Consider the following 72,089-nt stretch of genomic DNA (forward strand, 5'->3'; position numbering starts at 1 on the left):
TTTGGAGTCGCCTCTAAAGACGTCTGGTAATCTTCGGGAGGGGACATGTATTAATGTAGGTGGACCCTACATAATACCCATCAATTTAAAGCACAGCCATGATCGGGCGTGTGAATGTTCTTGAAGAAAATTCTTTAGGGACACATTAACTGCGTTATATGGATTGATAACTCGTAAACGGCCGGATCCATCCAATGCCTGATAATGCATAAGGATCAGTTCCGAAAGGAAATAACCACACCATGCAACATAAAAGGAATATAGTCGAACTGTACGCCCATTAAAGGGTAAATTTAATTAAATATATCCCGTGATATGCTTCTTGCATTGGAAAAGAAAACATGTTACAATCCGGGACATAGCGGCATTCTGGCAAGAAATCATGCACCAAATCTGTGGCAGGGGCATTCTTTTAAGGAAACATGCTAATTACTTTAAGTATACAGCCTATATATATATATAGATTCTCCAGCAACAAATATTGTTTAATTGATCATCAAATTTTCCCTAAACTTGCAAAAACAATGGGAGTTCATGGCTTATCATCATACATGCTCTTTTTATCACTTTTAGTTCTTTCTGTTGCAGCAGTTTCTGTCTCTGCTGCCGATGCTGATTTGGTTCTCAAAATCTGCCAAAATTCTAAATCCAGTGAATTTTGTTATGACACTCTGGTTACCGATCCAAGAACTGCAGCAGCAGATATCAATGGACTAAGTGTTATAAGCGTTTCATTAACAATTATAACAGTTCAAGAGACTACCGATAAGATTACAGAGTTTCTGAACCATGAAATCGATTCTGTAGTGAAAGAACACTTAACTTCTTGTCAAGAAAACTATGCTAGTGCATATTCCAAGTTTCAACAAGCTTGGAATTCTGCACTAGAAAGATCTTATAATGATGTTTTGAATTTGGTTAAAGATGGACGGTCTGAGGGTTCTACATGCGAGAACGGGTTTAGATCGGAACCAATTCGTATATCACCGTTAACTGACAGAACGGATTTGTTGCTCCAACATGTCGAAATTATTCAACTTGTCATTCAACAGATCCTCAGCACAAGCACTAAGTTAGAAGAACATCTCATCTGAGCATTGCAATATTGAACAGTTTCGACTTTTCATAAGATCTTTTTAATTTCTATTACCTATGTTTGTGTCCGTCGTCGTTTGGTGATTAATTGAATAATAGTTTTAACTCTATTGCTGGTGTATGGATTTCAATCTCCTATTGTTATCAAAATAATATCAAGAAAGTAAGCAACCATGGCCATAAATTCACACCCCAATAAACTAAATGATTTTATGTACTATCTTTTCAGTTCACGCCCACTGTAGAAAACGCGTTACTTCCTTTCAAATTCCAAAACCACGAGCACATACAAATTTTAATCACACTTCGTATCAAATATAGCATTGAATATTCAAGGAATTCAAGGAAAGATATGCCAAAATATTATTCTTACCTTTATGCAAGTTTCATTACCTATTATGCTTGCTCATATGCTTTTATTGCAGCAGTTTCCATCTCTGCTGACGTCAGAGTTGATTAACAAAATCTGGGAACACGAAAAAGATTCCGAGATTGCGTATATTAGATGTTTAAATGCACTTTCAAGCACAATAGCTAAGTTAAATAAAGCTGATTGGAGAATTGGTAAATTAACCGACTTATTTTGAAAACAACAAAGTTCATTGATCAGAATCGTCAGATAACAAACCATGTCATTGAGTAACGGACTTAGTTGGCATCCTTTTTGACTGTTGATAGTATTACAAAAGAAGCTCGGAGCTCTGCATCTCGGTGTTAACTCAGGCGATTAACTCAGTCACTAATTTCTTTGTCAAATTTTTGTTAGTGTTTTACTCCATTTAATTCAGGTGTTTTCCGATTAGATCCGATGATTGGTGTTAGAATTTTTGTTTCTTCTCTAACTCAAAATCTGCATCGGAAAATATGGAAAATCGACTGGAAACAAAAAAAAATTCTAGGTTCATTATCACAAAATTTTGGAAGTAATTTTTCGAATCAAAGAAATTGAGTTAATATTCCTGAGAAGGTATCCAACAATCCAGTATGTTTATTTCCGGACGACTTAACTAATGAAATCTTGGATGAATGGAGGTATAGCTTAATTGGAAGATTGGATTTAGTTAAGCTTAAATTCGATTCTGCAGCGAAGATATTGAAAAAACAATGGAGTCTAAAAGGTACAATTCAATTTATTCCTCTTGATAAAGGTTTTTTCATAATGAAATTAGATAATGGTGAAGATAAACATTATATCTGGGAGGGTTATTGGCCAATTGAAGCTCAAACTTTAAAACTCAGGGCATGAGAACCCCATTTTAATCCTGCAAATCAGAAATCAACTACATCTTTTGTATGGGCTCAATTCCCTAGTTTAGCAAAATCAGTTAAAGTGGGTGAAACAACTCTCAAGAGGGAGATTGGTTATTATACTAGTTGAAATTGATTTAGCAATATACATTTCTAGCAAGGTGCAAGTTGAGACTAAGTATGGGATTTTTGAACAAGCAGTACAAATCCCAAATCTGCCTAAATTTTATAATCATTGCTCTGTGGTTGGCCATTTTGTTGCTGAATGTAGATCCAAGAGGAAAGAACATGACCAACAACGGGATATACTAGTTGTGTCTAAGGAAGGGCCAAAGGTGTGAAGGAGAGTGAACAATAAACAAAAGAATAAAGGTTTTGATATTTGATTTACAGATGAGGAAATGGCAGAGATGCATTGACCACCTCAACAAGGTAAACTATTACTTACAAAGATATGCAAATTGCACGAGTGGTAGATAGTGTTATAGAAGCAATTATACCTCAATTGAGAAATGATGCAGAAAGTTCAAATCAACAGGAGAAGGTTATTAATTCTGGTAAATTTCAAATACTTCAGGATATGAATGAGAATATTTTGGAATCACATAGTGAATTTCCTGTTTTATCAGTAGAACAAATAATTCAAGCTGTTGCTAGTTCTCCTTTCATAAATTTTGTTGTCACACTGTTGTCACAGTGATGCCTCTATTGGGGAAGGGTGGTACACGTTCAGTTGACATTGCTCCTGCAAAACAGAAGAATCACAACGTGGGAAAAGTTATAACATGAAAACAAGATGCTAACTTAAGTTCAAATGGTAGTAAAAATGGGAATCTGAGAAGCCTTTCTTCTCAACCACAACCATCTAAATGTAAGTGATATTTTGGAATATCAGAGGCTTTAGGAGACCAAAATCCAAAGACAAACTGAAAAGTTTGGTTAATTCTTTATGTCCTTCTTTAGTTTTTGTTGTTGAACCAAAGGTAAGAGTAACTTCTGATATTTGGAAGAAACAAAATTTACCTAATGCATGCATTACAAGTTAATTCATAATTCTACTACAAATAAAAAAGGCAATATTTGGATGTTCTGGAGTGCAAGTATTACTATACCTAGCTACAGTGGTATTTATTTCTTCTCAATATATTATTATAGATGTTGGGGGAATATTAGTAACAGATGTTCATGCAACTTGTTTAACTGTTGATAGAAGAGAGCTTTGGGAGAAATTGGAATTCTTAAATTCTTTAGATAAACCATGGCTTGTCATTGGTGATTTTAATACTATCATGTGCGTTGAAGAGAAAAAAGGGGGAAGGAGTCCTCTAACTATTTCCATGAATGAATTTAATAATTTTCTTCATAATTGTAGTTTGATTCAAGCACCAAAATATGGAATTGAATTCTCTTGGTGTAACAATAGAGTTGGTATAAAGAGGATTGTCTGCAATCTGGATAGGGCTTTTTTCAATGTAAAATGGTTGGATCATTATCCTGGTTGGTGTTATAAAGTTGGTGCTAGAGGGACATCAGATCATAGTTCTTTATTAGGACCTAATGTAGTCATGCCAAAACCTGCAAATGTTCCTTTCAAGGAATTAAAAGTGTGGCTTAGTCATCCTGATTTTATGAAGTTAATCAAAGAAGCTTGGTAAGTTGAGGTATTTGTAAATCCTTCCTTCATTTTTCTGCAAAATTAAAAAGATTGAAGAAAATCATTAAAGATTAGAACTGGAGTGTATTTGATGATGTCAGAATTCAATTACAGAATGCAGAAAAAGAAATAGTTAATGTTGCTTTAATTTCAGACAGACTACCAGATAATATAACATTACTTGATAAACTTATAACTGCAAGAGGGAAGCAAGAAATTTTGTTATGGCAGAGCAAAAAAACAGCTCAACAAAAAGCTAGAGTTAAATAGTTAAAAGAAGGGGCTTCTAACTCCAATTTTTTTTCATACTTCTATAAAGTTCAATCACTGAATTAGAAAGTTCAGCTGGTAGTATTGTTTCTTCTCAACAAGGGATCTCAGACATTCTGGTGGAGCATTTTGAAAATAAATTTAAAAAACAAGAAGTGTTATTTGCTGATGATATATTTGAAAATATTCCTAAAGTCATAAATGATGCAGATATGGATCCTTATTTGCTATTCCAACAAATGAAGAAATCCATGGAGCTATTTATGATATGGATCCTTATAATGCTCCTGGACCAGATGGTTTTGCTAGTTGGTTCTACAAGAGCACATAGGACATCATTGGTAAGGATTTAATCTTTGCAATTCAATTCTGTTGGAGAAGAGGTTTTATACCTAAACGTATAAATGCAAACTTCCTTACCCTTCTGCCAAAAGTTCAAGGTGCCAAGAAATCCACTCAGTTTAGACCCATAGGTTTAAGTAATTTTTTCTTCAAGGTAATAACTAAAATAATTACTACCAGAATTGGGAAAATGATTGAGAAGGTAGTCTCTCCATAACAAGGGGCTTTCATTAAGGGGAGAAACTTACAAAATCAAATTGTGTTAGCATCTGAACTAATAAATGAAATGGAGACCACTGGAAGAGGTGGTAATATAGGTATGAAGTTGGACATAACAAAAGCTTATGATTCTCTTAGAAAGGACTTCTTATTTCAAGCTATGTCTTCTTTTGGTTTTTTATCTTAATTGGTTCATTGGTCACAAGTGTTATTTCAGTCCACTATAATATCTGTTATGGTTAATGGTGGTCCAGTAGGATATTTATCTATTGGCATGGGCTTAAAGCAAAGTGACCCTCTATCACCTATTTTGTTTGCTATTGCTCAGTAAATATTAAGTCGGAGAATATCTTATTTGGTTCAAGAGAGGAAATTGATTCCAATGGTTAATAGAAATGGTATTCAACCTTCACATATTTTCTTTGTTGATGACATTTTTTTTTGTTCTGCAATGGTGATAAGAGGAACATTGATAAATTATTGAAACTCTTGAAGGATTACCATCAATCATATGGTTAAATAGTAAGTCTGCAAAAAGCAAATGCTTTGTGGGAAACACTATTGACAGCAAGAAAATTCAAATTGCTAATAATTGTGGTATGCCACTTTCAAAGTTTCCGGATAAGTATTCGGGAGTTAATTTGATACCAGGAAGAATTAAATCATGTCATGTTTGGGACTGTATGGATTTACTACAGAAAAAAACTGCCTGGATGGATGGGTAAAATGTTATCTTTTCAAGAAAGACTCATTCTGGTGAAACATTTGTTATGCAGCATACCAATATACAATATGTTTGTGTATAAATGGCCTAGGAAAGTCTTGCTTGAGTGTGACAGAATAATTAGAAATTTTCTTTGGTTAGGGGACCCATCAAAGAAGAAATTACTGATAGTAAAATGGGAAGAGGTAAATGCACCATTTGCAGAAGGGGGTCTGGGACTGAGAAGTTTAAAAGACATCAAAAAATCACTCCTTATGAAACTGACTTGGAAAATGCAGAATGGGAAAAAAATTACAAGCTAAATTTCAAGATAAACATGGTGTGTGGATATATTATTATAAAAAGTCTTCTGTATGGATTGGGATCAAATGGGTTCTTGATGAAGTTTTTAATAACTCAAGATGGCTTTTGGGAGATGAAGAAAGTATCTCAGTATGGAATGATATCTGGATCACAAGTAAGGCATTATGAACTTGTTATCCTGATAATTCTTTTATGCTACAAAATTCTGATCTTAAGGTGATGCAATTATTAAGAAATGGTGAATGGATAATACCTTCTGAAATTTCAAACATGGTTGATGTAACTGAATTACCAGTGGTGGATGGGAAGAAGGATGGGAGAATTTGTATATGGTCAAAAACTGGAGATTTTACATTTGCAACTGCAGTGAACATTGTAATGAAGAAATATCCTGAGCTGCAATTGACCAAAAATATTTAGCATAACACAATTCATCCATATACTGGTATCAAGCAATATATGGAAGGTGGTGAGAGGTGTATGTACCACAGATGAGAACATGAGGAAAAAAGGTTTCAATCTGGCACCAAGATGCTCTTTTTGCAATCAAGCTGAAGAATCCACTGACCATATATTATGGTACTGTAATTTTAGTGATTTTTTTTCAATGGCTAGGTGGAACGTTTGCATTCTTTAATCCTTTATATTTTGTGGAGGTTCTTACTATGGCAAGATCCAACAACCCAGCTGTAAAAGAAATTTGGAGGTCTACTGCTTTCAGAACTATGAAGGAACTACGTTTTCTTAGATACAGAGTAGTCTATGATGGTGCATATCCAAATCCAGAGGAATTGAAGAAGAGAATAGTTCAGTTTACAAAAGAATGTGAAGTCAGGATGAAGGGGTGTATGTGGAATACAGTGGAGGACTTGCAGACTTAAATTTTTGGCATGAAATGCATGAGAGTGAAGAATTATAAAATTCAGGAGTGCTGCTTCTCTTTACCCACTAGAAATCAAATTCTATTATGTTATGATGGGGTTGCAAGAAATAACCCCGGAGATGTAGGATATGGCTTTGTTGGCAGAGATAGTGCATGTACTATATTGATAGCAGTTGCAGGTGGAATGGGCATTGCAACTAATTACATGGCCGAGGTTTTTGTTGTAATAAATGCATGTGAATGGGAAATAAGTAAGGGGTTCTTACAGATATGCATTAGGACTGACTCTAATCAGTCATCAGTTCCTTTCAGCCAGGAAAATTCCCTGGTATGTACAAACTAGATGGAATAAAATAGTAGCTATATTGGTCAGTTATAAATTTATACACAATTATAGAGAAGTAAATTTCTCTGCTGATAGTCTTGCAAAGATTGGGGCTACTTTACTTAGAGGTGAGAAGAGAGTTTTTTTTTAATAGACCTTCTTTTCTGTCAAATATGGAACATCCAGATAAAACATATTACAGATTTTGGTGAGTTGTGTGATTGTTTGCTTGTAAACATTCATTCATGAGTGTTTTTTATTTTTACTTTGAGTATATTTTTGTAATCTCTTTTGTTATCAATAAATTTTTATTATTAAGCAAAAAAAAAAAAAAACCATGTCGTGAAGTAACAGTAACAGAGTAACTGATCATATGAAAGCGTAAATGGTGGGGCTAGAATAGCATTGCACATGCAGAGAACAATATATAAGGTAGTTAATTCACATATCTTTTCATGTTGTCTTTTTTACTCACTACGCAGGGCATCAGGATATTTACAATTGCGTTCAAAAATGCAGGTTACCATTTTGTTTTTGTTTTTGTTTTCTGAAAAAGAAAAAGAAAAGAAAAAGAGTATAGGGATCTAGCCAGAAGAAAAGTTTAAATTTCCCAAGACGAAAGGAAAAAAAGTAGAGTTCATATAAGTTTTACATGGTTTGGCTCGCTGTATGTGGGCTTGGTTGATATGTGTCGCCAAGAAAGTATGCAATGTGGCCAATACATTGACTCGTGCATATATCATTCTACATCTTCCAATAGTCAGGTATGAGACTAGCTTAAGATGAGACCCCATGGTTGAAGTCTGAAAATGCAAAGAACTCTAATAATAGTATTGTTCTCGGAAAATGGGTCATATGATAATCTCAAGATTATCACAAGGGGAAATTAGGGGGAGACCCAAAAAAAAATATTTTCATTCTCAGGCCACAATTAATTTTGGGTACTGTGACACCCATAATTATTTCCTTGACACCCATAATTATATGAAATTATTAAAAACTTCTGCATGACGGATTATGCATCTGCATGACTGAGTTATGCATCAGGGGTATAATTGGCAACTCAACTTGGACATAACATATCTAAAAATCCGCACCTTAGAAATTTACAAATTTTATATGGTTGGAAATCGTTTAAAGAGAGCTACGCAACGAGTACAAACAACAATATCAAATTTTTGTTTTTCATGAAAAAATCGGAGGTGATCATCGTTTTAGGCAAAATTTTCGAAAACTTGATACATAACCATTATGCAGCCACCAAAAAGGATGCATAACGCATTATGCAGACGCATAACGAATTATGCAACCATTTTCTCGACTGCATAACAAATTATGCATCTACATAACAAAGTTATGCATCTATAACAAGTCATGTACCCATTGTTTTCGCACCCTTCTGGAGTATAAAAAATTGATGCATAATGCAGTATATATCCATATTTACGGATGCATATCATGTTGTGCATCTATTTTATCGATGCATAAAAGATTGTGCGACAATTTTCTCGATGCATAATGCATTATGCAGTCATATTTTTGGATGCATAACAGGTTATGCATCCATTTTCACGACTGCATAACAAGTTATGTAGATATTATTGTAGGTCCATGACGAGTTATGCAACCTTATTTTTTGCTTGTTTCAATACTAAGAAAAAAGTAGCTGCATAACAAGTTATGCAAAAAAAAAGCTGCAGAATGTGTTATGCAACCAATTTCGAGAATGCATAACAAGTTATGCAACAAATTTTGTAGATGCATAACCTATTATGCATCACTTTCTCAAGAACAACACTTTCTCATGAAACCAACATCTACAAGTTGAGCTACAACACCACCAACTTCAACACTTTTACTATTCAAACTGCAGTTGCACTATAACCTGCAATGCTTTAAGCCTTTCAGCTTCAACCCAAATTCAACAGCAACACTAAACTACCTGCAATCTCTTACAATCTCTAACTTAATTGCAGACTCTTAACACCTCTACAAGCATATCCATTTCACATCCATCATCTGCAATCAACTGGAACTACCAAGAATTCATCTACACTTTCTCAAGAACAAAAACTCAACCAAACAGTTAGGGAACAAGTTAAAAAAAAAATTATGATCATGGGTCAATTTGAACATTCAGGTAATAAACCAAACAGTTAGGGGACAAGTTAAAAAAAAAATCGAACAAAAACCAACTTCCTTGTCTGCAATATCCAACAGCAAACCCATATCAATATCAACTCCAATTTTCGTTCGATTAATGGTCACCAGTAAGCCCTAAATTTAATGCAAAATTTATCACAAACCCACACTCAAATTAGAAGAAATTCACAATTTTTCACGAAAGTCAACAATCCCTAATTCCTAAACATAAAAAATCAAATTTTGAGCAAAATGAAGCTCAAACCAAAAACAAATTTATGTCTTTTAACAAATTTTTTTACATGCACAAACAAAATTAAGCAAAACCCACTTTGAATTGACAAGATTTATGAAAATTTTAAGATTCCCTAATTGAAAAGTTAAAGAAGAAATTGACCTCAGCAGAAAGGTATTCAAGAACAACAGCGAGATAAACATGAGCACCACTGCCAATAGGTTGAGCATAACGTCATTTCTTCAAGTACATACCAATTCTACCTACCGGAAATTGTAAACCAGCTCTAACAGATCTTGTTACTGATTTCTTCTTTGGACCACCATTTCCTTTTCTTCCACCAGCACCTTTCTTCACTTATAAAATCAACAAAATGGATGATTCAGATCGAATCATGTAAAAGCCATTCTTTGAAGACCTGCAATTGCGTTAGCTAACTATTACTATTTCTATTTGGTATTTAATTCCGTCTCCAATCATTATTTTGCTTCCTTTTAGTGCTGCCGTGAACGGGAACCATGGTGATGTTGCTGTGGTGGTGGCGGAAATTGGGATCTTTGTGTATCTTTGGTGCGAGAGAAGATCGAAAATCAATCTTCTCTGGAGGTTTTTGTAAAAGTTTCTCTTTTTTCTCTGGTCTTCTTGATAAAACATCACTTTAGATTTAGAGAATCAATTCACAGTTGAGAAGAAGAAAAATAATTGCGGAAATTATGTGTGTGACGAAAATTTTAACCCAGAAAATGGGTGCGCGCCTGAACTTTTATGAGCGTGGGTTTCTTAGTGTAAAAAATTTGAGAAATGGGTGTGGTAGTAGTTTTCACTTATCACAAAGAAGATGCAGGAATAGATATTAGTTCTAGATTTTATCTTGAGGGACATTTTAGTAAGTTAAGGTATTAGTTTTGGTTTGGGTGGGATGCCCGTGGAAGATGTTGAAATCATGAATTTTGAATTTATGATTATTTGAAGGGTTGTCGTACTTTGTTTGTTTTTTAGATCCGGGAATTCAAATCAAAGTGCTAATTAACCAAAAAACTGTACTCGTACTGCTTTTTCATGGTAGAGTCCGTCCCTAGCTAGCACCAAAAGGTGCAAATAGCTAGCTTGATAATTTTATTTTCTATGACACTTCGGCCTGAGTCCGAATTTGTGCATGTAACATTTCAATTTTTATCCTTAATTTAATTTAGGGAGTTATGTAACGAGGATCGTGATTCTAAACATGGAGGGTAATGTGACATCAATTAAATAATCAACCAATCAGAAAAAATATGTGAAATATACCCTCGTTAGAGGAGTGTAAACAAATTTGGACTCCTCCGCCCTAGTGGAAGTTGTGTATATATATAGCAGCAAGGACCATTTATAAGTGGAACTGCCATACTCTCAAGATTATCATAATAGGTGGAACTTTATAACCCCAAGTTCAATACTATCACTACAAAACAGAAGGCCTCTTGGGACGGCCAAAAAACGTCCCAAGAGGACAAAAAACCGTCCCAAGAAGTATTAGGGACGGTTTATGTACCGTCCCCTGTTCCACCGTCACTAATACTATTTGGCCATGTTTTCTTTTTCAGACGGACATATTTTAGCCTTGATTTAAATATTCTATAACTATTATGGACGGTCAGGCCATCACCGTCCCAAATATCCTTCTTTAGGGACGATTTTTTCAAAACAGCCGTCCCTATAAGCTACTTGTTTTGTAGTGTATCAAAATTAGCGTAATACTTGAAATTCTATAACTGGAAGTCGATACTATCAAGATTACCACAGCACTTATAGAGTTCCACTTATAGAATACTATGAGGATTGTCCAAGAATATCGTACTTCCACTGATAGAGTTCCACGTACTTTGATAGTGAATATCGCACCTCCACTGATAGATTTCTACGTACTACACTAATCTTGAAAATATTGCTCTTCCACCTGTAAGGTTCCATGTAGTTATAGATGGTCTTACTTGCTATGCAAACAGTCTCTCTATCCGCAAAGTACTCGAAAAAAAGGAAAATACATATCTAGAATTTTTTATCTTTGGTGTTAGGGAGTCGTTCAACCATGGAAAAGATGTAGCTTCTTTCTTCCTATACTTTTGCCTTTATTAAGCTCATAGCGTTTTTGGAGTTTTTTATTATTTTCTGAATAAGACAACTGCATCTGTTTTTTTTATCGGTAAGTTAACTTTATTAAAAAAGAAAGAAAAAGGCTCACAAAATGTGAACGCACAACGCACAAGTACTACAAGAACCGACCAAAAATGGAAGGGAACAACACAAGAAACAACAAGTGCTACGAAAACAATCTTAAGACTCCTTATACATGACGGGAAATTCAAGGAGGTTCAAATACCACTAATTTCCATTGGAGCATGAAGTATCGAAGAGATATTTCTTGAAACTGAGGTTGCTTGTGAAGCCAATACGCCACTGTAAACTTAATTTCTTTAATCAGTTTAGCTTTTTCAAGATATTTATCGTCAAAGGCACAATGATTCCTCTCATTCCACAAATTCCATAAGATGCTTTCTTAATTTAGATGTTGATTGAGGCCAAGATTGGATGGCAGCATCGATTGTATGAGGAATAGTCCAAATGAGGTTGAATTCCTGGATGAAAAAGTGTCAAATACTGCTAGCATACGGACAATGGAGAAGCAAGCACTACAAAAAAGAAGGCTTCTAGGGACGGCCAGTTTTGAAAAAACCGTCCCTAAAAAAGGATATTTGGGACCGTGATGGCCCGACCGTCCCTAATAGTCATAAAATATTTAAAAATCAAGGCTAAAATATGTCTGTCCCAAAAAAAAAACATGGCCAAATAGTATTAGTGACGGTGGAACAGGGGACGGTACATAAACCGTCCCTAATACCTCTTGGGACGGTTTTTTGTCCTCTTGGGACGTTTTTTGACGGTCCCAAGAGGCCTTATGTTTTGCAGTGAAGTGTAATGAAGTTTCTGCATCATTGATGCATAAGTAGCAGTGATTGACCCACTCTCTCCATTTTCTTTTTACTAACTGGTCTTGAGTTAGGATTTTTTGCTTAGCAGCCAACCAAAGGAAGAAGCTTACCTTAGGGGGCCATCACTTGTTCCAGATCTTCTTTGGATTTATGTGCTCGGCTTTCGCATAAGCCTCGTTGCGCTGAACTAACCACCTATAACATTTCTTCACCGAAAATTCACCAACAGCGTCGCCATCTATCCAAACTCTTTTATCTTCAAGATTTGTGAAGACAATATTATTATCATCCAGCACATGGAGGAGACCAGCTACATCGTTTATCACATGGTCTTGAATTCTTCTCGTTATTCCTAAAGACCAACTCTGGATAGCAGTATTGAACATTTGAGCTATGGTGCTGTCTTTATTCGAAGATGCCTCGAAAACAAGACGAAATTGTGTGGCTAAGGTAGAATTTCCCAACCAAATATGTTATCCAGAAGTAAATCCTTTTCACCGGTACCTAGAATGAACTTGCAATTTGAGTTGAACTCTTCGCAAAGATTTTGAACACCTTTCAAAATGCTGCAAGAATAAGGCAACTGCATCTCCACCATGCCTGTATGCCTGTATAATAAAGCGGCCTAGCCCAACCAAGTAAGAGTTGCATCAATCCTTAAATTTACTAAGTAGTTCTATTTTTCTTCAATCTCCTTAATTTTAATTCGTATCAATTAATGGAATTTGTTGAATAATAATTGGTAATTACATTGATATGCTGCTATTCTAGCCCTGTCATTTATATGAGTTCCACTATTCCATGATTATCCAAATTGACTTTCGATCATCTTGTTTTGTCAATCCAGGGCTTATTGACTATTACTTTTGATTGTCGCCTTCAGCCCCAAAACTCGTCTTGAATTGCTTAATCCCACACAAACTAAAATACTAAGTCCAGTAAAACTAATATAGGAATGTAGGATTAGAATGGCAAAAAATTAATTGCAAAACAAGAATAGAAGAAAAAGAAAACGCCCAGCCTAGGGAACAACTTAAATCAACAAAATAATAACTCAAGATTTTGAACCAACTGAAGCAACTGATAGTTTATTTACCTTCAGTTCGCAAATCAACCTCACTTGTGTAGTTTCGAAGCCACACATCGATATTACAATCTTGAGACCTGCAAAAGATTATGTTGTATAGGGTACATGAACTCATACACACCCTCTGATAATGAGCTCTTCCGATCCTGTAATGGGTGATTCTACATTTGATGCTATGAACTTGCACAATTGCATATGGTTTTTGTCTTAGTGCTTAATCTAGTCATCTTTCCTTTTATGGTTTCACCTTCCTTACATTGGTGTTTACGAAACTGGTCAGTAAATTCACAGTTTTCATTTTTTAATTTGTCAGAATATTTGGTCCAACCAGTCATAATGCTTTTAGCATGCACGGACATTAATGATGATTACTGGTATTAGCAGGAATTAGGTTTAAGACTTCTCACAACTCTTGTTCACGCACAAACTTTGTTGTTTCCGAAAGGATAGATACCTTGAACAAAGTTAGTGAGAAATCTTAATCCTGTTTCCTTCTGAAAGTAATTCAGTAGTTAAGGCACTTTGGATCTATAATGACCGTCTTAATTTAGTAGTTAAGGCTTTTTGGATTCTTTAATGACCGTCTTAATTTAGTAGTTAAGGCTTTTTGGATTCTTTAATGACCGTCTTAATTAAACGAGGTTACACCTGACCTAATATTCTGATGAATCAGAAAATGAAAACTGTGAATTTAGCGACAAACTTTGGAAACACCAACGTGAGAAAGGTGAAACCGTAAAAGGGAAGATTCCTGGTAAGTGAAGAAGCAGTTATGTGGCAGTCTGATTATGTCAGAAACTCTTGCAATAGATATTATCCAAGTTTATATGCCCTCGCTTGCTTAAATCGGCTTTTAGTGAAGCGGAAGCTTTGGAGAGGATGAACTAACATAATCTAGACAATCTCCACTAATTTGCAGGCGCACCTTCAAATTCACCATCATTCTTATGTTTTTTGCTTTATACGGGTTGTTCACGATTTGGAGGTGTCAATCCCTTTGAGGTGTGCGTTTGAGAGTTGTTTGTGACATCCTATACAAAATATCTGTACTGGTTATTTTCATTTTCTAGATCCTGATAAACCTAACAAACAAGGCACTACCTCCGTAGCATCACTGTAGTTCGTATCGTTCCAACTAGGTTGTTGGCACTCACAGCCACCAAAAATCATTTTGTAGGGGCATGAAGTTTACAAACAAAGCAAAAAAAATAATTACTAGGGGATAATGAACCTTCAGCTTTTATACAGAAACGGAAGTCGAGCAGAGAAGAACTTAGTTTGTTTCAACGGCCTCAAAATGATACACCAGTTCTGGTTGGATTCAGCTCAAATTGCAAATGCAACATATGACTGCTTCAACAAATTGTCAGTTAGTGTGCCCTGTTGCTTACTGGTTCTTCATGATGAGACATCTTCCTATCCACTCAAATGAAGTTACAAACACGAAAAAAGGTTGAACAAGATCCAATGACGACCAATTAAATTTAGTAGCAGTTGAAATCCATATAAAAAGCCATTGTCTGATTCCATTTCATGATGTAATTTTTGGAACTGAGAAACAGACTGAGCCAAGAAAATTTCACAATCCAATTCATTCCAAAAGTTATTGTCTCATTAATTCGTATGTTTTTACACTCACTTGTGTACTTGGAAGCCATGCAGAATGGCTGACGCAAAACTCCAACACAATGGTAGCAATTTGGTCTAACTATGATCATATGTACTTCCAACAACATCTTGTTCTCCTTGCATATCTCTAGCAAGTAGCAACACAGCGCATAGAGTCACCCATCTGACTTTCAATACTTCAATCACCTCTTCCTACATAGTTACGAAAGACCCAAAGAAAATTTACAAAGTGAAGACTCTCCATACAATAGCCAATAAGTGATGAATAGATGTAGAGATCCAAAGAATGATGTAATTAAACATAGCACTGGAATCTCAATCGATCACAATTTGAATATGATGAAATCTGACAACAAATATTGGAGTTTAAACAAAATAACTTTGAGAGTGAGAGAGAGACCTGTTGGTTGTAACTGGAAGAGATGTAAGGAGTTGCAGCAAACATATCTTCAATTAGTTCTCCATCAAATTGATTAACCTGGATGCATATTCATCTCGAGCTGATAGCTGTCCCTCTTCTCTTTGAATAAAATCGACTTTCAGAGAACGAAGAAAGCGGAGCGATGTCTTGAGATCATACGGTATAGACTCCTCCAATTTGCCGCACTTGAAGATGGTTAATTCCCGAAGAGAAGTCCATAATCGTAAATCTGGTAGAGTTGTTAAAACAGGGCAATAATCTAATTCCAACTTGTGGAGAGAATTATTGTTGTTGTATAGATCATCATCATCGCCAAAACCTTGAAACTTAGAGCAATTTCTGATGCATAAAGAATGGAGATTCGGAGCATTGTTATTGAGTAGTGCGCCCAATGGGAAATATATCAGCTTCGGATATTCTTCTATGACAATGGATGTGAGAGAGGTGAGACATCCTCCTCTACTGGCAGAAAAGATTGAGTTTACGGCCTTGCCGTTAATACTGTGCAGATCCAATTCCTTCAGAGAAGGAAATGAATTTGGTGCGCTTCTCAATTTTGGACAACCCTGCATATATAGCGTCTCAAGGACAGGGAAGGCATCAACATAAACATAAGATGAAGGAGGAGCAACCCATTCTTCCAGATTTTCCATATTGTTGATTATCAACTCAACTAAAGAAGGGAAAAATGATAATGCTGCTGTAGTTGTTGAGTTCTGGGTACTACTACTTTCTTCTTCTTGTTGCTGGTAATAAAATTCTCTACCCAAACACTTGACTGACTTCATTCTCGAAATCCAAAGATCCTTAAGACATGGAAGCATACCTAGAGCGGGAAGGTTCTCACACCTGTTACAGTTCTGCAAATTTAATGACACCAGAAGCAGGCAACTATACAATGAACCCATCCACTTCGGAAGATTTAAACCCGAGAATCCATTTATTTCCAGCAATCTCAAATTGGGGTGAGCTCTAAGACCCTCCAAAACCATATCATCATCTTCATCATCTCCGTTGGGTCTCCAACGTAGATATAATTCTCTTAAAACTGGCTTATCTTTTAACTTTGCTCCCTCTGCATCTTCAATTCCTCCTCTCACATTCTCTAACCTTTCTATATACAAGACCTGAAGGGAGTTCAGCGCTGCTAACTCTTTTATCGCACTATGACCACTATGAATATCTGCTTCTTTCCTTACCGTGTATGACTTCAACGTTTCAAGGCAAGTTAGCTTTTCGATACCTCTGGGCATGGTAGATACATCGGTCACATATCTTTCAATAAACAACTGCCTTAATTTCGGCCAATTCTTAATTTCTTCTGGAAGCTCACATGTAGATACAAAGGTCACTATCTCCAAATTACAGAGGTTACTAATGCAAGATTCAGGCAATACTTTAATACTTGTAAATCTCAAATCAAGGCACCTTAATCCTGTCAAAGATCCTAATTCTCTAGGTAAGGCAACTAAGTTACAACAACCCACAATATTCAACGTCTTTAAATTCCTAATGTGAGTGATGGAATCAGGTATTTTTCTAATTGGTGAATCTGAAAGGTTAAGATAGCTTAGATGAATTAAAAAGCCAATATTTTCAGGCAAGGCGCCTTCCAACTGATCGCACCCATGGAGATCCAACCTCTGCAAATTAGTTAGTTTAATGATAGATTCAGGTAGAGCTTTAATATCAGAATTTGAAACATCCAGATGCCTCAAATTATTCAAATGCCCAATTTCACCTAGAAACCCAAAAACATATTTGCAAAAACGCAATATCAATGTCTGCAAATTAAGAGAATGACTTAATGACACCCCATGTGACAATTCAAGTTCAAAACGTGAGAGGTCCAGGAACCTCAAATGTTTAAACTCAGAAATCGAAAAGGGAACTTCTGTATCCAAAGACTGACCAGATATAATACGCGTAAACGCTTAATAGAAGAGAACCTCTTGATTGGTGAATAACTCTTTAGACCAACAATAGTTCGCAAATTCTTTGCCTTACGCAGCACTTGGGGAGTTGTTGTTGACGATAATTTGTCATGTTCAAGTTGTAAACGACGAATTTGTGAAACATCTTCCTTCCCATTAATCCCAAATTCGTTACGATCTACAACACTCATAGCAAGATCATGCACAAGATCATGCATCTTACACGTAAGGATGACACCAAGTTCATCCTGCTTTATATCCTGGAAGAATGAATTTCGCAACAAAAACTCAAAATAATCATTTCCTATATCTTCCAAAGATCTATTATTTACCTCAATATTGGACTGAATGAATCCCTCTGCCATCCACATAGAAATCAATATCTCTCTTTCGATTTCCCAGTCTTTGGGAAATAAACAACAGTACGAAAAACATTGTTTCAAAGGCGAAGCTAAATTATCATAGCTCAATTTCAAGATTGATATGACTCGTGTATTTTCCGGCTGAACCCACAAATTCTTATCGATGTTGACTGAAACCCAGTAGTTTTCATCTCTTTTTAAGGATAATAAACTTCCAAGAAAATTTGCTGCAAGTGGTAAGCCATCACATTTCTTTGCTATGTCTCGCCCAATAGCCATCATAATTTGAGAAAGTGGAATTGAACTTTTCTTCTGCATAATAAACCAACAAACCTCATCTGGTAATTTTTGTAAATTGTGGACCTTGCCCCCAACAAGAGATGCAACTTTTTGGCTGCGTGTAGTGACTAATAATTTGCTGCCTTCAACACCGTGGACAAGGACTCCCTTCAGCTTTTCCCAATCTTCGGCGTCTTCATTCCATATATCATCCAATACTAACAGGTATTTGTTACCAATTAGTTTTTCTTTCACTTGTCTTGCCAACACGTCGAAATTTGAGGGATTCCCACATGAAACACTAGTAATGGATTCTATAATTTCTTTTAAAATCCTATAGACATCAAACTTGTCAGATACACAACCCACATTTTTTTTCCGAAGTGTGTTTCAATTGACTTGTCTTGGTATACCAACTGAGCTAACGAAGTCTTACCAAGACCCCCCATACCGACAATGGACACAACCGAAAGTTTCTCTTGCTGGGAAGAATGGTATGATGATGATGAAGATGATGGTGATATTGAAGGTAGTGTTCTATCGGTCAGCATCCTTACTATGTCCAACGTTGCATCCTCCCTACCTATAAGTACAGAATCATCTATAACTGATGTGGTTAGACGGTTGCGTTGCTCTCTAATTTGATCGACTTGAGAAGTACCACCAATAACATTCAACGTATATCTGACTTGATCATAGTAAATTTCATCTAAGTTTTTTCTTAAGGCTCGGATTTTACCAGTCATCTTAAAGTCAAACACAAGCATATCAGAGGATTTACTAATAAAGTCAGGTACCTTGTGCTTGATCTGACTTCTTCTTTCGCAAAGGCGCATGGTTTCATAACAGAATTCATCCATAACATCATCAGCATTGTAAACAACGTCTTTGAGCCTTCTCAGCCAGAGTCTGACGGTAGCATCAGTTAATTGTTTCTCTTCCGCATCAGAAATTAAAGCTTGTATTGACTCCAAGGTTTTACCAAGCTTCCTTAGGTCATGTTTAACACCCCGTACCTGACTAATCTGTTGAGAAATAACCGGGAGCAGTTTTTTCAAGATTTCAGTCACACCATTAACAAGAATCACTTCCAAAGCCATCATAAGAAAAATCAAACATACAGAGAAAATATTGAAGGTATGAAGATGAGATAGTAGAGAGCAGAAGATAAGTTCTTCTAAGATGAGTAGTTGGTTTAAAGATATTGAAATGAGTCTTCTCCATAAAATATTTGTCTACCTTCTGCCGTCCATTGGACTTCTTTCAACCACACTATTAATTATTAAAAGCTGGTGAATGACAGAGCTCATGGGGCCAAGTGTTTTGTTGCCAACAGGTCAGTATGTGTGGTCCAATCCTTACTTTAATTCGTTCACTGTACACCAAAGTTGACAAAAATCACTGCTCGCGAATAATATTCTACTTCTACACTCCATTGGGTCATGCTATAAACTGTTGCATCTCCTAATTCGTTTGTTAAGCAATGTTAGCAATAGATTATCTTGTACCCCTTTTTTTACGTCTTTTGTTCTACGGGTGTTGATATTTCTTACTATGGTATGACGAAATCTCAACTCCTGATAATGAGTTGAAACCAGCAAAAGGATTTGAATCCGTCCATGTTCTGAAAAATACTACTTCGCTATTTGTGATTTTTAATGGACATGCTTATTATTTTATTATTACTTAAAAGGTATAAAAGTGAATTATCAAAGGGAAGACCATTTGTTACAAAAAACAAAAACAAAAAAACTGACATGAATTGCATATTCTGCTGAGTAAATCGCTTGAAGAGAACCAAATTAAGCATTCTAAGAGCATCTAAAGGTTTTTGTAGCTAGTGGTATTATTCATGTAATTAAAATGAAAACTGACCGGGTTATAATCTACTGACCGTGATATCAATTTTACGGTCCCATTTGTACTGCAATCAACCTGCACCACAAAACCAATTAAATTATTGCATTCTCTTCTCAGTTATTGCAACCCGAAAAAATTGAGCTGTACTGTTGGTTGAACAATAAAGAGGTCTCAGTTCTACAAATACCCATGAGTGTCCCTATACATATTTTCCACCAAAAAGTTTTGTGGAGAAAATTTCTCGACCATTTACTGCTGATTGGGATGTGATGATGCTAAAGATTAAGAAAGTCATGGTGATGTATAAAGTATTCAAACTTGGTAATTTCTTTTATACTTGATCCACTTTCACTGATATCAATTTGCTCTCAGGATAGTGAAAAATCAAAAGTGGAAGTAAGTTGTATGGTTACCTCTTACCTGATATGAAACCTTGAAGAGCTCTATGGCAGCTTTCCTGGGACAAGACAATTCCATGAGGAAATTTCTTTTGTTCATTAACGCATTGAAGACTTTAAATGCTTTCTGTAAACATCCACTTTCAAAATACATGTCAATAAGACAATAACCATCGTGGATAATATCGAATGCACTCCTCTAGTCCTCTTCATATGTTCGTGAACCACCCTCTTTCGTCTGGGACTCCTATACAAAGCCAATAACATACTAGCTGCTGCAACTAAGTTTGAATTTTTCAATGTCAATCCTCTCAAACATTTCATAAGCATTGGCCAAAACCCTCAACCCACTAATTTAAGTAGTTCAAGAAACAAAAAGGTTATTTCAGAACTTTTGCCAAACGCTAGTCGCGCATTGTTTTACATTTCAATGCAAGATGATCTGACATATTAGAGGTTATCTCAGCTGCTGCTGCAGGAACGACGTACACATTCCTACTTATCTTTTACTGTTAACATAGGAAGATATAAGCAAATGATGAACTAAGTAGATATATCAATATAATTGGGATCTTCATACAGACAAAACAGATTTGGGCCATTAAAGTAAAAAATGTCTGACAAAGACACAAAGTTAAAAGGTGATTTCAAGATTGTAGAATGAGATTGAGGGGTCTCCTAATTAAATAACAAAACACTTGTTAAATCAGTGGGTTGATGGTGGAATTCATGATGGAAAAAGAAATGGAGAGACTAGAGAGTCGGAAGTTTTAATTCAGTGGGTTTGGTGGAGGCGACTGATTATGTCAAACACCACTAGAGATTTTCTACTTTTATCCTGTCGGGGTAAAATGCTTATCTTCCACGTGTAGTTATCTTGAAGAACAGAAGCATCAAAAACAAATCACGAGAAACACTGAATCATGCCCTAGGACTCATTTGTATACGTTCACAGGATAATGACGCGTGGTTAATGCGTATGCCAAACGCCGACATCTTATTCCATTTCGGGTTTAAGAAAGATTTGATTAATCAGACTCACGTCGAAATTTCCGAACTTCCTTCACGCAGTCCTAGTTAACAACAGTTTCACCACGGGGAAAAGAAAGCTGATTAGTCCTGATTAACAACATTTTCACCACGGGCAAAAGAAAGCTGATTCTTGGTCTTTGCCAAACGCATATATAGTAACTCACATTCTTACACTATTTGGATCTAAGTTAACACCGGACTCGCCGCGAACCGAAAGTCAGATCATTTGTTTTCTATTTTAAATTAGATCTGACTTGGTTTTTGACTCAGACCTAATTCTCGGGGGTCATTTTTGAATCAGGTAACAAAATATCATTGCCTCATAGGAACAAATCAGTGACTCACTAATTTTTGAGTTAGATGCGTCAGATCTGACTTAAAAGATACGTAGTGAGATAGATCTTGATGTGTCTGGAGATTTTAGTCAGATCCAGACGATTCGTATCCAGATGATTCAGATAAGTCAGAAGTAAACAAACATGGTGTAAGACCACCAATGCCCAAGCTTGTCTAGGAAATATAATATGTTTATATGGATGGCAGACAAATCATTGATAGTATATTTATATCATGGATTTCAAGATGAGGGAGCAATCTGCATGTATTGAGATCGATTTAGAAAAGGATTTGGCTACGATTAATTGGGAGTATTTACAGATGATCCTGAAGAAGATGGGATTTAAAGATAGACGGTGCAAATGGACATTTTTGTTATTCTAAAGCGCATTTGTTTGGTGATCAGGCTTTTACTATTCATAGATAACATGATTGGGTATCGCTGGTTAAAATGATAATCCACCGTAAATATAGACAATGATTTCTGAAATTATGGACAGTTTTTTTTTTATGTTCTTAGGCAGTCTTCATGATGTTAAAATGCTTTGAATTCTTAACGAATGTTGTTAATAGATATCTTATCTTTCGTTGTACTTTGGAGTTGCTCCCTTTCAGATTAATATGACTGTGAATATTTTGATAACATGATGTTATCTGCTCAGTTTTAGAATTATCGTATAAAACTAATTAGTTATTTTTGAACCATTGGTTTGCTATTATATTTGGATATGTTATATATAAGTATGTCAAAATTGTTCGTATAAAATTTCAAGACGATCGGATCAAGCCATCACCATGAAACCTATAATATAACATTATGCAGTTAATGTGTTTGTTAGAAATACATGTTGTTTATCATATTATAAAATGATTTGTTTGAATTGTTTGTGAAAATGATTTAAAATTTCGAAATGATTTCATGTCTTACCGTTAGATGAACATTTTTCATGCTAACGGTGAGAAATGATCCCCGAGAGTTAAATAGGTAATCATCTCCATGTAGGAACTTGTATTCCTGACCATTGATGGCAGTTGTTCGTGCCAGATAACGAAAGTAAAATGGGTAATGATCCCCTATAAAAAAAATGGGTATGATCCCGATAGGAACTATTGTCGTGACCACCGATTACAGCTGTCTGTGCCGGGAAACAATAGGTGGGTGCACGAACCAAGGTTTTCGTACCGTGAACTCATGGTTTGTTGGTGATAATATTAATTTTTGAATCATGTGTCGAAATATAATTATTTGAATTGTTGAAAATATTATTAGTGTTATGAACTCATGTGTTGAATCTAAATTCAGATAATTTGTTGGAAATATTATTGGCGTTGTGAATTCCAAATAGAATCTAAATAAGATAAATTATTAGAAAGACTATTGGTAATGTGATTGTTGAATATGTCATTGATTCGTTGAAGTAGTAATGTGTTTCTTGTTATATGTTTTTACTTAACGAAATGATCATGTTTCCGCATCTTTAGAAAATTTGGTGCATTCTATTCAGCTGTCATCTCACCCCAATTGACATTTTTCCAGATTTCATTAATCATGGAAGTGGAACTAAGAAGTTAGCTTATTTATTGATTGCATTGTATTCTTGTATTTCTCAAAACGTAATTTGAAATAATATTTTTTGTTGAAAATGTTGTTAAAGATGATTAGAGAATTCATATGTGTAACTTATTTTAGAAAGGTTAAATTATGTTTATTGTAATAAGTAAATTAGAAGAGTTAAATGCATAAATCTGTTTCCGACCTGTAACGCTTCGAGTTTGAATCTCCATATATGAGTTCGACCCTGTTCCGAAACTCGGGGATTACATGGAGTATGGCTTGAGGGTAAATAATTCCAAGACTAGGATTATGGGAATTGGTAATACACTAATACTCCACTAATTTATATTTGGGCAGAAAAATTGGGTCGTTTAGTCAACAAATTTTCAATGTCGTATGTCGGACTTCTCTTAGGTGCAGAGGATAACTCTAGATCTATTTGGGATGCTGCCATAGAAAGTTTTGATAAGAGGTTGGTTTCTTGGAGTAAATCTCACTTAACTAAAGGCGCTAGAATCACACTTATCAAGAGTGGCATGACTAGTCTTTTGTATTATTTCAATACTTTTAGGCTTCGATATCCGTCATCAATAAATTTAAGAAAAAAATAAGTCTTTATGGATAGATAACGCATATACGAAGAAGAAGCACTTAGCAAATTGAGATTTAGTTTTTCTTCTGTGGAGATGGGTGGCTTGTATAAATTTTAATTTATAGATCATTAATTATAGGGTCTTCGAAATTCATGATAATCATACAATACGATAGGCAAGATTAGTTTATCCGAAATACCTGGTAACGCTAATCTGTGTTATGATACTGATCATCTTTATAACATCGGTAATATTTTATGGAGGTCTTGGTTTCTTTCTTTCTTTACCTTAGCCGGAATGAGCAGTAATTTCTTCGTATTCATGGGTATTGTGTTGTTTTTATAGGTAGAGAGAGGACCAAGTTCCTGGGAGTTTGGTTTTAGCCTTAGATCTCAACGGTCCATTAAGAAAAAGCATAATTAGAAAATAACTCCTTAATGACAACTAATATGCTTAGCAACATCTCTATTAGCCCAAATTTATCACATGGGACAAAGATATAAGGAGTGTCATGACTAGTCTTTTTTATTATTTCAGTACTTTTTTAAGTCTCTAATAGCCGTCATCAATAAATTCAAGAAAAAAATCAGAGATTTCTATAAGTAGATACCGAGTATATAATAATAATAATAATTACTTAGCAAAGTGAGAGTTAGTTTATTTTTCCGTGGAGATGGGTAACTTGTATAAGTTTTTATTTATAGATCATTAATTATAAGATCGTTTAACTTCATGATAATCACACTATAAGATATTCAAGAGAAGTTTATACGAAATACCTGGTAGCACCAATATGTGTTACGGTACCGATCATCTTTGTAGCAGAGGCAATACCTTGTGGAGGTCTTTGTCTCTCTCTTTTCACCTTAGCTGTAATGAGTAGTAATTTCTTAAACACCATAATTATGGGTACCGTGTTTCTTTTATAGATAAAGAGAGAACCAAGTTCCTAGAGTTTTGGTTTTAGCTTTAGATCTCGACTGTCCATCAAGAAAGAGCATGACTAGGTTTAACTCCTTAATGAAACCTTATATGTTTAGAAACATCTCAATTGTCCCAAAATTATCACATGGGTCAATAAGATAAGTGGAAATTGAATTATTGTCCCTCCCTCTCATACGATACACAAATATCCTTATGTATCAATAATTATATCCCTAATCTTTTTTTTATAGAAAAATTTAATCTTAATAACAAATCTGCCCTCTTTTGTTTAAAGTTTCTCAACCAAATGAAATCAATCTTCTCTTTTCTTATATTCTCTCTTCCTTCCGACTACGGCCACCACCATCTTCTTCGTCCGATCCACCACCTCCTACCACCAGCAACACCACCGCCACCTCCTAAGTAATCTATTGAGATTGATTTTCTTACACTGTCTGAAATTATGAAACCGAGATGGCGGCTTCGTTAGAACTGAAGAGGAGATTGAGAGAGGAATTCAGAGACGAGAGTGGAGATCGATTGGGTTCAATGGAAGAATTTGTGAAGATTCAGATGGAGAAATTTAGGATTCGAATGAGTTGAAATGAAGGGATTTTTGAGCTGATAGTTGCAGCTGATGAAGATGATGGTTTTGTGATCGATTCATAAAGTTTCTGGATATGGCAAAGGTTCAGTTAGGGTTGGATGGTCAATTGAGATATATTGAGGTGGTTTCTGCAGATTAATTTCATCGGAAGTGAAGAACAATTGAGATGATACTGAGTTAGGGTTTGCTGCTAAGGAGAGGAAATGATTTGGATTGTTTCTGTGATGAAGCAAACAATGAATATACAAAGATGGGTTTGTGTTGGTGTTTTTGCAGACGAAGATTGCAAGGGTTGTTGTTCATTTCATGGATGGAGAAGATGTTGGTGATGGATTTGAGTCCAAGAAGTTGTTCTGCTGGTATTTGAGGCAATGGTTGCAGGTGATGGCCGGTTGAAGAATGGATGCAATGAATGAAATAGTTGTTGTTACAGGCTAACGCGGGCTGAGAAGATGAATTATAGGTTTGAGGTTGTGCCGCATGTATGATACTGATGGTGGGATGGAAGGAATTGTGGTTGTGTAGGTCTGAAGCTGAATGAATGAGCAAATGGGTTTGAGTTGTTTGAACTGTGAACAACACAGAGAGATGGAAGAAGAGATGGGTTGCTGAGAAATCCGAGAAGAATACAAATATGAGATGGATCTGTATGGGTTGGATCCAGGAACGATGGTTTGTGCTATAAAGAAGGTGCAGTAGAAATCAGTAGGAGGAGCTGGTGATTGTGGATTGAATTTGGTATTGCAGTCGAGTAGAAATGCAGAATGGGTTGGAGCTGGAATTGCAAGTAGATGAACACTGCAGGGATGAATGCAGGCAGTGGTGGTTGTTATCTGATAATGGGGGTGAAGCTGCGGCTATGTAGGGCTGAGTTGCAGCTGTCGCAGGGAGCTTCAGTTTGCTGTGACAATGCGGTCGAGCCGAGAATCTGAAATTGGTCTGTGTATGAATTGCAGGTGAAGGGTTGTTGTTGCTGCGGCAGTAGAATGGTGTTGGCGGTGCTGTCTCAACATTGAGATGGCTAGGCTTGTAACTTGTGTTGATGAACAAGAGAAGAATGTGTTGTTGGCCTTGATTAGGAACTGGTGGTCTGCAATGGAAGCTGTGGTGTTACAGGTTATGAAATTGAATTTGCAAGAAGGAAGCAGATTGCAGCTAGAGTGAGATGGTGGTACTGAGAAATTGTTTGGTTGCGATAAAATGATATCGGGTTGCAGGATGGCTGTCAGATACATGATACATGAAACTGTAGTGGTTGGTGCCGATGGAACTGAAGCTGTTGATTATGGAGTGATGAATGTCATTGTATGATTGGATCAACAATGGGTGTTTATCCATTTCAGTTGGATCAACAGTGGATGTTTATCCATTGCAGTTGGATCGACAGTAAAATTATCTGAACCGATGGTGGCGGCGGTGGTTGCTGTTATGGATTATTAATGGTGGTTGATGGTATTTTTTGGATCAACTATTGTTGTTGATCCCTAAATTGGATCAACATATGTTGTTGATCCTTTTTTTTTTGGATCAACTACTGTTGTTGATCCCTAAATTGGATCAACATATGCTGTTGATCCTTTTTTTTTTTTGGATCAACTAATGTTGTTGATACAAAATACCTAAACCAGTGGTGGGTGGGTGGGTGGCGGCGGCGGAGGTGGTGATTGCATAAATGGTGGTGGCGGCGGAGGTGGTGGTGGTGGCGGCGGCGGTCTGGTGTTGATTGCATCAGTGGTGGTGGTGGTGGCGGACTAGTGGTGGCGCCGATGGTGGTGGCGCCAGTGGTGGTGGTGGTGCAATGGTGGTGGAGTGGTAGTGGAATATTAGTGGTGGTGGTGGTTGGTAGGTGGTGGTCGTTGAACGGTGGTGGTGGAATGGTAGTTAAATGTTGGTGGTGGTGGACGTGAGGTGGTCCTAGTAGTGATGGTGGTGGTGGTACGGGTGAAGTAGTAGAGGAAGAAATTTGTTCCATTTTGAAATACAAGAAAATATTATATTGTTGAGGGTATTTAGGTAATCTAACTTTAAATGGATAAGGTTATTAAAAAGTATGGATATACTTATTGTTGTATAAGGATATATTTGTAAGATGTTAAAACTAGGGACATATAATTAATATACCCATAAGGTAATTCCACCGAATGGAATCTATCTTACATCAAAATGAGAACGGTGAAACCGTAAAAGGGAAGATTCCTGATCAGTGACGAACCGGTTATACTTTGTTCTAGCAGTCTGGTTATGTCAGATACTCTTGCAATCAGTATTGTCAGAAGTTTGCGTCAAAAGTCTGCGAAGATCGACGTTGTTAGAAAGTGCTAGCCACAAAATTAAGTCAGCTGGAATCAGGAGACATATATAGTCACAAATCCATTGAAAGACATCTTTTTTTTTACTATCCTTTTCCTTGGTTTATACTAATGATGATGAAGAGATGTTGTCGTCGTCGTCACGGTGGATTTGTGAGACTGTGAAAGGTTGTCATGTGTTTTAGGTCGAAGCATATTCTCTAGCAAAGGGAATAGGAGTTGGCGAATAGTTGACTAGTGCCTAATCCAGTGTTGGTGGTCACGACTGGGCTATAGTTTTCTATCCAGATGGACTTACTGAAGCTGCACAGGATTATATAGCCGTGTACCTGAAGTTAGTAAGCCCTGGAGAAGTCACGGCAACGCTTGAATTTAAATTACTAGACCAAACCGGAAAAGGGAAACATGGTGTTCATTACTTTACTAGATCTCCAAAAACTTTTACCGATAACTGGTATGCACATGTTTTCCGATTCCTACGTTTGTTGGAATTATATTGAATCCTTTGCTTTTTCATGAGTAATTCAAGATGTTTCTAAACTAGGATAGTACGTAGACTAGTAATTTCCTCCTTGCCTTACAAAGGCTCTTTGCACAAACGATTATAGCTACAGCAAGTTACCCGATTCAATGTCACCATCTTCTTCTCAATAAATAAATAAATAACTCACATCCAAACTTTAGAACTAGTGATGCCAATAAACTTCAGGTATGCGCCGGTATCAAAATTTACAATTAGACTTAGTTGTTCTGCTTGCACTATAGTTTCTTTCGAAGATTGGTATTCCAGACATGGAGATGGAGATATTCTGGACTCCCATCTCTTTTTACTTATTTACTACCTATTTCGTTGATAAATATTTGTAAACAACTCTTTTACCATGACTGACCTAGTGCATAAATGGCGTTTCTATATGAATTAGTTTCAAGGGATGGCCAGAATATATGAAGAGGTCGATGTTGGAGACCTCAAGCTATCTCAGGGATGATTGTCTTAGCATTCATTGTACGGTCGGAGTATGGCAAACTCGTGTTGAGGAGGAGAAACATCATGTTATTCCCGTACCTCCATCAGATTTGAGACAGAAACTCAAGAGTTTGCTGGAATCTGAAATTGGTTCTGACATTACTATTCAAGTTGGCAATGAATTCTTCAAAGCCCATAAGTTGTTAAAAACATAATTTGTGAAAATCCAATAAGTAAAGCCCAAATAATCATCTACACTAAGTAAAACCCAATACTAGAATCTTCTAGGCCTTCTTTACATCAAGTATTATCTAGAGAATTCTTTTCTCTAGAATTTTCTTGTAATATCTAAGTTGAGAGTGTAAAGAAGAGTCTAGATAGAACTATCTAGAGAAGTAAGTAGTTGGTCATGAAGCCTATAAATAGGCACTTGATGTGTTTATTTGGGATCATCCAAAAACAATCAAAAACTCAAGTGAGTTGAGAGTGAGCGAGAGTGAGAGCTAGAGTAGTAAGAGCCAAAGTGCCTCTTTATAAACATAGTGAGCCAAAGTGCTACACTAAAAATTCCCCTTGTAACATTTCCCATTTCCAAATTAATATAAGCCTCGCTTTTCAATTAACCAACCTCTCTTTCCCTAATTTCATTTCCATAAACCCATCACACTTCCGCATTACGCCAACAAATTTGGTATCAGAGCCAACTTAACCCAGTAATCCTAAAATTCTACCCATGGCAATCAACCAAAGTATTCAAGGTTCCAATTATGCCCAAACTCTAATTCCAATTTTTGATGGTGAGAGTTACGATTATTTGAGTCTACAAATGAAGACATTATTCATTTCACAAGACCTATGGGATTTTGTAGAAGAAGGTTATAAAGTACCAGAGTCAACAGAAACTATGTCGTCATGGACGGATGCAGAAAAAAAAGGAGTATAAGGAAAATAAGAAGAACGATGCTAAAGCACTATTCTTTCTACAACAGGGCGTAAGCAAAGCTATTTTTCCTCGAATTTCGGTGGCGAAAACTTCAAAGGAGTCCTGGAATATTCTAAAAGTAGCATTCCAAGGATCAGAAAAGATAATCTCCATTAAACTACAAAATTTATCGCGAGATTTTGATAATTTACTTATGAAAGAAAATGAAACTATCCAGAACTTCTTCTCAAGAGTTACTGGCATAGTAAATCAAATAAGTAGTTATGGAGATACCATTGAAAATAAAATAGTGGTAGAAAAGATATTAAGAAGCTTACCCTTCAAATTTGATCATATCGTCGCTGCTATTGAGGAATCAAAAAATTTGTCGACTCTCTCGGTACATGAATTAATGGGTTCACTCGAGGCGCACGGGAAAAGAATAAATAGGTTCATGGAGCAACCGTTGGAGCAGGCATTTCAATCAAAAATAAATTTCAGTGAAAAGAAAAATACGGAATCCAGAAAAGAAAGCTACAAAGGGGGATCATCATCCAACTCGCAGTACGAGAAAGGCTCGACATCAAACCAAGGGCCCAAAAATTACTACCGTGGACGTGGAAAAGGAAAAGGAGTTTATAGAAATAACAACAACCAAAGGTACGAAAAAAGTTACTCCTCAAATCTCCGATGTAATATTTGCAAAAAGTTTGGCCATGCAACTGAAAATTGGAAGTACAAGTGCACCAAGTGTGATAAATTAAATCAGATGGAAAAAGATTGTTGGCTCAACGAAGCTAACTATTCCGAGAAAAATGATTCTCAAAATCAAGTATTTTATTCCTGCCTCACCACGCAACAAGAAGCGCAAGGTATATGGTACGTCGGATGCAGCATCCATATGACAGGAAACAAAGAATATTTCGTAAAACTGGAGGAGCAATAGATTCCACCAGTCAAACTCGGAGATGGAAAGTTCGGAAATGTTGAAGGAAGAGGGGTTATATCTGTACGTACAAGGTCAGGTAAAACTCGATACATATCTGATGTTCTTTATGTTCCTGGCCTAGCTCAAAATTTATTAAGTGTTGGAAAACTTATAAGAAAGGGGTACTCACTACATTTCGAAGACGGAGAATGCACAATTTATGATAAAATTAACAAGCAATTGGTGGAAAAACTAAAAATGTCAGGAAATTTTGTCTTTCCTCTATCTATGCCATCAATTGGAAATTGTGCAATGAGTACCAATCATATAGATGAATGCAAGCTATGGCATTTGAGATACAGGCATCTCAACTACAGATCCTTGAAGGTTCTAAAATCTAAGAACATGGTAATTGGTCTTCCTAATATCAGCAGTGGAGATAAAATATGTGAAGGTTGTATTCTTGGGAAGTTTCATAGACTTCCATTTACAAACAAATCGTGGAAAGCAAGAAAGCCCATCGAATTGGTGCACGCCGATATTTGCGGTCCGAAAAGAACAACCTCACTCAACAACAGAAGATATTTTCTTTTATTCGTTGATGATTATACAAGGATGATGTGGGTGTACATTCTCGAGCAAAAGTCTGAGGCATTCACTAAATTCCTAGAGTTCAAGGCGTTGGCAGAGAAGCAAAGTGGTCATCAACTAAAGGTTTTCCGTACAGACCGTGGTGGAGAATTTACTTCTAATGAATTTATCAACTATTGCAAAGAAAACGGTATTAAGAAGGAGCTTACCGTTTTATACACTCCACAACAAAACGGCGTCGCGGAAAGAAAAATCATACGATCGTGGAAATGGCTCGGAGTATGCTAAAAGAAAGGAAGCTACCCAATAGCTACTGGGCAGAAGCAGTCAACACAATGGTTTACATCCTTAACCGTTCTCCAACAAAGGAAGTTCTCAACAAGACTCCATATGAATCTTGGCATAAGAAAAAGCCCGAGGTAACTTCTTTCAGAATTTGTGGTTGCGTAGCATACTCACATATTCCATCCCAACATAGAGAAAAGTTCGATGAAAAAGGAGAGAAGCTTATATTCATCGGATACAGCAAAGAGTCTAAAGCCTATAGACTTCTAAAGCCACAAACAAAGTAACTGGTAATCTCAAGAGATGTTATCTTCGATGAATTCAAATCCTGGGATTGGAATGAGGAACCAGACAACTACGAGTTTCCACTACTCATCGAAGACGAGCCAGATCAGCCACATCAAGAAGAAAGTACTCCACCAGCAAGCCCGAGGTCTCCTATTCCAACACAACAAAGTCCAAGTTCATCGGAAGCAAGTGCCCTACCTAGAAAGGTGCGTTCCCTAAGAGATATTTATGAAATATCTAGTTGTGAATTTATAGCACAAGAGCCTCAAAGATATGAGGAAGCGGCAAAAGAAGAAAAATGGAGAGACGCCGTGGACGAAGAAATGCGAGTAATCGAGAAAAAATAAGACATGAGAGCTTGTTAATCAGCCAATTGACAAAGAAATAATTGGTCTAAAATGGGTCTACAAGACAAAATACAACGAAGATGGTTCGATTCAGAAGCACAAGGCAAGGCTAGTTGCAAAAGGATATTCCCAGCAACCAGGAATTGACTACAACGAGACATTCGCCCCAGTCGCTCGCATGAAAACAATCCGGATGGTGTTAGCCTTGGAAGCTCAACTCAAAATGAAAGTCCACCAATTGGACGTAAAGTCGGCATTCCTAAACGGAGAAATTGAAGAAGAGGTGTACGTTGAACAACCTCAATGATATATCCGAAAAGGAAAAGAAAAAATGGTTTATCGTCTCTGCAAAGCACTATATGGTCTCAAACAAGCACCGCATGCATGGAACAGAAAAATCGACAAGTATTTCCGAGATAATGGATTCGAGAAAAGTCCAAGTGAGCCATCCCTCTACATAAGAAAACAAGGTACGGACTTCCTAATTGTCTGTCTCTACGTTGATGATTTAATTTATGCAAGTACAAAACAAGAGATGACAGAAAAATTTAAGAAGGAGATGATGAAAGAATATGAGATGACAGACTTAGGACTTATGCGATATTTTCTTGGGATAGAATTAAAACAATCTTCAGGAGAAATATTCATTTCCCAAGAAAAATACGCGGAAGACTTACTGAAAAGGTTCAACATGTTGGATTGCAAACCAATTGCAACTCCAATGGGTACCAATGAGAAATTGGTCAAAAATGATGGAGCGACTAAAGTCGACCCGACTTTTTTAGAAGTTTAGTCGGCTCACTGATTTACTTAACAAATACAAGGCCAGACATCGTCAATGCAGTCAGCATTGTTTCTCGGTTCATGAGCGAGCCAAGCAAGTTACATTATGCCGCTGCGAAGAGAATTCTTCCATATATAAACGGAACAAAGAATTTTTGCATCAAGTATACAAGAGAAAAAGACAATGATTTAATTGGATTCACAGATAGCGATTGGGCAGGTTCTATTGAAGACCGAAAAAGCACACCAGGCTATGTTTTTTGTATGGGAACAAAAGTCTTGGATAATGGTTAAACTCCCATGAGAGCTTTCCCTTTTGCATTCGTTATTATATGACAGAATAATATCAAAGAGTATCTCACAATAATTGAGAATACTACAGTTTAATGAGAGAATAAAGCTAAGTAAGGAAACAACATAATATCTAATCTATTACACCCCCTTAGTCAGAGCGGGAGAAGAACAGACGCTCAGACTAGCATGGAAACGAGTAAACAACTGTGGTGGATTGCCCTTGGTAAAGATATCAGCATATTGATTTTCCGAGGGGATGTGTAAGACATGAATGTCACCAATACGAACACGATCACGTACGAAATGTATATCAATCTCCACATGTTTGGTGTGTTGATATTGAAACGGATCACCGGACATATCGACTGCACTGACGTTATCACAGTATACATTAGTGACACGTCGTAGAGGTAGATGAAGCTCAAGAAGTAAGTTGCGAAGCCAAGTATTACTATCTGCAACTATTGGACTGCATAAAAAAAATCAGATCTAGTGAAGGCAGACAGAATAAAGATTGTAGGTTGTTCAGTCAAAGTAGTAGGAGCCGGACTAGTAGAGGTGGTAGCGGAAGAAGTGGGAGGCATTGTAGGCCTGCGCCTGTGGGGAGGAGTATATGGAATAGGGAAATTAAGGACAGCAGACGAAGGGGCTGAGGGAGCTTTAGGCTTAAGATTACGTAGAGTTTAACTAGTGGATGATCCACTAGCTGCAAGAAATAAGTAGAAAGAAATAGAAGATCATAAATCGGACAAAAATGAGAATGAACTGATAAGCAAGAGAGAAAATCAACATTAAAAACGGCAAGAATTCATGAGATTCTTAACAAAGAGAGGGGACGTTAGAACAAGAAAGTAATCCAAGAAGCACGAAATAGGAAACAACCAAGATTTAGAAGATAGAAGAGACCAACATTCTGAGAAAGATAAACGAAAAGATAAGAGGAATTCATTATCTCTTGGAGTTCAAAAAACAAAGTACGGTGGCACTATCGTCAGCCGAAGCAGAGTAGATAGCATCGACAAGTGCAGCATGTGAAGCAGTATGGTTGAGAAGAATAATGACCGACCTACAACAACGACAAAATCATCCAACAACTATCTACTGTGACAACATGTCTACAATTGCAATGACAAAAAATCCAGTCTTCCACGGAAGGACAAAGCACATAGAGCTACGACACCACTTCATCAGAGAACTGGTAGAAAACAAGGAAATCGAGCTCCAATTCTGTCCAACAAATGAACAAAATGTCGACATTTTCACTAAAGCCGTCACAATGGACAAATTTAATCATTTTAGAGAAAAACTTAACATCACAAATTAAGAGGGGGTGTTAAAAACATAATTTGTGAAAACCCAATAAGTAAAGCCCAAATAATCATCTACACTAAGTAAAACCCAATACTAGAATCTTCTAGGCCTTCTTTACATCAAGTATTATCTAGAGAATTCTTTTCTCTAGAATTTTCTTGTAATATCTAAGTTGAGAGTGTAAAGAAGAGTCTAGATAGAACTATCTAGAGAAGTAAGTAGTTGGTCATGAAGCCTATAAACAGGCACTTGATGTGTTCATTTGGGATCATCCAAAAACAATCAAAAACTCAAGTGAGTTGAGAGTGAGTGAGAGTGAGAGCTAGAGTAGTAAGAGCCAAAGTGCCTCTTTATAAACATAGAGAGCCAAAGTGCTACACTAAAAATTCCCCTTGTAACATTTCTCATTTCCAAATTAATATAAGACTCACTTTTCAATTAACCAACCTCTCTTTCCCTAATTTCATTTCCATAAACCCATCACACTTCCGCATTGCGCCAACATAAGTCGATTCTAGCAGCTCGATCTCCTGTATTTAGAGCTATGTTTTTTGGACTAGCGGGTAATCCAGATATGGAAATAGTAGCCATTGAAGATGTTCATCCCTTTGTTTTTAAGGTAAGGCTTATAACAATTCATATATTAGATTCATAAGTAAAGTCCTGCTAACTTAAACTTACATGATGTGTTGCAGGCCGTGTTGTTATTTTTGTACTCAGATGAATTTCCTAAAGCACGTGATCTTTCTGATCCAGATTTTGTTTGCACTTCAACTACGATTACACAATATCTGTTAGCTGCAGTAGATCGTTTTGATCTTGCTCGATTGAAACTCATGTGTGAGGCAAAGTTGTGTGAAGATATAACTATAAATAATGTGGCAACAGCACTGATTCTGGCAGACCAATACCAATGCTTGCAACTGAAAACTGCCTGCCTAATCTTTGCAGCGAAACCGGAAAATGCCGGAGGTAAGTGTTAATTTAGACCTCCAGAAAGTAATTAGTTAGCTATGTGGTTTATGAAGAGTACCAAGTGTGTCTGTCCAGTTTTGGGCTAAACATATATTTTTCTTACCCATTAAATGTTTTACTTGTAGATGTTATGAAATCCGATGGGTTTGCAGATTTGGCCAAGAGTTCTCCCACGCTATTGATTGATCTGTTCAAGGCTAGTGCGGTGCTAAATAAAAATTGAAGCCTACTACATTGTATGAAAGGAATGTCGAAAACAACAACAGCAACACCAACTGCAGGCTGATCGTCCTACACCAAAAACACTTCCATATTCGTACCATATTCCTTGTATTCTCTTTTGTCGTTTTTATATCTTAAAGATGGTTTCCTTGAAATTTTTACTAGTCATTACTTTTTGGTCTCATACTCTAATGAGTGTTTTTGTCTTAAAAAATTGTTTCTGAACCTTCAAGCTTCTGTGCCAAACTTACGTAGACCAATGCATATCACCATTTTTCCACTATAGTATATGAGATATTTCTGATATAACTAATGGGTTTATAAGTTGCAGTCGACTTTGATTGAAATTTAGATGGTTTTGAGGTTGTTCGATAGCTAAGAGTTACTCTCGGAACTAGTAAGGTCTAAGGAGAATCACTTTCATAAAAAGAAAAAATTCGAGGTGAGTTAGAACCATGAACTTCAATAGTAATGGTATGGATCTCGAGAAAGTAATTAATAAATAAGCAACAATGGCCATGAATTACAAACTAGACCAACGGTATATTTTATCATTTATTAAGCACAGCACGATCTTTACAAGAGTAATATTGCAGGATTCACACCCTCATAAACGAAATGCAATGTCTCTGTAGTCCATGCATACTGCAAAAAAACTACTAAATTCCTTTCAAACTCCAAAACCATGAGAACATATATGAGCGGTCAGTTAATAATTCTTGGCCTCCGACATAGTCATTAGACTCAACTTTAGCGTTGTATTCACTGGACTTGGTGGGTTCGATGAGGAACCCGGGTTTTCCTCGAACTAAATTGCTTGACATGGTCTTTATTAAGTCTGGTACTTTCTCTTACAGGGTAAGAATCTAATGTTTATGTCGGTGTGGATCTTATAAGCATTCTGAGATGAGAATGTGGTCACTTGTAACTCGATGATACCTTGCTTATTTTATAAACAGGTTACAGGTGCCGAGATGGGCAGGTAAAGCCCTTTCCTTGAGTCGAGATGGCTTCGATGAACACGGACTTTCTCTGTGCCTAGACGCTATGCAATTTATTCGGAAAAAGAATGAAAAAATAATCCTTTAATGCACACCCATGATTGTCGCATAAAACAGAAAAGGAAACAATTGTAATTTGAATTGGTGATGGTGACATAGTGAGTATATTTATGGCAAAGATATGCTAAAATATTATTCTTAACCAGTGCTTAAATATAGATCAATTTAACCTAACCCTAGGCTTGCATAAACAATATGGGAGTTCATTGCCTATCATCCATTATCTTATCACTTCTAGTTCTTTCTATTGCAGCAGTTTCCGTCTTTGCGGTCGACGTCACGCAGATTAACAAAATCTGCGAACATGAACAAGACTCCGAGTTCTGCTCTCAGACTCTGATTGGAGATCCAGGAACTGCAGCAGCAGATATCGATGGGCTTATGCTTATAACGATTCCATTAACGCTTGAAAAAGTTCATGATATTTCCAACAACATTACCTTTCTACGACATACCGTCACCGATTCTGTAGTGAAAGAACGGTTAATTTCTTGTCAAGAGAACTATGTTAATGCACAATTCTGGTTTCAAAGAGCGTATGATTCTGGGGTTGCAAAATCGTATTATGATATTTTCTATTTGTTAAGAAAAGGATGGTTTGAGGCTAGTGTTTGTGAGAATGGGTTTAAATTTGAACCTGTTCGTACATCACCTTTAACAGCGAGTTATGATCTGTTGCTCAAACATGTCGAACTTACGTATGCTGTCATCCAACATATCATCGGCCCAAGCAGCAAGTTACAAGAGATGGATCTATTCAAACCGTTACCAGCAGAGCTCAACTGATCATCCCAATGTTAATTTCATCATACTGATTTTCTTGTCTTTTAAGTAGCAGTAATTGTTTAACTTTATGTGTAACCCAAGTAGTGTCTGTTTTACAATTTTATATGCATTCTTAGGTGATTCAATTAATAGATCGGTTGTGTTTAACATTTTAAGAATTGTAGAAGCTTGAATATAAAATATTTTGATACAAACTATTTCCATGACAAACAAACTCGCCAAAGCAGAGCAACACGATGCAACTATCTGGAGATATCAACTGTTAGCCTCTAACCTAACGGAATTGGCAGGCTAGGATACCTGAAACATGGCAGGACTCAATTCAGAGGCTGCAGCTTTATGTACCTTGCATCTGTTGTTGTAGTTTTTGAACATGTGCAAACTTCTCTCAAGTGACACGATTTTCCCTTGTTTGGAGCGCGTTTCTCCCTTGTTAGGAGTGCACTACCATCACGATTTTCAGTGAGGAACGCAAATTGGAGGTTCTCACTGAGATTCTTATGGCTTTGCATGTTCCTGGCTACCAAGGTCCTGCTGACATTATACTCAAACCAGGAACAAATGTGAATTAATTGCAAATATCATGTGAATGAAAATTTTCATATCCTTAACTGAAAAGACTGAGGAACCATTTTTACTCTATGAGTCTGCAAACTCCACATAAAAATTGAAGCAAAATCTGATGTCGGATTCTGTTTGATGGAACTAAAAAATTTCAGTCTCCATAGCACCGATTCTACAAAAACCAGCGTCCATCTCCAAAATCCAAAATTATTTTGCAGCTCTTGTACATGGGCTATGTGAAGAAAAAATTACAAAAAAAATCACATATAGGGTCTGGACGGTCTGGTGGTCTGCCAATTTATGAGTTTCCAGCAGCCCACTCACCTCTACAGCTAATGCAAGAAGGGGAAATTAGGGGGAGACCCAAAAAAAATAATATTCTCGTTCTCAGGCCCACAATTAATTTTGTATACCGTGACACCCATAATTATATGAAATTATTATATGAATGAATACATAACTGGTTATGCATACTATCTTTTCAGGCATAACTCGTTATGCATACTATCTTTTTCAGGGGTATAATCGGCAGCGCAACTTGGACATAACATATCTAAAAATCCGCGCCTTAGAATTTTACAAATTTTATATCATTGGAAATCTTTTTAAAAGAGCTACGCAACGAGTACAAACAAGAATATCAAATTTTTGTTTTTAACTAAAAAATTGGAGGTGATCCTTATTTTAGGGATTTTTTTTGAAAACTTGATACTTAACCATTATGTAGTCACCAAAAACGATGCATAACACATTCTGCAGACGCATAACGAATTATGCAACCATTTTTCGGCTGCATAACAAGTTATGTATCTGCATAACAAAGTTATGCATCTATAACAAGTTATGTAACCATTGTTTTGGTTGATTTTAGCCGTACATATAAAAAATTGATGCATAATGCAGTATGCATCCATATTTACGGATGCATATCAGGTTATGCATCTATTTTCTCGATGCATAATGCATTATAGTAGCCATATTTTCGGACGCATAACAGGTTATGCAGGTTTTCTGGACTGCATAACAAGTTATGCAACAAATTTTGTAGATGCATAACAGGTTATGCATCCATTTTCACGAATGCATAACATGTTATGCAGACAGTTTCTCGACTGAATGACATGTTATGCAGTCATAACCACATCATCATCTTCTTTCATGTTTCATTAACTCCCACGCAAACCATTATCTTTCAGTTATTCGGGGGATCTTGGTCAAAATCATGTATTTACACCATCATCTTCTTTCATGTATTTACACCATCATCTGCAATTAAACCTTCTTCACAACTCATCCAGTATTGCTTACTCCAACTCAATTCACGGCTGAGAGTTTCATAAAAATCTCAAATTCATTTCAAAATCTTCATTGAAAACAAGTTTTATTGGGAACCCTTGCTTGTCACACCCTCCCATAATCTTAAAAACATATCCTTTGAATTCCTGTTGGGAAAAAATAAAAATTAAAAAATGCATTTGGAAACTAAGATGCAAACTTAAAAGTAGTTCAACAACATTTGAACAGTAATACATACGTCACCAAGAGCATCCCCACTAACTTCCGGAGACACCCTCTTGTCGTGGAATGCACACCTACACACAATCAAATGACATTAAGCATAAGCAAAGGCAATATCAAATGACACTAGCACATGGGAGAACCAAATGCAGTTAAGAGTTAGCATCACCAACAACTAAAATAAAACACTATCATAAATTAAGATGTAATTTCCACGTTTATCACATATCACATCCAAAACGAAGGACTATTTCATATTCCTGAGGTTTGAAGCTGCAGATTAAAACAACTTGAATCACCATATTCAAAATTTGAACAAATTTTTATCCATACAAACTACAGAAAGGTATCTTATACAAAGTACCAAAATCAACTGGGGATTTTTCCTCCTCCAGATGGAAGAAGATAACAATAACAAAAATCTAATAATCCTAAAAACTAAACAATCCTGATTAGTCATTCCAAACCCAAGATCATATATATTCAAATCCAACTACAAAATGGTAATCCCATATAAAATTAATAAATACCAAAATCAACTGGGGATTTTCCTCCTTGAGATGAAGAAGAAGATAACAAGAGAAGTCCAGATGATACTAAAAACAACGACCTAATCATCTTTCAAAATAAACAGTCGAATTAGTCATTTCAAATTCTAGATTATAGATATTCAAATGCAAACTACTGAATAAACAATCATTATAGTGAGAAAACAGTGTAGAACTTACAGTTTTTGGTCATCATCGATTTCCAACTTCTTTTTACCGGTTCTTGGACTTTTGTTATCACAGTAGAGAAGAAGAAGAACGCCAGCAATTCACTATGTTCTTCCTTCTTCTTCTCGGCTTCAGGGAGAGGTCTTGATCTATGGTGAATACCCATCGAATCCATGGCCGGCGGCTAGGAAAATAGTGCAACATCTCACGATTGGAACCAGAGAATCAATTCACAGTCGAGAAGAAGAAAAACAATTTCGGAAATTATGGGTGTGACGGAAGTTTTAACCCAGAAAATGGGTGCGCGCCTAAACTTTTATGAGCGTGGGTTTCTTAGTGTAAAAAATTTGAGAAATGGGCGTGGTAGTAGTTTTCACAATAATTTACCTTCTGAAGCTTATCCAATTTTGTGAAATGACGACTAAAAGATGTGTAGCACATGCCATGCAGAGAAGGCGCAAGGAAGACTTTTAGCTTGTTCTACAACAACGTGCGATAATTGTCAGCAACATGTTTTACATGAAAGTGTTCATGGTACGTACCTAAAAATGACCATCTTTTTTCTTCGCTAATTTCATGATTCCTAACAGGAGATGCAACAACAGCTAATCCTTCACATGTGAGAATGTGTATGTCATCATGATAAAACATAAAAACAAAAATTACCCTCCACTTTGATATGTCAGTGAGATCACAAACAGAACTAGCTTCCTCTACTACTCTGCAATTTTTTTCTAACATGCGAAGAGCAGTTCGACAAGCCTGCAAATACATACAGAGGCCACGCAGAAATAAAATTAACCTATACATACAATCAAAAGCACCAGAAAAATGTGGGTTTTCCGTTTCTTACTTGATTAAAGTCACTATTGGCTGAAAATCGTCGTTGAACAAAAAAACAAGAGTAAGAAGAGGCGATGGAGGAGTTGAAGAGAGCAAGAAAAGGAAGAGGAGATTTGTATTTGTTTTCTTTTTGGTTTAATTTTTTGTTGTTAATTAGGTTTAAAAGTTAAAAGAATAATCAGACTAGTTATCAAAAGGGTGTTTTTATATTTTTATTATAAATTATGTCTATCCCATTCAAAGGAGCTATGAAAATTAAATCCTTAGAGCTTCTCCAATGGTCACTTGGTCAGCTTCATATGTGGCAATGGGGAAGACATCCTTTATCCTATTTTACAACCAATTTTCCTTAATATAAGGAATAAAAAAAAATTCTTTTCCAACCCACTTGCTTTTTAAACGTTGCTTAGTCTAGGTGTAATCTTATTTAGTATTGATTAAAATATTTATTCGATAAAAAAAGAAAAACATTATCGGCTGTGAAATAGGCCAACATACTCGCCCAGAATACATGTGAATGGACATATTATCGTGGTACATGTTTCTGAGATCAGGCACATTATTGATATTACGTGCAAGCCATAAAAAAAATACTTATACATTTATTTGATAATATAAATATAAAAACATATAACATCTCGTGTAACTTCGAAGCGCTGCTATATTTACTTCTTCACGAGACATCTAGACCTCACCCTTTCAATAAACTTTATAACCCATTCTTTATGGTGTATGGTTACTTATACCCTTCAAGAAGTATATATGTATTCAATCCCATTCATCCTTATTTAGCATCCCATAATACATCATAAAAAACCAAACGAAGAACATACACTTCTACTAGGTTGAACCTTCGACTTGTAAATCAAATCACAAACCCATATTTGTGTAAACACGTGCTCAAATATTATATTCGAATATATTTCTCCACCCTAATAATAAAGCACATGGAAACATGTCCACAAAGAGCAGCAGGTGATTTCTGATTTGAACCAAATATTGTGAAATAATAAGAGAGAAATAACGTTATAGAATTGTTTAGTTGAAGCCACCAAGCATCGATATGTCAAGTTTGGTTGTATTATTTTCTCGCTAAAACTCAAAGGTGCTTGATTGGATTATTAGAGTTGTCTTCGTTACGTTAGACTGGGAACATTAGAAATGTTGAGATAAAATCGTGTTACTCTGAGGAACCTGAAGACGTTTCCATTTCGAGGTTTGTAATACGTACTTGACTTGTTTTCATTTGTATCTAGCTACCTTTTTTCAAGTCGTTAGATTGAAAAAATAACATACGAAGTAAATGTTAGAGCACTGCTCGGTCGAACTCGCAAGTGTTGGAATCTCAAGCTTGTTTCTTAATTTTAGTTGCCAAAACTATATGTCTTGATTTCTAGTCTACTTATATCTAAGTCTCGGATTATGATAGTAAGTGTAGTTGATCTTTAGACTCCACGACGTTCATCGAAGGAAGACGAAGAACTACTCAATGGAACTTGTGTAACTTCACCAATAAAAGGTATATGGAGACTTGAAATCATCTATCACTCAAAAGTCTATCTACTCTATCTCCTATTTGAGACAAAAAGTCGTATTGCTAGATGATTGCTTATCTATTTCTCGAAATATGTGTTGGTAAACTTTCGCTTTAACCAAGTTCATATTTTATTCTTGAAGAAAGTCAAAAGATGATCATGTGAATATCGCCTTATAACATATTACATGATATGTGTGAGACAGTTATTTGATGTAGACTCAAAATGTTTCGTATTGATCATTCGATCACTTGAAAATTGCTTTGAACCTAATAGTTTGCCTGAGACAGCTATTGTCGTCTTCGAAGAATGTTTCAATGATTGAAATGAGGGTTTACAACATGTAACCATGATTGGATATAAATATAGTGTGTATTCACATTTGTAAAAAGTCCAAAACCGGGACCACGGTATGCGTACCCGTACGCGTACTGGTTGGTTGTTGCAAGTCTGGGAACTAAGTATGCGTACCCGTATGCTTACTGGCGGAATTTCAAGTCCTGTGAATTTCTGCTGGAGTTTGGAAGTGTAAAATGGTATGCGTACACGTACGCGTACGGGCGTAACCAAATTCCAGTCCGGCTACTTAGGTATGCGTACCCGTTTGCATACTTAAGTAAGTTATGTTCTAAAATCGGTTTGTTCATGAACTAATACATTTATATAATAAAGAATGCAATCTTTTTCAAACCGTTTCTATGATGTTCATGAAGTGATTCGAGTGAATCAAAATCGATTTTGCTTCAATTGTGTCTTGTATACTTCTATGAGAATATAAACAATTGAACAACTATCTAACTAGTTTCATTTGAGTAATTTGAACTAGTTATGATAAAGATAAATAAGGTTGATATGAAAGTGCTCATATGGCTAACCATTGGTTAACTATTGTTGAACCGATTAAGTGTACACGTTTGGGTACGGTTACCTTTATATAAATGATGGTACATTTCATTTTTGTATAACAAGATAAGTTCGATCTAACGGTTGAAAGATATTAGCTTGCATCTAATCAGGTTTTCATTTAACGATGAATATTGAATGTTTTGTTACCAAGGTAACATTGATTGCAAACCCTGATTTGAAGACTATATAAAGGAGAACTCTAGAAACTGGGGAACCTAATCCCTACAATTCCTATGTGATACTAGATGTGACTAGAGTCGATTCTCCTTTAACCTTAGGTTTTTCACGAAACACTGTAGGTTAACGACTTAAAGACTTCATTGGGATTGTTAAGCTAGACCATACTATTTCTCTGTAGTTGCATGTTCTGATCTTGCTGTTTTCTATCGTGATTGAGTACTATATTCTTTAAGATTTTCTCGAGATTTATTCTCCGATAGGCAAGTTTGAAAAGTAGTCACAAACATCTTCATGGCATCGTTTGTGATTCCACAATATCTTGTTTCGTTAATCGATTAAGATTATTATGAGGTGATTGATAATACTAGGTTGTTCCCCGGGAATATGAGTCCGGTTTATCAATTGGTTTCTGTTCACCTTGATTTATCAAAAGACGGAACAAAACTCATAGGTTTATCTGTGGGAGACAAATTTGTGTATACAATAGAATTTTCTGTGTAATACAGATTTGTTTATCAAGTCTTCGACTTTGGGTCGTAACAACTCTTAGTTGTGGGTGAGATCAACTAAGGGAATCAAGTGTGCGGAATCCGGCGTGGTTCAAGAAGCGTAAGGAATGCAACTGTACCTTGATCAGTGTGAGATTGATTAGGGCTCAACTACATTCCAGTCCGAAGTTATCTTGGTAGTAGGCTAGTGTCTGTAGCGGCTTAATACAATGTGGTGTTCAAATCTGGACTAGGTCCCATGGTTTTTCTGCATTTGCGGTTTCCTCGTTAACAAAGTTATGGTGTCTGTGTTATTTATTTTCTGCATTATATTTATTTATATAATTGAAATATCACAAGTTGTGCATTGAATCGATCAATTGGTAATTCCAACCTTTGGTTGTTGATTGAAATTGATTGATCCTTGAATATTAGTCTTTGATACCGTTCTAGTTATTTATCTTATATTGAATCGGGCTCGCAAATTTCTATTTGTTTGATTGCAGGTTGAATTGAGAAATTGAGATACAACTCTTGGATATACTTTTCTTGAGATTGAGTCTGATTTTATAGTTGATTCTCTAGAAAGTATATTGGAGTTTCTCCATACAGAAATATAAGCGAAATATTGGGTGTGGTTGTTACACCCCCGGTTTTTCAGTAAATGTATCCCTAGTATTTGTCACTTGATTGTTCCGTTATTATCAAAGTGTCAAGGAAGAATATTCTAGTTCGTTTTACACAATTTTGGTATATTAGATTCCCAAGTATACCTTTATTCTTTTGAACTTCGTAAATGCGACATAACACTTTGTTAGTTATTAATGTGTTGAAATTTTGGTTGATTATGTACCTAAAAAAATAATAATTACAAGAAAAATTAAACTTGCGAAACTTATTTCATAGCTAAAGGAGTCAAAGGATCTATTCTAGGACCGATCATTTAAACAACTATCTTTACTAGGACTGGTCCTATGGATTTATGACAAGACTGATTCCTTAGTCGGGGATCTATAACATGATCGATCCCTAATATTAAACAATTAGCCCTTTTTCTGAGCTAGCTATAAACTTATGGTTTGGATAGCAACTGGAAATACAGTTTGGTTAATGCAGAAAATTCACAATGTCGACATTATTAATTTGAACATGTGTTAAACTCTTATTACTTAATGTTCGAGTATTTTCCTTGTACTGGAGGTGAATTCCAAAACCGAAATATTCCATAATATCTTTTGTGATATTCATAATTTATATAGGTCTTTAATTTCCTAGTAATTAAAGCATATCTGTGGAAATTATACTAGTAAAATGTACTTGTATCCTAGATAATATTTAATTACCATCCATGAGATATTTCAGTGTATTAGTTGGATTACAGTTGTAATTATACAAAACAAAAAATTGGTATTTAAAGCATATGTTTTAGTGTTTTCAGATTTTAAAATTCATTAGCGTTCAAACTACTTTTTTTATTATAGATAGTGAAGTTTGTCTTTCTCTCAAACTTGTCTAGTGTCACTCAATACTTTATTCTTGTATTTTTTGTGAGGTAAGCCTACTAGCAGTATTCATTTTACTCACTGGAGAGAAAACTATCCTGATTAGGTAAATCTCTTATGCGCGCTTCATTTAATTTAAAGACTTCTTTGGGATTAAGAAGTGTTTAGTAATACTATTCCTTGGAAACTAGAATCTTATTGTTATCTAGTTCTTGATTATTGATTTGATTGACTAACGATATTGTTGAACCTTGATATTACCTACTTTTTGTTTATTATGGGTTCGTTCTCTTTTGATATAAGGTCATTTGATCTAGATTAAGGATCGACGGTTTGAGATCTGCTTTACTGATTCAAGATCTAAGCCTCAAAATCATCCATTATCAATAAATTTACATTTCAAAACACAAATTCCACAAGAATGAGTTTCGTAAGTTCTTTACAATTCAGTTAATGCTATTTAGGTTTAACTACGTATAACTTGTGGAGTTGGTATACTCCTTCTGTCTTTTTTTGTCTGTTATAATTTCTACTTTAATCTGTCTTTTTTTTTTATAGACATATATTTTTCTTAAAGTATCAAATATACCCTTTATTTTTTATAATCATAAAATCAATTTTAATATAAATGTAATTCAACATCTTAAATATTATCACCATATGTAAGCAAAAAATCTATTCAATATCTTTGCATTAATCGTCGTTCCGTTTTTACTAATAAAAACATTTATGGATAGTTAAAGAATTTCTAATAAAGATTGTACTTATTCTTAAGCAATCTTTGTTTTTATTTTCTTTAAATATTTTCTAAAATAATAAAATTATCCAATTAAGATTTTTTTAATATATTGATTTTAGTTTTAGTAATAACACAATATTAAATAGGGCTAGTCAAGGGTCAATCACGAAATTTTATAGTATTTTCTTAATATTTTGGCTTTGTCGATTAAAACTGTTAATAAAAGACGGAGGGAGTAGTATATAAACCATTTTCTGACTTTCCACCGGCCACCAAGCATGAAACATGTTTAATCTAAAGTAACAATGGAAGAACTTCAGCCGCTGATGCGAAAAATCTCCTTATTCTCGAACGGACATAATTTGGGAAAACAAAAAACTCAAATTATAGGGGACTTTTGCAACTTTCCCAGTCCTGTTGCTGATTTTTTCATGAAAAATCATAATTCTCTCTCCTAGATAACCATGACAATTTTCCATGGCGATATTCCATAATTTAGTACATTTTCCTTGACAACTTTGCATAAGAATTTGGGGATGACTCATGTCGTAGTGGTCGAAAAATCATTAGTTATGATTTGCAAAATATAAGTTCCATAATTGGAAGAATGAAAAATAATTAACTCTTTTTTTATTTTTTGATGGTATAGAACAGTGGTCCCTAGACTACTTCTGAATTGACTAGTTTTTTAGGCTATTTCAAGCGTTCAAACCCTGACCTCGCAGTGGGAGGGAACACGAAAGCCATCCGACTACTTGATAGGTTCTCAAATTAGCCGTAATTAAGGAGGGACAGCTTAGTCAAAAATTTGAGGATAGTCATAGTTGTTGAGGGTAGCCCCAAATTGGATGAACAATTAAATGATCCTGCATTTTTAAGCCTCGGGTAAGTTCTACCTTTCAAACCGGTTTTTGAGGTGGATTACACCCACAAACATCAATATGGCATCAGATCAGACAATTTGTGATGAACCATTTGACTACACCTCTACTCTGTCACACCCCATTTAATGTCCATATGTTAGACTCAAAGAGACTATATCAGCTACACGTGAAGAAACATATTGAGAAAACTCTCACATTAGATACACAATATCATGCAGTTTATAAGCCTTGAGAAACCCTTACCTTGTGGGCCGATTTTCGAGATAAGTTATTCCCATAGATTTCAAAGTAAAATAAAATGGGTTCTACCCATCTCAAACCATGGCAATGGAATGGTATTATATAAGCTTTTATGATTTCATCATATTGGGTTGCCGTAAGCACATCCTTATAGCAAAACACAACCATTACTCTCTCTATTAATATGCAAGTACCTAAACTGAATCATTTTGATACATTTTAAACAACTCAAATTACACAAGCACCATACTATCAACCGTATGGTGGTTTATTAAATAACATGTCCAGCTTGTCCTCTTAAGCAATCTAGCTATGACCGCAAACAGTAGTTAAGGTTTATGACGATGCACGTGTAGTTGTTATTACCCATCAATCCGAAAGGAGAATGAGACAATAAGAATATTGATAGATCTGATCAAGCAAATAGAGCTCCTTCCATGACAATAAAAGCTTTCCCTCTAATCTTTAGTCTTTCAGTTTCCTTATCTAAATGGAGATCCAATACTCCTCCTCTTGGAGATGCCTGCACAAATTAACGCAAAAATGTACCTTACATTGTCAGCTTATATGTGAATGTACGGTCTGGAGAGATCACAAAAAGAGAGGGAGAAAATTTACCATGTAAGCAAGAAAATCAGATTTTCCCAACTTCTTGCTCCAGTAAGGTGCCAAGGCACAGTGGGCACTCCCACAAACAGCATCCTGGAGATCGGGGAAAATGAAAAACGGTTTTAAGTCTGGTGTATGATGAACATGAAATGACACATCTTGATAATAATTTTGTCATTTAATTACCTCGTCAACACCAAGATTTGGAGAGAACAATCGAGAGATGAAATCCAAGCCAGATCCATGGGGAGCTTTGCCTGTAAAAACGACTCCTCTTCCTCCCGTCCACCCTTTTAACTCGTCATAGTTTGGCTTCAAGTCTATGACATTTTGTCCCGATGAGACCTCAATCTACCACAAAAACAAAATGAACTAACCATTTAATTACAACAAGGACTTGAAGACACATGAGCTTCCATATATAAAATGTAAAGTTGTTCGGTAATATATGTTAGCAAGTTATAAAGAAGCAAGAAATGAAATCCTTTAGTCGTAGTGATTTGATTTACATACAATTAGGTCGCCGAAAGAAGCTGTTTTCTTTATATTAAGAACAGATGCACCATTGAGAGTTTGTGGTACGGAAGGTATCTCCAGTGGATCACATTCCACCAGTGTAGTGGTAGGAAAGTCTAATTCGATGAAGAAGTCTGCTGGATCCCGACGACATGGATTATCATCCTCACAGTAAATACTACCATTGCTCAAAATCTTTGATCCATCTAATATATCCTCACTTTTCCGGACAGGACATTTCTTAGCAGTTAGACTTCCGGATAGTCCAATAAATTCAATTAGGTTTGATTTTATTAAACCAGATGTAAATAGAAATTTTGCAGCGGCCATGGTTGCATGTCCACAAATGTCAACCTGCATATAGAAAGAACGGGTTATCTATGAAATTTGTGCTTAATTTTTTTATATACTGACATATATATATACCCATAAACTAAGAACACCAGGGTTTAGGATTTACCTCTGCAACAGTAGTGAACCACCTAATGTTAAAAACAGGATTATACTTCTTTTCATACTCGGATTTATCACAATTATCGTCATCACTATCGCCATCATGATAAACAACTCGAGTCAAGTAGCATGTTATCGGAGCATTAAACTCTCTGGCAAGTCCTAGTAACCACTCATCCTCCTTTTTATCTTCTCCTTCCAACAAACAGACGGCTGCAGGATTACCTTTAAGTGGCCTATCTGTGAATGCATCCACCTGTAATTTAACATCAGAAAAACACTTATTTTAGTCTTTAAACTACATTAGAAAACAGAAAAAATGTCGGTTCGCTACTGCTAAATTAATTATATATTACCACAGAGTATTTAATAGGTCTCTTCGCAGCTGCTATTTGCATTTTCGAGTCTGAACAATGTGATATTTGATGTATAATGACAATGTGATGTATGTTGGTTGTATCAAGGCTTCGATGACAATGTAATGTATGTTGGTTGCATCAAGGCCTCGATTTTAAATACCTAGGCTTGTTACTGAAAAATACGGAATGAGACCAAAGGAGAAACACATTGCAGCGTATTGGGGTCCTACTAAGTAGGCTAACCATTGGACTACGGCACTGCTAAGGACCAGTAGTAATCATCAAGTTGATCGACATGCATACAAATGAAATGAAGTGAATATGATCGGGTGGATGTGTGTGAAGGAGCCACGATCGACCCAATCAAATCTGGTCAACTCATTTTAATCGCAGGCTTTGTTGGCAGTGCTAACTACGCTCCAAACAATTTAGGATTTTACAAGACAAGTGGCACACTTGGAAACTGAGCAGTAGTAGTAGAAGGCAATTTTTCTTTGGTATCTTGGTGTAAAGGTTGGTTGGGTCTCGGCCGGGATAGTGGAATAGTCATATGCAATTCCGAAGGACATAAAATCGTGGGGATTCTTATGTTCATTGAACCTTACGGTCCCATTATAAAAGTCAACATTGCTACAACTTATTGGGTCTGCCTGGTGACTTAGAAGTTGAAGGTGTCGAAGTCGATCTTCGATTTGTTTCCTCTCTTTATGTCGGTATATTAAGTAGCAAATTTATTTTCTTCTATCGTCTGAATTCGCCAAGACTTGACCTGATGCATCTGTCACGTCATAGTCAACATTTGTGCCTAAAATTGTTTGACTGCTCGTTACTAATTAAAAACTCGTAAATGATCATGAAATCACATTTTAATTTGAATAAATTGGAATTGTTGATTGACTAAAAAAAAAAAATTCTCAATATTATGAAATTCCTTTGATGGGTAATTCTTTTTTTTGTTTTTTAAGTTTAGGTTAAAGCTTAAAAATTATATTAAAGTTTAAATTTCAAAGAGGTCTATTACCAACAAGCCCGAAGACATAAGAGAAGAAACAAAGAAAAATCCCTCAAGCCCCACGCGGACGAGTTTCCAACTCAGATCGCTGGTATAGTCAACACTCCATTATTACTGTATCACAATAACATCTGTTCAAATAGGTATTTTATAACAAATCATCAAACCCAAGTGTAACCAAGGTTTGAAAAACATAGGTAAAAGCAGTCACGCTTATATAGCATGTCCTTGAGAATCACAGACAACCTTTTTATATGACATAGCTAGGTAAAAAATAACAACGTTATTCCGACCCGTTATGACCGATCTAATACACAAGTTATAACCTTCTTTGGTAAAAAATTACGAAAATCTTAAACTTTAGAAAAAAAAATTCATTGATTTTAGAAAAATAATTTACGTAGCAGAATATTTTTTTCGGTGTGGGCATACTTGGTCCACGTATATTTATTTAAGAGCAAAATAAAAAAAAAAGTGGTTCTAAGCAGATCTGACGCAAACCCATATCTCAATCATCTTTCACTTTTTGTTATGTTTCTACGAACGATCTCAATTGTGTAGAAGCATCCTTGTCAAACGTTTTCATTTCACATATAAGTACACCCACGCATAATCGGAAGCATCTTCTTATCTATACTTCTTAGGAATATAACCTCTCGACAACATTGGCTAAGTAAGAACAACTATACATATAACCCCAAAGTTCCTTCATCATCATCATCCGTATACTCAAAATCATATACTCAAAGCTCCGGCAATTTCAACCCCCTCGGTTTCTCACTATCAATTAACGAGTTTTGCAAAATACTAAGAATTCAAATTATCATCTCCTCGATTTTTCTTTACTCACACATTCAATGGATATAACTGCAAAACCTGATGCACCCGTGGCAACGTCAACAAGTACACCTTTCACTACACTGCTCAATATGATAGGGCTTCTGATAGGTATTTCTTAAAAAATCTCGTATCTATATGTCTGTGCCGACATCTTGTACTTGCTAATTAGTTATTTTGCGATTGCATTTTGTATAACCAAATCCAATACCATTATCGCCCTTCCACAATCCTTTGGTTGAATTACTACGATAAATGCAAGCTTTTGATTTCGTACCAGTACGTTTTTCTGTTTATATTTTAGTTTATTTCTTTTAGTTTGGTTGACGTTGGTAAATTATTAATACTTTAATTTATTCATATTTTATAGGGTTAGGCCAGTTATCGACTGCTTATGCACTACAAAATGGTGGATGGGCTACCGCGTTCCTCCTATTTGGTTTGTTCATGTTGGGAGCATACACTTCTCATTTGCTAGGGCTCTGTCTCGCAACCAATGTTCGGCTGAGAAACTACTCAGACATCGGGTTTCTAGCATTTGGTAGGACGGGACGATATGTATCATTAGTTTTTATCAATCTGGAGATTTTCATGGCACTTGTTTCTTTTACAATTTCCATGACAGATAATTTAAGCAGAGTTCTGGATGGATATAAGTTGGACATCTCCTTCTTCGGTTTATCTACAGCTCAGAGCTTAACAGTGATTGCTATAGTAGTTTGCATACCTACGGTGTGGTTAAGAAATCTGGATAACATATCATTCATTTCGACATTCAGTATTTTGTTGACCTTTTTGATATGTGGTGTTTTAATTTGCACATGCTTGTTCGGTGGTGTCGAAGCCGACAAAGCTATACCTGTTTTTCGAATAAAAAATATTTTCTCAGTGTCCGGTCTGTACATTTTCAACATCGCCTCCCACATAGCTATCCCTGAAGTCTACAGGTCAATGGTGGATCCTGCCAGATTCTCTATTGTGAGTCTATATACATATATCATTTTATAAGTGAATTTAATTACTGCTTAGCAAGTATGTAGTTGTACTTAATTTTTGATTAGTGAATCGTATTTGGTGCAGATTTCCTTTTTGAGCTTCGGTGCAGTGGCAACTCTGTACACATTTTTGGCATTTTTGGGAGCTAAAATGTTTGGACCAGGGGTTGCCTCACAATTTACGCTGAGCATGCCCAAGCATTTAGTTTTCACACAGATTGCACTATGGGCAGCAGTCATTGTACCAATGACCAAGTATGTTTTCTTGACCGTTCCAATGGCATCTGAAGTGGAACGACATCTACCAGATAAAATGCCTTTGCGAAGGAGAACTGTCATACGGGGTGCAGCCGGGTCTTTACTTCTAATAATTGTTCTTGTTTTAGCAATTGCCGTCCCCTTCTTTGAAACTGTTCTTAGCCTAACTGGTTCCTTCGTTTGTATCTTTGTATCTGCTATACTTCCCATTGCTTTCTACCTTGAGATTTTCAAAAAGAAAATTCCGCTACCTAGTTTAATAATCCATCTGATCATCATAGTAATATGTTTTGTTGTAGGAATTATGGGGGCAATATATAATATTAGGTCAATTGCTAATCAATATCAATGAATTGTTGACATTTGTCACTTTTCTATTGAGACCATTCTACATAATGTAATTTTTTTTGTGATGTCATTCTGAATAGATAATGGGAAAACAAAATGGATTGTTGTCTTTTCTGTCATTAAGCGACCATTAACACCATAAAATGTGAAAGAACGCAGCAAAGTCCATAGGCTCCGAATGCAAATTTGATGCCGTGTTGTGTGGCTACTGTTTTTATTTTTGTTTATTTTATCATTCGCAGAGAAACTATACCACCAGATTGTACTGCTGTCCTGGGAGACAAGGATTTTGATCTTGGACAAAATTTAAGTGCATGGTACAGTTATATACTACGGCTGTTAACACAACATCTAGTACGTGTGCAATATGACCCAAAATTGTACACGGCAGTCTCTTGGCTAAAAAGTTTATTCTTCTGTATATTAAGAAATCAAGACCAATTAGGAAATATTTAACAGGGTGTTAGTTCTCAAAGGAGTTGGGGGAGTTGAGTGTAGTTGGGTTTTTCCCGTTAGTCGTGAGGGAGTTCGATGGAGTCTCTCAAAATACCCGTTAGTCGTGGGAGAGTTTGGAAGAGTCTCCCAAATTCCCTAGAAAATCTTGTTAGTCGTGGGGGAGTTTGAAAGAAACTCTTAAACTCCCTGTTAGTCGTAAAAATTAGAACGCTAGAGAGTTGGTTTTTTTGGGGGAGTTCTGGGGAGTTCTAGGGAGTTTATAGTGTATTTTTGCCTCACTCCAAATCTCTCAAAAAAGTAGAGATTTTGGGAGAGTCTCTCAAACTCCCTACACTCAAAACACCAAACTCTCTCAAACTCCCTATAATCTCTTACACTCCCTCAAAATCTCCAAGATTCAAAATACATTAAACTCCCTCCAACTCACTCGTGGACTAACCCCCTATTACCTTGAAGTAGGAAACTCTTGTATATATATATATATAGTATCTCTGTATGATCGAGTGTGCGTGATTAAGATTAATAAGATTGTCTTCTATTAAAACTATTTTGTCTCTTATCTTCTGTCTGTCTCTCAGATTCTGTCAAACTGATTTGTCTCTACTTCTCTATTGACCTAAACCTAATCCTTCAGTAAACTTAGCTTGGTATCAGCTTAGCCTTTGTAGATCCTCAATTATGTCAACCGAGTCCTCAACAATTTCATCTACTGTCTCTTCTTTGATCATATCTACTGTATATACTTTATAATCCTCAACTATGTCATCAGTTCAATTTTCTCAACCTCATCACATAATCACCGTCAAATTGGATGAAACCAATTACTCGTTATGGAATGTAAAGGTTTAACCATATCATCAAGGTTGTGACTTAGATGGTCATGTTACCGGCGCAACTCCTTTTCATGCACCGGCTCTGGCTGATGAAAACCCTAATCCCGATTTTATTTCATGGAGAAAACAAGACAAAATTCTAGTCAGTTGGATTTTTTCATCTCTTACTCCAACTGCTCTTCGGCATATTCATCGTCTCACTACAGCTCAAGAAATATGGTCCTCTCTTGAAGCTCAATATGCTTCCAAATCTGATTCCCAAACCCATCATCTTCATTGTGAATTCCGTGCTTTGAAGAAATGATCTCAAACCATGCGTGCATATATAGATCGTTCTCGAGATATTGTCGATAGCCTTGCTGCTCCCAACACCACAGTCACCGGTAAGGAGTTTCGTCACTGTCTTCTTGCTGGTTTAGACAGTTCCTATGATGTCATAGTTACATCACTTACTACCACTATGAGTTTTCTCACCATCGAAGAATTTCTTACGTATCTCCTCAACTTTGAGTTACGTATTGAACAACATACCAAGCTGTTAAACTCTCAGCCTGTTTCTAATGTAGCTGCACCATCTCGATCACCTGCGACAACTACCTCTGCACCTGCGCATTATGCTTCTTCTCAGTTCCGTCCTATGACTAACAGACCTCAACCTCAGCGCAGTGCTGGTCGTTTAGAAATACCTTGTCAACTATGTGGATGTAAGAATCATGAAGCTCCTGACTGTTGGAATCGCTTTGATAGGAGTTTTCGTCTTCCTCGACGACAACTTCATATGCACCTTGTGCATATACTTCTCAGACACCTGGTTTGCTTTCCTCCCCTCCATGGACTCCTAATAGTGGTGCCACAAATCATATTACTAATGATCTTTTTCGTTTTCAATTTTCGTCTAAGTACACCGGTCCTGATCAAATTCAGATGGGTAATGGATCTTCTACTCCAAATCTAATGTTTGTTCGTCTATTTTAGGAACTCCTAACCGTAAGTTACAGCTTCGTAATGTTCTTTTTGTCCGAAAAATATCTCACAATCTCTTATCTGGTTCTCGTCTTATCACTGATAATAATGTCTTATTTGAATTTCATCCAAATTTTTGTCTTGTGAAGGATCGATGCACCGGGAAGGTTCTTCTTCACGGCAGTATGAAGGGTGGTCTTGATCAACTCGATGACTCGTATAAATCTCCTAGAGTTTTCATAGGAGAACGTGCTAGTTTAAAAGCCTGACACTATAATGATGCGTACAACTCGCAATTTTTTTTCTCAATTTTCTATTCTAGTTTCCAGCCAAACTATTAGTTTTTGTTCATCTTGACATGAGCATAGGAGTCATAAGTTTCCTTTCAAATCTAGTACAACTACTTATTTGAATCCATTAGATTTAATTGTCTCGGATGCATGGGGACCATCTCATCTTTTATCTAATGAAGGCTATAAATAGTATTTCATATTTATTGATGCGTTTAGTCGTTTTACTTGGATGTTTCCTATATCTCAGAAATCTGAAGTATTTTCTATACTTTTTTTTTCTTCCAAAAGCATGTTGAAAATCTTTTTAATTGTAAGATCAAAATATTTCAGTCTGATAATGCTGCTGAGTATCGCAAACTTACTCCGCATCTTCAGAAACTTGGGATTTTTCATCGGTTTTTTTTTTTACGATCAGCGCGGGAAATGAACCTGCAACCTATAGGTTGGGATCTCAATGGTTGGGAGTCGTAGGCTCAACAAATGAATAACATTATATCCACACAATTAAATGGTAATATAATGGAAGTAAGGATCGTTCCCATGAAGAGTAGTGAGTTTTAGTTGTCAAAGTGTCACAAAGGGGGGTTTTGTTTTAGATTGTGAACAAAATAAATAATCAAAGCAAATAAAGTTCTATTGTAGTCAATAGAGAGAGGTAAGATCGCGGAATCCTTCTTCGTTAATAAACCGTCAATGAGTTATTATACTTTCCTATTTGTCGTTAATCATAGATTATCACCAAACGTAGAATAGCATCTAGCTCATTGCTATCCCCAAAACTCCTTATACCACGGATACGAAATCTCTCCAATATCAGATTCTATTCAACTGAACCACCAAGTAGTAGCTCACTCAAGGCGTAACCCAGTCGAACACTTTAAGCTTTGTGAATTAGGTTAATCCCAGTAGTTAAACTCTTAGCTCAAGGTAAACTTTCTAGTGTTGTTTATACACACAATCACTCCACAGAATCCCTTTGTAAGGTCTTGTGTTCTCTACTTGTGTAAAGGTTATTCGACGATTACTTATATCCTCACGCAAAACTATCAATAGATTGAATCAACAAATCAATTTAGTTGACAACCTAAACAATCGTTCAATCAATCATAAATATTTAGATATAGTATAAACAAACGACAATCATATGAAGAACTTCAAAGTAGATTAATATAATAACTCGATCAATAGGTGTTTACCTACTCATGGATGTGGAAACATCCACGATATACATATAAGAAAGTTAGTTACGATTGAGAATCGCTCCGAAACCCTAGCTTTGGATGTTTCTTCTCTCCAAGACTTACAATTTCGTGACCTAATGATGTGATATCATTTTACATAACCTAACACCTTTTTATAGGTTTACATTGCTTGGTCTTCACGTATTTAGTTCGGTTCAAGAACCCGACCCGAAAACACGAAATAACGACTCCAAACGTGCCCTTAGGCCTTTCAAGGTGTGCATAAACGTTTTCCTACTTGCTAAGTACGCACACCAGTCAGAGAACTTCAAATTCCAGCAGAAATTTTCGGAATTAAAGTATGCGTACCCGTCTGCATACTTTACTGTCTTCGGTATTCAATAAAAGCTCGTTTTGGACACAACTTCTTCATCCGAATTCGGAATGACCTCATTATTTTTGAATTATTTTCATATTTAAATTATCTTCAAGATGGATATGAGAAATAAATAATTAGAATGAGTTATGATTTGTCTTTGGCCCTTCTCTTGATTTTGAGTGTTTTGCTCCTTTCCGTCGCACTTCTTCTACTTCTCTTGGACTTGGGCACTTGGATACTTGGAATACTTCTCTTCCTATATATTTTCAGCACTTTGTATCTCCTTTTTGGATGATTTACCTAATAGAGGAAAATACAAGAAAACAAGAGTAATAATACGAAAATAATAATAGCTTAAACAAGTATGGAATGGATATTAAAATAATATGAATTATGCACTTATCACCCAACCCCTGGACAACTTGGCTAATGCCAGTTGGTTAATTTTTCATCGGTTTTCATGCCCACATACTTCTAACAAATTTTTTTGGTTGAACGTAGTCATCGTCATATTCGCGAAAATGGTCTAACAATCCTAAATATGGCTTATGTACCATCTTCATATTGATATGATTCTTTTTACACTGCTTGTTATTTAATGAGTCGTGTTCCTTCGACTTCCATTAATAATTCCTCTCCATGTGAAGCTCTTTTTGGTCTCCCACCGGACTACACCTCTCTTCCTGTATTTGGTTGTCTGTGTTATCCTCATCCACGTCTGTATATATCTCACAAAATGGAGCCTCTTTCTTCTCCTTGTGTTTTTATTGGTTATAGTCCGTCGCACAAAGGTTACAAATGCCTTCATATTCCTAAGGGTCGCATATACGTAAGTCGTCGTGTTATTTTTGATGAGACTACCTTTTCCTTTGTGTCTGCATCATCACCTTCACCGGCATCGGTTACTTCTCAGGTAACTCTTCCTTCACCCTTATTTTTTTCGTTAATACCGATCTCATCTAGTCGTTCTATTATCACTTAATTGTTGCTAGTTCGCATAGTTCTAGTTGGTTCACCTGACATTACACAGTCTACAACTGTTCAGACACTACCCTCATATTTGGGTATGTTGCCAGTTCCCAGGCCTACAATATCTGCCATCGACCAGTCTCCAAGTGTCCATCCAATTTTGTCGCCTTTGGTTCCTCAGTCTCCTGTTTCATCCAATGAAAATGCTGACGTTTCTTCGGATATCCCAGATACTGTTCTCTCATTACATGCTCCTGATTCTAATACGGCTTCAGCTCCAGCATCGGATACAACTTCTCTGTCCAGTTCTAACGTACCCTTCTCTACTACGATTGATGCACCTTTTCTGTCTCGCCCTGCAGTGCCTGTCTCCTTTGCACCACCTACTTTAGGAGCTCATCCAATGGTGACTCGAGCTAAGGATGGGATTTTTAAGCCAAACCGTTTATATGCTTCCAAGTATGCATTAGTTACTGACTCTCTTTTTGAGCCTACTTGTTATTCACAAGCTCAAACTAATCCACAATGGCGTGCAACTTCCGATGAAGAAATTAATGCATTACTTCGTAATGGTACCTGGTTGTTAGTACCATATGATCCTTCTATGAACGTTATTGGATGTAAATGGGTATTTCGTCAAACGAAGGGCTGATGATACGATTGAACGCTATAAAGCTCGCTTGGTTGCTAAGGGATATAATCAACAAGAGGGAATAAATTATTCCGCAATGTTTAGTCCGGTTATTAAACCATGTACTATACGTATCATTCTTACATTAGCTTTGTCTTCCAATTGGCCTATTCATCAACTTGATGTGCAGAATGTATTTTTACATGGACAACTTCAAGAAGAGGTATACATGAAACAGCCTCCATGTTATGTGGACTCTCGATTTACTACAGATGTTTGCAAATTACACCGTTCTCTCTACGGACTTAAACATGATCCTCGTGCGTGGGACCACAAAATTAATACTTTCTTGGTACAGATTGGGTTTATTACTTCAATGTGTGAGTCGTCTCTGTTTATTCACAATGGTACTTATGGTACTATTTATTTGTTTGTCTTCGAAGATGACATCATAGTTACTGGTTCCATATCCACAGGTATCACTTCTATTCTCACTCGTCTACAAAAGGAATTTTCCATTAAAGATATTGGTTTCTTGTCTTATTTTCTTGGCATTGAGGCGACTCGTACTTCTTCGGGTTTATTTCTTTCGCAACAACGTTATACTCATGATCTTCTTATTCGAGCAAAACTGGATGGAGTCAAACCAATTCAAACTCCACTTAGTACTTTTGGTGATATTTCATCTGTTTGTAGCACTTTATTATCTAATGCTACTGAATACCGTAGTATTGTTGGATCTATGCAGTATTTAAAATTTACTGGTCCGCATCTTGCATATGTTGTCAATAAAGTATGTCAGTTTATGCATGCTCCTATTGAGTTTCATTCGAGTTTAGTTAAGCGAATACTTCGTTATCTCAAGAATACAACTACCTTTGGTATACTTCTTAGGCCATCATCTTCTCTGCAATTATCCTTCAGTGCTTATACTGATTCTGATTGGGCTGGTTCTCTCGATGATCGTCGTTTTACTAGTGGCTATTATGCTTATTTGCGTGGTAATATTATCTGTTGAAGCGAGTGCTCGTAAACAGAAAACGGTATCTCGTTCTAGTACTGAAGCTGAATATCGGGGACTTGCTATTGCCACTGCTGAAATTATGTGGATTCAATCACTCATTTTGGAGCTTCATATATCTACTCGTTCTCCTCTCATTTTATGGTGTGACAGTCTTGGTACAACTTATCTCACTGTTAATCTTATATTTCATGCATGAACGAAGCATATTGAAATTGACTATCATTTCGTTTTGATCAGGTTTCTTACAAACTTCTTGATGTCCGTTTTATATCGTCTAAAAATCAAATTGCGGATATATTCACAAAACCACTCTCTAGAGATCGGTTTTCTCTTTTGTGGTTCAAGCACACGGTTCAGGATAACCCATTATGCTTGCGACAGGGTGTTAACACAACATCTAGTACGTGTGCAATATGACCCAATATTGTACACGATAGTCTCTTGGCTAAGAAATTTATTCTTCTGTATATTAAGAAATGAAAACCAATTAGGAAATGCTTTACCTTGAAGTTCAAGAAAGTTTTGTATATATATATATGTACATTGTATGTCTGTAGGATTGAGTGTGCGAGAATAAGATTATTAAGATTGTCTTCCGTTAAAACTATTTTGTCTCTTATCTTCTGTCAAACTGATTTGTCTCTACTTCTCAAATAACCTATACCTAAACTGTCAGTAAACTTAGATGCGTCCGTCCATATCATTATTTACGAGCAAACATGTCATTACTTACGAGCAAATAAGAAAATGAGTCTAATTTTCTGCACACTCCTTTAAAGAGTGTGCACACAATAAAACAACTTAGTTGGTTGTTTTATGAACACCGTTTTCTAATTAACAAAATTAGTTTTTCTTTTTGATTTAAATCTTAAAAATTGAGGAGGATATATATCATATTTAATAGTTGCCTGATTTAAATCTTATTCTCTAAGGTTTTATTATAAAATAAAAAAAAAAGAATTATAGGATATTTGAAACAAAAAATAATTATCATTAACTTTTCATAGTAATAACTTGTTAAAAGATTTTTCCAACTGAAACCCTAACTAAATTAGACATCTTTAAAATTGTTACCAATATGAATTGATTATCCATACTTTGGTTAGACAAATAAATTAATTTGATCATCAACATGTGTTGATAGTATTGTATAAAAAATAGGTTAGAATTAATAACTTAAATTAATATTGATACAGTAACTCTTGCATACAATTAGTTGATACGATAACTCTTGCATAGGTTCTTCTTCTTTTGTTTAAAAGTATATATTGTTGATCCATATTTTTTTTTGAAAATATTGTTTGTTAACTTAAATTTTATCCTTTTGGGTACCTTTTTTATACAAAAATATCTATATTAATTTTTGTTTAAGAAAGTCAAATATATAAGCTGACGGTAATATAATTTTATCTTATATAAATTCCATTTAATTGATAATATTGAGAATTAATCTTATTATCTTGCCTAGCAAGAAAAATGAATATCTTATTAGCTTATTTTAATTATTTAGCTTATTCCATGTTAATATTAATTACTATTTATATTTTAGGTAATAATATAATGTGGTATATATTTTCTTACCTTTTTAAGATTTTTTTATTAATTAGGTAACAGTTTGTTTAAAACAACAAATCAGGTCATTTTGTTATGCGCACCCTCTTCAAAGAAGTATGCACAAAATTGGAGCAAACAAAGTACAAAAGTTATTTTAGAACCCACGATTGGGAATTTGAAACTAATTGGGAGATATAAATTACATCCCCCAACCCATAATGTCTGCTAAGTGGTGATTTTTGGGTATGAAAATACTAAGATGCCCTTTAGATAATTAAAAAATATTATGAAAAGACTATTATACTCATTCTACTAAATCTTAAAACCAAAAAACAAAACATTTATCCCCCATTCTCTTAAATCAGTTCCAGCGCACTAGGGTTAGGTTTTTAAAAAACAAATTCTTTCATCTAATGATCGAATGAAAAGAAAATAAATTAGTTCCAAAAAAAATTAAAACACTAAGCCGGACCACAATTCCGGCATGGTCGATATGAACCGAAACCAAAGACCAACTTTGAAAATGTTTCCGGGATAAAAATTTCATTTGCAATCAACGTCGGAAACATAGGTGCCGGCATGTTCGTAATCAATGGTTTAAAGCCGGTACCTCTTTCCGGCGTAACCCATAATTAATATACCATGCCGGTATTTAGGTTTGGACAACACTCCTTCCTGTATGTTTTTTTGTAGGTACCGGCATGGTATCGTTATAATTGAACAATGCAGGTGATCTTGTCGGCATGCTCGTTATCAAAGGTTCCACGCCGGTAGATGGCGTGGTAGTTAATTAATTTTCCATGTCGGTAATTAGCTTGGAAGGCACTGCTTCCTGCATGTTTTTCATGCAGTACCGGCATAGTAACCTTAGAATATAACCATGCCGGTAGAATATTCCGTAGAATATTCCATGGTAGGTAACAAGTAACTTTTATACCGGCATAGTTTGTTGGTTGAATACTATACGGGTTTGAATTTAAAATTGGGGGATATCGGGTTGCCGGCATAGCCGTAGTATGAATACCATGCCGGTATAGCTTCTTCCGGCATTGAATTCATACCACGTCTATGCCGGCAGTGAGCTTTTTCAGCTGCAAAAATGGTGGGTTCAAAGAAATAAAAATCAAATTTTCAATCTCTTAGCAGCTTTACCTGTGTATTGGGGATGCTTGTATGTTGTGCAAGTTTAATTTCTTGTGTAGGTTCTTCAAAAAACTCTTTATGCTCGTAAAAATCATCATTCACGGGTGTTGGCTCAACAAAGAGTTGCAATTGTGAGTTTTTGTCATTAACTGAAGATTAAAGATATGCTCCTTGTTTTATTTGAGATAAAGATTCAGTAGCAGCAATTCTCTCTTCACAATCATCCTTCATTTTCATCAAAAAAAGTTCCCTCTCAAATAGTTTTTTCCCTCATTATACTCTCACCTCATTGACCCAAATACAAATAAAAATACTCTCTAATCTTTTAACAAATACTTAAGATTTTTCCTAATTATAATTAAACAATAATCCTGATTAGTGATGGGTAGATTAGGAATTAGATAAAATATTTAGATAAGGGGATCCAGGTCTTGTCCTTTTCCACTATCCCCCAATTAGTTTGAATATCCCCAATCGTGTGTTCTTATTTTAAGTAGGAACTGACCACCTGTTTTCAATTATCTTCGTGGAGTCAAATTTAGAACCATGTTTTAGGGCATACAAAATAATAATCCCATCTGGGGTAACCTTATAAGGAGTACCCTATGGGTATTTCAATTACCTATATACGCTTGAACCGATTCAATTTCTATTCAAATTCAGTTTCCTAACATCTCTTCTTCTTCCTCCTCTAGCCGAACTCTTCCTCTCCCGCAAAAAAAAAAAATCATCGGTGTGATTCATCGTCGATTCATAAAAATTTGATCATCGATTAAACTCAACTACATAATGACTAGTACAAAGAAAAAAGAAGGGGCTAGGAAACGAAATTGTCTTCTAATTCATCAATTGAAAAAGAAGAACTAATTGAAGATGAAGGTGTAGAAACTCAAAATCAACTGTCAATCGAACCAGAAATTGAACCAGCTGCATCTCTAACTCCGAAAATAAGGATAATAAATTAAGTTTTACAAACCCAATCTCTTATTTGTTGCTTTTCATCGATTAATGGGTTTAATTCCAAAAAAAATATAGTTTTTGACGGTTACAGTGCTGAGTTCGGCTCGAAATTGAGTTACATTTTGAGACGAATTGTTCTTCATAAAAGCTTCATGTACGTGTATATGGACGTTTCGATATGAAAGTTCAAGATATTTTAAGCCGAACCTAGTCACAATTAGAGATTCATAGGGGGTTCGGCGTATTCCATAGAACTGTTTTACACCGAACATATGTTGTTTCATTTTCATAAATCGTATAAGAATTCGAGTTCGTCTTGAAAGTATTTTTGTAATTAAAACACAGGATGAACCTAATACATTTAGAAGGTTTGACTATTACGATATTCCCAATATGTGTCGAACCATGAACAAATTCTGAACCTACAAATTCTCAGTTTTATTAATGGTGATGTTCGGCATGCATAATACTTAAAAAACAAGCCGAACCAGATATTTCAAAGAGGTTCAACACGTACTCACTAAATAAGCCGAACCATTAACATGTTTTTTCCAAAACTCTCAGGAATATGTTCGGCTTGTTATGCAACTTCCAAATAAGCCGAACCATGAACTAGTAAATAGGCGCGAAGTTATAAAATAAAGGTTCGGCGACTAACTTAAAAATTACAGCTAGCCGAACTGTTCTTTATTTATACAGAAATAGGTGGGTTCGGTTGATAAATATAAGTCGAACATATTCCTGGTTCGCCAAACCATGGTGTGAAAATTCAAACTTTTGATGATTTCAAGCTACAAAAGTGAGATTAAACATAAGATAGAAGTGTACTTGCGTATTAGAAGCATTGAGTTCCTCATCCATGTATTCATCATCTGGATTTGGTTCATAAAGATCATCATCTTGAGTTTGAGTATGAGATGATGATATGTATTTCCTAGGTTTTTTAGATGAAGAATGACTCTCCTCATCCATTCTGTTAAAGTCTGCGGGCATCCAACTCAAAACCAATTGGCTATGAGTGGAGCGTCCCTTCCATATTATATTTTAAGTTCATTATGCAGAAACTAGTGATGTGGGACTATTGTCCTTTCACACCCTCCCTCACGTGTAAGAACAGTCATTCGGCCTAACACGTGGACCTATGCAAGTGTGGGTCTTGGGTGTGCTGGTGACATTCAGTCACGGTCCACCCCACATACAGGTCATACGAGTGACCAGTCATTCGGTCACGGTGGCCACTAATTCGGCCTACACCCCGCGTACGGGCCTACCTCTGATACCATGTTAAAGTCTGCGGGCATCCAACTCAAAACCAATTGGCAATCAGTGGAGCGACCCTTCCATATTATATTTTTAGTTCATTATGCGGAAACTAGTGATGTGGGACTATTGTCCTTTCACACATTCAATCAAGATACAATTTTTTTTTCTCAAACTCTCCCTCTCCTTCTCAAAAAAACGTAACATTTTTTTCCTCAGAATTTTTCATTTACACAAACTTTTATAATTAAATTATCTAAATCACTAATCAAGATTGTTATTCACTAATCAAGATTATTAATCACTAATCAAGATTATTAACACTAATATTAAAAGGGTAGATTGCCATTACTAAAAATATTTGGTTAAGGGCTTTTAATTTTTCTTTTTTATCTTTATTCAGTATGCCCTGAAAGATTTATGTACGCCCTAAAACATGGTTCCAAACATAAATCGGAAGTTTGGTGCCTACGTGACTATTGTCCAGTTTATAGGGATTGGGGTCCATGTGACTATGTCCAATTTATAGGAATCAAATTTGTGGATATAGTCATGATGGGTATGGGCTTTGCCCGTCTTATAGTTTACGCTGATGTGATAATGTCCACGAGAATATAAATTTTACGCTGCCATGATATTGGGTTGCCTTATTTAAGCACATCAATGATATATAGGGTTTTGGAGTTTAAAAGTGGAAAAAACATCATAGAGCTCCGACTGCGGACCGGTGAGTTATAAGCAGAGCTAGTTGTTGGAGGTTTTTCGATAGAATTGCGTTCAGTTTTGTGCATATGAAATTTATGAGATGGAGAAGTTAACTACTGACATAATCCTAGATATATTATTACGCTTACCTAGCGAAACCATAATCAACTGCAAACTCGTTTACAAACCTTGGAGAGATTTAACAAGTAATATCAAGCTGGGTCTCCTTTCTCAGGTCGGGACGAATCCTGCTTCAAAATTCTGTTATGCCGTTGAACAATACGATGATATTGACATGCATGGGGATTACTCTTACAAACCGCTTGTAGAAATCCATAATCATCGGTCTATTGAGTTAGAACCCTCCTTGACTAACATTGTTGGTTCATGTAATGGTTTGGTTTGTTTCTCAACAAGTGCCTCGGATCCCATCTGCATATGCAATCCGGTCACCGAGGAATATGTTTACCTTCCAGCAGCCAGCTTCAATAAAGCATATAGTATTAATTGTGGATTTGGTTACCATAATTCGTTGGACGAGTATAAAGTTGTTCGGTTATTGAATAAAAGAGCTCAAGTATACACTTTGGAATATTTGGGCGAACGGGGTTCTTCATTGGCTAAACTCCAGGGAAACTGAAATTGTGGCTTTCGACTTAGCAGACGAGGAGTTCCGATTGATCCCATTACCACCACTTTCACCGGAAAGGATTGTCTCTAAATTTTATCTTAAGTTGTTAGGTGGATATTTGTGTGTTGTTCATATAGATGTAAGAAACTATGATAAATATATTCACATATGGGCATTAGAGAAGAAGAAAAAGTTTAGCAGCTATGAGACGAAAGCGCATGAGTTCATCGACTCCAGGAGTTGGAGTAAGAAATTTTGTTTTCCATGAACCATGGATGTGGCATATATGCCGTTTGCAGTTACAAAGAGCAATCAAGTTCTAATGTTGGATGGTGAAAGTATCTTTTGTTATGACTGCTCGGAAATTGCAATAAAGAAACTATGGGATGAAAGTCCGAAGAGGAGTATGCAACCAATTCCTCACATGAATAGCCTTGTTTCACTCGAAGCATCAGGAGAAAAATCCAAGAGAAGAAGATAATTTTAGCGTATGCATACTCCCTCCATCCCTTCTTTTTTTTATTATTTTGACAAGAATATTATTTTGGTGATTATGCTTTTTTTATTTTTTTTTAAATACAGAGGTAAGTATATTAGGATTCTACTAAACTTCGAACTAAATCGATCACTACTAACTGTCATATCATTGTTTTTTTACGATAAGTGTATCGAAATATTTTCACCATTAGTGTAACGAAATATTTAAGTTTTGTGAAGTTCTTTACATCTTTGGGAAGCTCACAGTGAGAAAGATGCATCAACTCAAGATTGTAAAGGTTTGAACAGGACTCTGGTAATACTTTGATTCCAATACCTACAAGGTCAAGGAACCTTAACTGAGTTAATGCTACAAGATCTTCTGGTAATGCTTCCTCCAGTGGGCAATTTTTGACATAAAAATCGTCAAATTAGCAAGACCTGCAGCATACTTCTGTCAGGGCTTTGAATTTTTTCAGCCATTGACATCTAATGTCTGCAAATTTCCAAGGTTGATGATGAAACCAGGTAGTTCTTCATTAGGTGTGAAAGACATATCAAGAAATTTTAGATATTTCATACCAGTGACAGAGTTATAATGGTGGTTAAGCTCTTGCAGCTGAGATCCAATCTTTGTAAATTACATAGACTAGTGACAGAATTAGGTAGTTCCGAAGAAGATGAGATATCAAGGAAACTGAAAATGCGGAAGTAAACAAAACATAAAATACCATAATATGTTGTGAAAGGCGCCCTAGGCGCTCTAAGCGAACGAGTAGTGAAAGGGCTTGGCGCCTCGCCACGCCTAGCACCTAACACTGTAGGGGAGAAATATCGTACAGAGGTAATCCACAGCCTCGCCTCAACTAAGACAATCATTAGCACCAAGAGGAAGGAAACCTGGCGAGGAGTAATTCTGTGACAATGAAAAAGATACACGAAGAGGATCCACGCGAAGACACCTATTGAGATATGTGCGAAGAAGAAACTCGAGAAGACAACGACATCTTCCCGGAGCCAGGCGAATGAGACAAACTAATATAAGATCAGCACAGATATCTTGCATGTGATCATCAGTTGTCTTCTATTGATATATCTATTTATATAAGAATTCAAATAATGAAGAGAGAGGAAGGCTGCTAGAGAAGAATTCAGTCAAGGAAGAGAATCAAGAACACCTACAGAGAAAAGAGAGAAAGCCATTAAAGCTCACTTCAATCTTTAGGTCTTCCATTGTTAGATGTTCAATATCTTTGTAATCTTTATAAAGTTCCATAGCATCAATAAAAGTGTTTGAAGAAGATCATACTAGTGTCGAGTGGTGTATGATCTCATTAATGTCAAAGTTGATTCTAATGACTTAGGCTTTTTGTTATTATCATTTCATCGGTCGAATTTTCGGTAGTTACATTTTGGCGCTAGAAACAGGGAGGATTTACCCTCACCTGCTAGTATCCAGTTAAAAGATCATTGTTTGCCTAAGTTTATTGTTATCTTCACCTCAAAGAACAAATTGTCACATTTCAAAGAAATCACCTCTTCAAAGAAAATCATCAGCCCCATTGAAGTCCTAAGAGAAACACCATTGTCTAGCTTGAAGCAATTCTAGCTAAAAAATCACAAAACTTTGATAAGAAAGCTCTCGCAAATTCTTCCCTTAAAGCCTCCACCAAATTTCCTCCCATAACTGGAAACTTTGTCCACTGGCACAACTAATCCACAAAATGGCGCGAGGAACTGCATGAAGAGCAGGGCACGTCATCGCTATACAAAGAAGCAATAGAGTGGCAAACAAGAGAAGAACCAGAGACGAAGCTGAAACTTCAGCTTCCGGAGAAAGACGAGGGTTGGAGCAACAGAATCACAATCACAGGTTATATTCCATCATAGAAATGGGACCGGAGAATAACGATACTGTCTCTCGAAACCCAACACAACCAAACGACAATGAAGGAAGAATTGTCTACGAAGAGGGCAGTATGAACACAACAGATCTTGATACTATGGAAGATGAAGAACAGGCAACGCAAGGAAGAAGTGAGAATTCTGATGAAGAGCACAATCTAACTATCCAGCAACTGAGAGAACGCATTGCACGAGACTGACAAATCGAAAGAGAAATAAGACGAGAACTCGAGCGAAGCAGAGCAAGGGATGCGTAGTTGGCAGAAGAGAGAGCAAACTTGGCAAGACAAAACGCTTTGTTAACAGAAGAAAACAACCGACTGAATGAAGATATGCAGACACGAATCCACACTGGAGAAACAGAAGCTCAAGCGAGTAGAATTTCGTCGAGAAGGAGGAGACGCCGAAGCGAGGAAAGAGAAGTACAAAACAACCGTGCTGAGTACGAAAGAGAATTACGCGAAATAGAGCATAAAGAGAAAATGCACGTGAATTGGAGAGAAGGTTGAAGAGACGAAGAGAAAGAAGGAGGAATCGGGGAAGAGGAGAAAACCCAGATCATGACGAACAGAGATATGATGGCAGCAGGGGAAGTAGCTCAGAATGCGAAAGGCAAAGAATTAGGAGAGAAACTAGTGTAGAGCGAGATACCGGTAGATCCTTAGAAAGAAGTATGATCGAAGAAAGAGCACTAGAGGCGGTTATGCAAAGGGATATAGAGAAGACAAACACAAATCAAGCCATATTAAAGCAATTGGAAGAGCTAAAGACATTGATAGAAAACAATGGTGGGCGAGGAGGAAAAATGAAGTTAGCCGAAGCCATAGAAGAAGCATAAAGGTCTCCGTTCTCGCGCGAAATACTACAAGCGTCCGTTCCTGCAAAGTGTGTGGTACCAACATTTCCCAGCATCTTTGACAGAACAGGGAATGTTGTACAACATATGAAGTCCTACAACCTCACATTAACGACATGGGCTCAGCATCAAGCGGTGTTGTGCAAATATTTCCAGCGAGTCTGACTGGCGAAGCTTCATTATGGTTCGACAATTTAAGCGAATGCTCGGTAACTTCATTCGCACAACTGCAAAGGATGTTCTTAGGGAACTACATAACTAACAAACGAGTCAAGGCAGGAATTGAACACGCCTTTAGACTGAAGAAGGCACATGGAGAGAGTATGTGAAGTCTGACCACGCCATGGTGAACCATGTGTAGCGAGTCAGCAGGTGAAGTATCAGAGCGACATTTGATCCTCGCTTTCGTCAATGCTTTGTATCCTACAAACCTCCTATACGTAGAGATATTCTGGCTGAGAAACAAGATCGATATGCAAGAACTGAGAGAGTATCAAGAAGATTTCATAGCACTAGAGGAGAAACAGAGAGAGATGAATAACAATATGATGGTCATCACTGTTGCGAAGGGAGGAAGTGCGACACTCCTACCCTGAATAGCGAATAATGTGGAAATTATCCCAAATGGTGAACGGGGAAAGCAAATAAAAGTAAACACCGCGAAGGAGGTATCCTTGTCAAGCAAAGATGAAGAGTGGTTTCGAAGAGAATACGGGGACAGATTTCATGCATACCACTACCCATCAAGAAGGTACGATAATCAAGGAGGTCGATATAACAACGACCGAAGTTCAGGATATAATAGTAACCCAACTACCCAAGGTTTGAACGAAGGCTAAATTATCCACCGTTCAATGATGTGAAGCTCCCCAAACTAAACGCCCCAATAGAAAAAATTTGGGAGACAGTACTGCGAACCGAAGAGATAGAACTGCCAGGGAACATTGGGAAAGAACCTCTGCAAGGAGGAGGAGATTTCTGTGCGTACCACTGATTCCATAGACAGGGTACCGCGGTATGCAGAAACATACGACGAATCCTATTAGGATTATTTAAAAGAGGAAAGCTAAGCCAATTCCTAGAAACCCGCGAACAGTCAAGGGTGCCGTCACAGCAACAACCAGCTACCATCCATCGCATCGAGATTGGGCAAAATTCAAAGCACGTAAATTCGATCATCCACTCTACTAGGGGCATCAATGATTTCCACGACAATATTTTAAGCCGAGTCTACAAAAGGGATCGAAACGGCAAGGAGATACAACTGGTAACCAAGAGCCGTGTACTCGAGGAATGGCAAAAACAACCGATTTCCTTCACAGCGTAGGATACTCCAGCGGTAATTGGAATGCACTCAGGACCCTTTAGTGGTCACCATGACTATGCAACCACAATCAAAGTGGGAAGAAAGCGAAGATGAGAAGGGAAGGCCATGGATCATTAACAAGATTCTGGTGGATACGGGGAGTTCGGTTGATATATTGTTCTATCACGAATTCAGTGTTGGAAAACGATTAATAAAACAATTAGTTTTAAAGTTTTAATAAAAAATTATAATTTATTGTTTTCTTTTGTGAATGAAACTTATTAGTCCCACATTGTAGAGTTTACAATTTTTAGTAGTTTTAAGAGACTATATATACCTTTTAGTCCCACATCGAGGAGTTTTTCTTCTTAAGTTGTATTTGTCAATTATATAAACAAATTCACTACTTTTGTAAAATCCATGACAAAGGGATTGCTCTATATTTTAGAAGGGCCCCTAAGGAAAAATATTTTATAGCGTTTCTTAAGCGTCCGCGATTTTCCTTAACGGTTTTTTCGGAGTTGCCAAGCTCAAGTTGAGCATCTACTACATATGCTAGTAGTAGGTGTAGTAGGGTGTTTTATCTTGGAGATATCCGTCCTATGAGGGCTATAGCATTACTCTTGAGTGTAGTCGGGCGCTAATGTCTTAAGGGAAACGTGTTGAACACGTGACTCACTCTGTTTTTTCAAAGTTTTGCCTTGTTGCTGTTGCGGATATATGGGGAGCTTGTTCGTTTCGTCAAAGCAATCACTTCCATTATAAAGAAGCTAAGTATCAATAACTTTTGCTTATTTGATTTTTCTTTGTTTTTTGATTATTGCAGCCAACAATATTAAGACATTAATATTTGTAATAATCGAAAACGATTGATTGGTTTGTGAATCATGGATGTTAATTTTGGAGTGAAAACCAAAAACGAATTTCTGGTAAGCTGTAGAGTTTTAATTTTATCTTTTAATCTACAAATAATTTCTATGAACCCTTTTGACCTAATGTAGTAGACATCCTGATAGTTAACTTTATAAAATTTAGGAATTTTTAGAGTTGTAAAATATTTTTTTTGATATTTTACAAAACAGAGAAACGTTCCTGAAAAATTCTGACGAGCAGAAATTTGTTGTTAACTAAAGTAGTTTTTATGGGGTAACCATGAGTTTTTTTTTGAAATGGTGATTCAAACGAAGTTTGTAGATATAGATGTTATCTTCAAAACTCATATTTTATTTTCCAATTCGGAACTAAGGTTTGAGAGATGTGGTGTTTTAGGTGATTGGGAAATCACTGTTTCCCCAGTCAGAGTATAAACGAAGACGGTGACATGAAAATGGAAAGGGACATGGCTAACAGGCGCATGTGGATGAACACAATTTTTCAAAGCTGGCAAAGGTGGGAACATCAAATGCAACTCTAAGCTTAGTCTTCTTAAGAAAGGTATGTTTCGTAAACCTGAATCTATCATTACTTTAATTAAGGGTGATTTTTATGTGTGTAAAATCCTAGCCATACGACACTAAATTGTAGACAACATAAAAACCTTTAAGTAGAAAGTTAATGTTAATTTAG

The 72,089-nt window shown here is 36.2% G+C and overlaps 7 protein-coding genes across 7 annotated transcripts; 4 read left to right on the forward strand and 3 right to left on the reverse strand.

The window, feature by feature from the left end:
• Window positions 1–524: 524 nt before the first annotated feature.
• LOC113326181 (pectinesterase inhibitor 5-like) lies at window positions 525–1,094 on the forward strand. The gene has a single exon (XM_026573953.1). The coding sequence runs from the start codon at window positions 525–527 to the stop codon at window positions 1,092–1,094; it is 570 nt and encodes a 189-aa protein (XP_026429738.1).
• A 13,659-nt stretch (window positions 1,095–14,753) lies between these two features.
• Window positions 14,754–17,441, reverse strand: LOC113326765 (putative disease resistance RPP13-like protein 1). Its single transcript, XM_026574418.1, has 2 exons — window positions 15,526–17,441; window positions 14,754–15,317 (listed from the first exon to the last, which is right to left on the reverse strand). Exon 1 carries the CDS (start codon window positions 16,797–16,799, stop codon window positions 15,579–15,581), a length of 1,221 nt encoding a protein of 406 aa, XP_026430203.1. The 5' UTR covers window positions 16,800–17,441; the 3' UTR covers window positions 14,754–15,317; window positions 15,526–15,578.
• Window positions 17,442–17,454: 13 nt separating this feature from the next.
• LOC113326766 (putative disease resistance protein RGA3) lies at window positions 17,455–18,482 on the reverse strand. Its single transcript, XM_026574419.1, has 2 exons — window positions 17,813–18,482; window positions 17,455–17,658 (listed from the first exon to the last, which is right to left on the reverse strand). The coding sequence occupies exons 1-2, from the start codon at window positions 18,158–18,160 to the stop codon at window positions 17,518–17,520; spliced, it is 489 nt and encodes a 162-aa protein (XP_026430204.1). The 5' UTR covers window positions 18,161–18,482; the 3' UTR covers window positions 17,455–17,517.
• A 16,366-nt stretch (window positions 18,483–34,848) lies between these two features.
• Window positions 34,849–35,649, forward strand: LOC113326682 (BTB/POZ and MATH domain-containing protein 3-like). The gene is made up of 3 exons (XM_026574370.1): window positions 34,849–35,070; window positions 35,147–35,423; window positions 35,552–35,649. The coding sequence occupies exons 1-3, from the start codon at window positions 34,996–34,998 to the stop codon at window positions 35,647–35,649; spliced, it is 450 nt and encodes a 149-aa protein (XP_026430155.1). The 5' UTR covers window positions 34,849–34,995.
• Window positions 35,650–36,904: 1,255 nt separating this feature from the next.
• On the forward strand, window positions 36,905–37,495 carry LOC113326182 (pectinesterase inhibitor 5-like). Its single transcript, XM_026573955.1, has one exon. It carries the CDS (start codon window positions 36,905–36,907, stop codon window positions 37,493–37,495), a length of 591 nt encoding a protein of 196 aa, XP_026429740.1.
• Window positions 37,496–47,884: 10,389 nt separating this feature from the next.
• LOC113326183 (uncharacterized isomerase BH0283-like) lies at window positions 47,885–49,586 on the reverse strand. The gene is made up of 7 exons (XM_026573956.1): window positions 49,545–49,586; window positions 49,196–49,444; window positions 48,906–49,089; window positions 48,733–48,872; window positions 48,406–48,570; window positions 48,229–48,312; window positions 47,885–48,133 (listed from the first exon to the last, which is right to left on the reverse strand). Exons 1-7 carry the CDS (start codon window positions 49,584–49,586, stop codon window positions 48,026–48,028), a joined length of 972 nt encoding a protein of 323 aa, XP_026429741.1. The 3' UTR covers window positions 47,885–48,025.
• A 1,830-nt stretch (window positions 49,587–51,416) lies between these two features.
• LOC113326184 (amino acid transporter AVT1H-like) lies at window positions 51,417–53,001 on the forward strand. Its single transcript, XM_026573957.1, has 3 exons — window positions 51,417–51,507; window positions 51,767–52,374; window positions 52,477–53,001. Exons 1-3 carry the CDS (start codon window positions 51,417–51,419, stop codon window positions 52,999–53,001), a joined length of 1,224 nt encoding a protein of 407 aa, XP_026429742.1.
• The last annotated feature ends 19,088 nt before the right edge of the window (window positions 53,002–72,089 follow it).

This window comes from Papaver somniferum, unplaced genomic scaffold (genome assembly GCF_003573695.1).
Source record: "Papaver somniferum cultivar HN1 unplaced genomic scaffold, ASM357369v1 unplaced-scaffold_10, whole genome shotgun sequence".
Taxonomy (NCBI): Eukaryota; Viridiplantae; Streptophyta; class Magnoliopsida; order Ranunculales; family Papaveraceae; genus Papaver; species Papaver somniferum.

Bases quoted from the DNA above. Each gene is read 5' to 3' on its own strand.
- LOC113326682 (XM_026574370.1), top strand. From the start codon at position 34,996: ATGTTTTTTGGACTAGCGGGTAATCCAGATATGGAAATAGTAGCCATT. The intron at 35,071-35,146 runs GTAAGGCTTATA...GATGTGTTGCAG, and splicing joins TTCATCCCTTTGTTTTTAAG to GCCGTGTTGTTATTTTTGTA. The intron at 35,424-35,551 runs GTAAGTGTTAAT...TTTTACTTGTAG, and splicing joins GAAACCGGAAAATGCCGGAG to ATGTTATGAAATCCGATGGG.
- LOC113326181 (XM_026573953.1), top strand. From the start codon at position 525: ATGGGAGTTCATGGCTTATCATCATACATGCTCTTTTTATCACTTTTA.
- LOC113326766 (XM_026574419.1), bottom strand. From the start codon at position 18,160: ATGCAGAAGAAAAGTTCAATTCCACTTTCTCAAATTATGATGGCTATT. The intron at 17,659-17,812 runs GTAAATAATAGA...TGAGTGTTGTAG, and splicing joins TCATTCAGTCCAATATTGAG to ATCGTAACGAATTTGGGATT.
- LOC113326765 (XM_026574418.1), bottom strand. From the start codon at position 16,799: ATGCCCAGAGGTATCGAAAAGCTAACTTGCCTTGAAACGTTGAAGTCA.
- LOC113326184 (XM_026573957.1), top strand. From the start codon at position 51,417: ATGGATATAACTGCAAAACCTGATGCACCCGTGGCAACGTCAACAAGT. The intron at 51,508-51,766 runs GTATTTCTTAAA...CATATTTTATAG, and splicing joins TATGATAGGGCTTCTGATAG to GGTTAGGCCAGTTATCGACT. The intron at 52,375-52,476 runs GTGAGTCTATAT...TATTTGGTGCAG, and splicing joins ATCCTGCCAGATTCTCTATT to ATTTCCTTTTTGAGCTTCGG.
- LOC113326182 (XM_026573955.1), top strand. From the start codon at position 36,905: ATGGGAGTTCATTGCCTATCATCCATTATCTTATCACTTCTAGTTCTT.
- LOC113326183 (XM_026573956.1), bottom strand. From the start codon at position 49,586: ATGCAAATAGCAGCTGCGAAGAGACCTATTAAATACTCTGTG. The intron at 48,873-48,905 runs GTGAGGATGATA...GTCGGGATCCAG, and splicing joins GAGCAATGGTAGTATTTACT to CAGACTTCTTCATCGAATTA. The intron at 48,571-48,732 runs GTATGTAAATCA...TTTTTGTGGTAG, and splicing joins CTTCTTTCGGCGACCTAATT to ATTGAGGTCTCATCGGGACA.